This window comes from Acipenser ruthenus, chromosome 52, assembly GCF_902713425.1.
Source record: "Acipenser ruthenus chromosome 52, fAciRut3.2 maternal haplotype, whole genome shotgun sequence".
NCBI classification, from domain to species: domain Eukaryota; kingdom Metazoa; phylum Chordata; class Actinopteri; order Acipenseriformes; family Acipenseridae; genus Acipenser; species Acipenser ruthenus.
The window spans coordinates 4,317,476-4,389,564 of record NC_081240.1 but is presented as its reverse complement, the minus strand read 5'-3'; the positions used below and the strand labels follow the sequence as shown (position 1 = coordinate 4,389,564).

Genomic DNA, 72,089 nt, shown 5'->3' with positions numbered 1-72,089 from the left:
TGTTGTTGAGTGGCGTGTGGGTGGTGACGTCACGGACCAGAAACAGAAACCAAAACAATGAATGGCAGTGGTGAAACTGAGTGCTACAGCGCTCAGCTATTTTATTAAATAATAAAACAAAAGATTTGAACAAACACAAACTCACTAAATAAAAAGGCGCGTTGGCCAAACAAATAAACAAATAAGTATCGTGCTGGTGTAAAAACCAGCATGCTTAGCAGGTGTTTCTCTCTCTCTCTCGCTCTCTCTCTCTCTCTTGAGTAAGGATGTGCGACTGTCAGCTAGTTAAATAATCAGTAGCTGATCAGTCACGCATCCTCATGAGGTTTTTAAAAATACGAAACAATAACAAATACGCGGCACTTCGCCGTAGTATAAACATAAATCATAATATAAAATAAATAATAAACAAAGGGGCGGGACACTCCGCCACAGAACTAATTTCACAGTATCTACAGGACCAATGGTTTCGAAATGCAGACATGTAGGCCAATGTTGGACGGAGAGTTTACCACCAAGACAGTGAAACTAACAACCTTGTTGAGAGGTATGCATTATCTTAAAGTAGTGATGTATACATTTAGAAATTAATAACAAGTCTTAGTTTATTTTGTTTGCTTGTTTTTTCTTTTTTTCCCATAGATTTTTTTTTTCAGCATCAAGTATATTTTTCTGCATGGCTATGCAAAAAGATGAGTTGATGAACAACTTCTTTTATTTGTTTATTTAGCAGACGCCTTTATCCAAGGCGACTTACAGAGACTAGGGTGTGTGAACTATGCATCAGCTGCAGAGTCACTTACAACTACATCTCACCCGAAAGGTGGAGCACAAGGAGGTTAAGTGACTTGCTCAGGGTCACACACTGAGTCAGTGGCTGAGGTGGGATTTGAACTGGGGACCTCCTGATTACAAGCCCATTTCTTTAACCATTGAACCACACAGCCTCCATTTACTTAATAGCAAGGTGGTCACTTACTACAGGTTTGTGTTGAAATCACATTTCCAGTACCATTTTTATGTGGTCTAATGTAGCAAATACATTTTGAATTCCAAGACCTAAAAAAATGTACTTTATATTTGTAATTTACCTAGAAAATGAAGTTGTTGTTTAGCACACTTATTTATGTATGTGTACAAATAAGGAGATACCACAGTTAAATGCATTTTTGTAGTGTATATAATTTGCACAGCCCATAACATTTTTAGCAGTATTATTAATAAACGCATGTGAATAACTTAGGTATGTAAAAATTCATAATGTCATGAAATATAGAAATATACACTGCTCGGCTAATTATATTCTGTCTAAAAATCTGTTGCAGGTATCTGGAAGATCTTCATGGTGCTCAAAGAATTTCTAACTCCAAAACACAGGATACTGTGCAATCTTCATCAGATATGAAGAGCAAAGGCTTTCAAACACATTTTCTTACAAATCAGGTGGCCATTGCACAGTGCCTTCAGAAGCAGATCAAGCAAAATGTTATGCTGTGGATTTAATTAGCATGAAATGTGAATGTACTGTTTCTGGAAGGGGTAATTTGTGCAAGCATATTGAGTTTGCCAAAATGATGTGCAAAGAACAGGGAATTGATATTGATGGTATTTGAAAAGAATTAGCCAGTTCACTATGTGCACAGCATAGCTATGAATGGGATGGACACCATTTAATTGCACATTATGGGCAGACACATGGCAAATGAAATTTAATAGAGAAAAGTGTAAAGTATTGCATGCAGGCAATAAAAATGTGCATTATAAATATCATTTGGGAGATAGTGAAATTGAAGAAGGGAACTATGAAAAAGACCTAGGAGTTTATGTTGACTCAGAAATGTCTTCCTCTAGACAATGTGGGGAAGCTATAAAAAAGGTCAACAGGATGCTCGGATTTATTGTGAGAAGTGTTGAATTTAAATCAAGGGAAGTAATGTTAAAACTTTACAATGCATTAGTAAGACCTCACCTAGAATATTGTGTTCAGTTCTGGTCACCTCGTTACAAAAAGGATATTGCTGCTCTAGAAAGAGTGCAAAGAAGAGCAACCAGAATTATCCCGGGTTTAAAAGGCATGTCATATGCAGACAGGCTAAAAGAATTGAATCTATTCAGTCTTGAACAAAGAAGACTATGCGGCGATCTGATTCAAACATTCAAAATCCTAAAAGGTATAGACAATGTCGAGCCAGGGGACTTATTTGACCTGAAAAAAGAAACAAGGACCAGGGGTCACAAATGGAGATTAGATAAAGGGGCATTCAGAACAGAAAATAGGAGGCACTTTTTTACACAGAGAATTGTGAGGGTCTGAAACCAACTCCCCAGTAATGTTGTTGAAGCTGACACCCTGGGATCCTTCAAGAAGCTGATTGATGAGATTCTGGGATCAATAAGCTACTAACAACCAAACGAGCAAGATGGGCTGAATTGCCTCCTCTCGTTTGTAAACTTTCTTATGTTCTTATGTTCTTATTATGCTTGTAGTTTTGGAGTAGTAAATGTGCAAAATCAACACTGTACCTGTCTAGCCAATAGCCTTGGAGAAGTGTGTGTCTGTCTAAGACTTTCTGAGTTGATTGGTAGACAGAACCCTAACCAATAGGTAACTGGCTGCTTTGGGAATACTACTGAAGATCATCAATCACACAATACACGGTTATGTATGAAGAAGATGAATTCAGACTTAAAGGAGTGGTTATAGCAGTGATTATATGGAATCTCCAGAGTTGAATGCTGTAGTAAAACGTGCACACCAACAAGCATTTGGACAGTATAGCGTGTCCAACAATAAAAGGAAAATTCAAAGGCTGCATGCTTACAGAATACGTATTAAAAGGGCAAGAAGCAATGCTCTAGACATGCATTCTTATCAGCTCAAAGAATCTGTTAATCGAGCTTTATATATACATACACCTGATTCCAAATTCAGTCTTTAGAAAAAGAATAATTGGTAGCAGAGCAAAGATTCAGATACTAAACTCTAATTGAACATATTTCATACCAATACTGGAGTAATTATACAAAAGTTAATCACAACCGTTCAGAACCTCAAAGGTCTCTTCAAGTGAAAGTGAGAGAGAAATAGATACGCACATATATGGTGGCAGCAGAACGTTTCCAAAAATAAAATATATCCTGCATACTTCTATTGCTGATTGTAATCTGACCAAATTGGTCAATATTTGCTTTTGTTATTGTATGTCTTCATCAGATTAGACTTGACTAACACTTAAATGTGCATTACAGTAACACTTTGTAAATAGAAGTTGTGAAGTATGATTTGCAGTAAATTATAAATAGTAAATAAAAAGTGTAAACTTTAAGTAGTGAGCAGTGTAAATATAAATTGTAATAAATGTTTCCACAACTGGGTCCAGTTCTTTGTATTGCTATGTATCTTCTTGTTGTTACTGCATCTTGTATAGTGCTTTGTGATGGTGGTCCACTATGAGAGGCGCTATATAATATAAAGATTGATTGATTGATGTATCAGTCTGCTGATAGTTTTTTTTTTGGGGGGTGGGGGAATATGTAGCAATTCCCATTCTACATAACGTGGGTGTAAGTCTCACCCACCTGTCCCTTTAATAAGGGTCAGTAGCCTGGCCAGGTTAAAACTTAATTTCCCACAGTTCCTTGAACCCCCCCCCCCCCTCTGTTCATCCTCTCTCCCAATTGGCTCATTTAAATATCCACTCCTCCATTCTCAGAGCTCCTTAGAAGCTCAGCACCTGTACTAAAGCTGGCTGATTAGGCCTGGAGGGGCACTCCCTTTCTCTGAGGAATCCATCATAACTTTCAGCATTACAAACTTAAATCTCAGTGAATCATTTAGCATCTTTAGATAATTCAAGTGCAGTCATTATTTTATTGTATCCTGCACTTTGTCTAAACTCTTCTTTTTGTTTTCACTGTTACTTGTTTAAGTTTAACTGTTTTTCAAGGTTTGTTTAGTGTTTGTTGTTTTGTGTGTTCAGTCTCCATTTTTTTTCCTGATTCTCCTGATTTTTTCCAAACAACTGTTCACCATTCAACTCTGCACCACTAGACAGACTCCTCAAATTCAACATACTCAATTTTTCCAACCTTCTACAATCACCATCATTACTGGACTCTTTGCTGGACTTCCTCACCTGTTGGGGAGATCATTCCTTTTCTGTTTGGATTTTTTCTACTTTAATTTGATACTTTGTTTCCTGTATTTTTTGGTTTTGTTCTTCTGTTACTTTGTTTGGTTCTCAGTTCCATTGCTGCTCTGCTGGACTTGTTAGGCCTAACTTTTTCATGCACCATCCATTGCCACCCAGACTGTTATTATTATTGTTACCATCTGTGATCATTTTATTCACCTTTTATCTTTCTCTGTCTGTCTGTGCATTGATTTATTTGTGTGTGTGGGGGGGGGGGGGATTTGAGGCCCACTGGACCCATTTCTCCTTTGTGTTACTTTTTGGCCTTCTGTTTTCCATTTACCACCTTACCTGTATCATCTTTATACTTACCTGTATCATCTTTATACTTACCTGTATCATCTTTATACTTACCTGTATCACCTTTATACTTACTTGTTTTGTCCACCTTTTTGCTTTTGTTTAGATTTAATTTGTTGACATTATTGTTCACAACAATAAACCAGTTGTTTGTGAAATTGACACCTCTGACGTCCCTGCTTTTGCTGTCTGTCACTCTTGCTGACTTACTTAGTTATAGGAATAGGGCCAGTAGTATCTCTTTAGGGAGGACAGCGCAACTGCTTCTCAGTTGTGCAGAGTGATTGTTACAACCCAGTATTTGCAATTGCACATTTCAATACTGTTAATATGGAAATTATAAACTAAGAAAACACGCAACTGTAGATATATAATTATAATCATTTCTATCTTAGCTGACGCCCTTATCCAGGGCAACTTACGATTGTTACAAGATATCACATTATTTTTTGTACATACAATTACCCATTTATACAGTTGGGTTTTTACTGGAGCAATCTAGGTAAAGTACCTTGCTCAAGGGTACAGCAGCAGTGTCCCCCACAAGGGATTGAACCCACGACCCTCCAGTCAAGAGTCCAGAGCCCTAACCACTACTCCACACTGCTGCCCAAGATATGAGATGTTGTAAGGTACTGTGGCAAAGTGCCTTGCCGTGCGCTGGTGTAGTTGGTGCAGTGCTCGGGAATAACACACACAAGACAGTAAAAGTTCAATAAAACAGCTCCTTTATTTGGTTGGGATGCGCGTCAACAACACTTAAATAAGCACGGGTGCTACACAGCAATGTGTATCACTCCGTGCAAAACAAGGGTTTCAGTCCTGAAACAATGAGACACTAATAATTAACACAAAACACAGACACAATCACTTCTCCCGATAGTGAGTGCTCTTGTGCAGGTGTGGTGAAAGACAAACAGTTTGTGAAACAGTGGTGCAGTGTAGTCCAGGTTTAAAGCTGGCTTGTAGCTACAGCTCCTGGCAAGTGCTTAGCCGTCTAACAAAGACAAATTAGCACATCAAACAAACAAAACTCGAAACACTCATGATAATTAATTACTTCCGTTTCCTTAACGGGTTCTTTCAGTAACCACATCTAAAGAAACAGATTATGATGTCATGTCCCCTAAAATACCCTTAGTCACACTTCCTCCAATAGCTAGTTCAATCACATCTCCTCCAATTGCTTACCTTTCTGTTCTGAATGTCCCTTTATCTAATCTCCATTTGTGACCCTTGGTCCTTGTTCTTTTTTCAGGTCAAAAAAGTCCCTTGGGTCGACATTGTCAATACCTTTTAGAATTTTGAATGCTTGAATCAGATCACCGCATAGTCTTCTTTGTTAAAGACTGAACATATTCAATTCTTTTAGCCTGTCTGCATACGACATGCCTTTTAAACTCAGGATAATTCTGGTCGTTCTTCTTTGCACATTTTTTAGGGCAGCAATATCCTTTTTGTAACGAAGTGACCAGAACTGAACATAATATTCTAGATGAGGTCTTACTAATGTATTGTAAAGTTTTAACATTACTTCCCTTGATTTAAATTCAACACTTCTCACAATATATCCGAGCATCCTGTTGGCCTTTTTTATAGCTTCCCCACATTGTCTAGATGAAGACATTTCTGAGTCAACATAAACTCCTAGGTCTTTTTCATAGAGCCCTTCTTCAATTTCAGTATCTCCCATATGATATTTATAATGCACATTTTTATTGCCTGTGTGCAATACTTTATACTTTTCTCTATTAAATGCCATTTGCTATGTGTCTGTCCACTTCTGAATGCTGTCTAGATCATTTTGAATGACCTTTGCTGCTGCAACAGTGTTTGCCACTCCTCCTATTTTTGTCTCGTCTGCAAATTTAACAAGTTTGCTTACTATACCAGAATCTAAATCATTAATGTAGATTAGGAATAGCAGAGGTCCTAATACTGATCCCTGTGGTTCACCACTGGTTATGCTAACTGGGCCATTTTTGTACATTTGACAGATTTATGTGACATTAGATCTAGTTTGAGTTTCAATGGCTTATAGAGGAGTCTCTGCCTTCATTGATTGCAGGTGTATCAAAGCAGTAAAGATTCAGATCATGAACCTTTGTCTTTGTGAGGGAAAACAATCCTGAAGGTGTAAAACAGTATTATAGGAATAATACTAATGAGACAACTTAGATCAAAATATTTAATTATGCACAACAAAATAAACACAGCCAAAAGAAAAGCCATTTTCATCTACATAAAGAGTGTGTGTCACTAATGAAGCTAACAGTAACCCTGCAATGTCAGCAGCACTCTGCAGCTCTGTGCTGTAAATTCAGTGTGCAAGGTGGAAATCATAACACATCTCTGACATTGTTGTGTGAATTATGAATCACCCTGCAGTGTATCAAGTTCATGCTCCCTCTTGTAACAATGCTAATTTCCTGTTCCCACAACTCACCACTCATTCAGAGCACCAGCTTTGTTACAAGCGGGATCCTGATCTGGGTACACTGATGATTAAGAGAAACGATCTTCTCCTGATAAACACTCCTGAGAAATGTATTTCCATGAGGTGTGAAAAATAACATGAATAAATTGAAGGTATGAAAAATAGATACAACAAAAGCAAAGTAATACTTTTCTTGTAAACACTGCAGGGTGTTCAGTAACACTTTATCAGCAATGTTGAATTCAGAAACTTAAAAAAAAAAAATTAAATGTCTCACAGTCTTACAATAAGCTTGTACATGTTATCAGAGAACACAAGATAGCAACACTTTTACTTTGCTTTCAAAAAGTGGTGCTTTTTGTAGATCTCTCCTTTTCCTCGCAGGATATTTCTTTGTAACTTGTGAGCTGTTTGTGTCGTATTACAAGATGTGTTACACCTGCACTGCAGATCAAAGGACAGCATTGAAGGATGGGCCGGTTTATTGTCCATTGGTGTCTGTAAGAAAACAACATATTATTAAGGACAAATAGAACTATCTTCAGCAAACCCAGCTAATTGCATCCACATAGTTCTTTCTTTTTTCCATTTAAAAACTCATTGGCAGTGTACAGTATGATGATCGTGTAAGTGAGGTAATTTAACAGTTTTGATGCGTTTGGGAATGCAGATGGTGCTCGTAATCTGTAATAGTGGGGTGGACTTCATATTGAAGGTTGATTCAGTGAGTACTAATCAGGATGGTAAAATGCTTTGATTGCTGGTGGACTATATTCATCCAGTATGACTTATTGCTGTGTGTATATATATAAATGTCTCGTGGTCAATAAGACAATTATATTTAATTCATAAGGGAAGCTTCCTTACCATCCCCATGGTGTTTCCTCTTTCTGCTACTGAAGTCTTCCCCCACAATAACTGAGAGCACAAGAAGGATCCCCAGGGATAGGAAGATTCTGATGTCATTCCCCAGCCCGTACGACTCTGCATTGAGGAGAAAACAGAATCAGTGGTTGGTTGTACAGGCTGTGTGGGGACACAAGACAGGGATTATGAAGTTTTACTGCGAGCCAAGATAGACCCACCTGAGCTCATTTACATGTTAATATATGAAATGCAGGTGTGACTATTTGATCTCATAGTGTAATCTGATATGGAAGTAGTGATTTCAACCCTGCTAGGCTCTACTCTTCATCCACAATGTTTACTCAATCCTAAAATATATAGTAGTGCTGAAAAAGGAAATTTAGACATCAAAATTCCAGAAGTCCTTTCAGCAGCGGCACTACAAGGATTGTAAGTGCCACCCCTTCACAAGCACACGACCGGGGGATTCACATTGAAATATGTGTACATTCATATTCAATTATATATGTTTTAGAAGAGTCACCATATGCACCAACGTTTATCATTTTACTCTAGTTATTATAAATGTTAGCCTGCACATTTCAGGGGGCGTGGAGCTGGGGGCTTCTAATTTCCTGTCAATTAGTACCCATTTTCCAATTTAAGCCCTGATCACTTGCACCTTCGCTGTCTAGTGTTTCACTTTGTAGCAAACGCTCAGACTCCATCATTCGTGCTTCAGCTTACGTCTTCGCTAATCTCTAAACCTCGTTGCATTGCTCCTTTCACTGCAGGTCACTTCTCTGCACAGCGCTGCCAAGATATTATCATTTATTTTCCTACTTGCTCAGGTGCTTCTTCTCATCATTCAGCTTCTCTATTTGGCTGCAGGAGCTCCAACGTTAGTCTTTCCTGCTCCATCCAGCCCAGCAACAGCGCCATTCAAAGCTCAGCTCCATTACTCAACTTTGTCCTCATCTTCATTAGAAAGACTGGCCCTCCGCTAAAACTTTCAAAGCTCCATCGACAAGACATCAACATTCCCGTCGTCAGTGATTGCCTTGCCTTAGCTCTACCTATATCAACTGACATTCTTCAATTTCAACTTTTCCCCTCTTCGAGGATCTGGTCATGAAGCCACGTGCTTATCGGCTTTCTGAGATGCTCAGAATCCACCGTCGCATTAACTTCCAGCTTCCCTGCATCAGGCATCCATTCCTGCAACCTCTTCCTGTTCCCAGATTCACACTTCCTCATCTGGCTCCTCTCCTCCAAACCAACAAACTTCATCACTGCACTTTATTTAACTTTCAAAGTCACCATTGCATTCAACGTGAGCCGCCAGTTAGATACGGAAAACATGTCCTACGATTACCAATCACCAGTCAAAGTGTCCTCCTACCCCGCAATGGACAATACACTCCTAGACTGTGCCTGATCAAATCAATAGGTTTTGCAGCAGCCTTAGAGCAACACATTCTTTATCTTCTTAGGTTCTGCAGCAGCCTCAGATCTATGCATTCTTTATCTCTGCCCAAAGGCAGCCCAATCTCCAGCTCCATTTAAACTGCCTTAACACTCAAAGACCAATATCCACATTCAGCAGATCTCTGCGCTCTACAGCAGGCCACTGCACACTGGCAGTCCACCATTCACTATTACAGATCACCACTTCAGCATATCTTTGCTCTCTACAGCTGGGCCACTGCACAATTCTGACAGCACTCCATCATTTACTTCCTCAGATCTCTGCACTGTTCAGCAGATCCCACCCTCTACTGTTAATTGCTCCTCACTACAGCAGATCTTGGCGCCCTCTTCAGATCTGCTCACTACTGCAGCATGCAAAAGTTGCTTTAGTTCACTGTTTAAATCTGCAATACCCTCCTCCAGATCTTCCAATGCTCCAGCATTCCTCCAATACTCGTGGCAGCCATTTCCGCAGTCAAGGCTAACGCTAATCCCAATCTAATCAAAAAAATACGGGGCGCTTGACTTCCTCAGCAATCTAGTCATATGTCCACTCATCCTCTCAAATACTACAAGCATTAATACCTGGTGAGAGACGTCATACTGGAAATCTGTCTTGATTATGAGTTAAGGAGTTCCACTATTAGGAGAATGACTGACTGGAGTTGTGAAACCCGAATCTCTGTATGTGAGTTCACCTTTTCCATTAGCAGCAGACATGATAGTAGTCCCATACTAACCTCCATGCTTTGTCCCTATTTCAGGTCCCAAGCAGCTAAATTCCAAGTCCGGGCCCGCCAGTCTGCAGCTAGTCAAAGCTTCAGCCCACTCCTCTATCCTAAGGCCAGTCCATTCTAGCCAGCACCCTGTCCTACTAACTGCTCTTTTCTGCTTCTTCTGCCTTATCCTTACACCCCCAGCTCACACCTAGTGAAACACTGGTAAAACCACATTTACTGCCTTGTTTGATCAGTAAAATCATAATACCATGTACAAGGATTGAGCAAGTTTAAAATAAGGGGTTTTATTTAGTTTAAAGAATGTTTTAAAAAAAAAACGTATTCACACTTGCCTGTTGACTTTTTCTTGCTAGATGTGGTTTGAATGGTCATATATTCTGCGGAAACAAAACAGCAATGGCTAGCTTTTTAATAAGTTAAATGCATTTTAATAATTCAGAGCAAGAGCAATTGGGGTCAATGTAAATAGCAGGGCTGTGCAGATACTTGGAGTCATTCCCTTTAATTTTAAATAAACTGTGTTTACACAACACAAAAAAGCTTTCTCTCATCTAACCAATCCAAAACATCTGACAGTGTGATTGATTATAGAACCAAACCTGATCAAACAGACTGAAATCACCAATTTTATATGATTACTGAAAACAGAATTCAGAACAAAAACAAAGACACACTTGCCCATTCTATTTGGTTGAGTTGGTGTTGGCATGTATTCTGTAGGAATTTAAGGAACAACATTTAGTAACTTAGATGGCAAGTTCCTCTTTTTAATTATTCAGACCAACAGCTATTCAACATAAACTTAAGACAGCATGAAAACTTTTCATTTCTAACTTTACAACTGAGTTTGTATTTCATGAAGCAAACTAGATATTAAATGACAGGTTCAGATCTATGTATTTATTTTAATATGGAAGACATACTAGAAACAAAAACAAACATTTGTTTTCACTTGCATCCCCCATAGTAGCTTTATTACAGTATTTAATGTTGGTCTCTGGTGCAGGATGGTAAACACATTGAAATAAGTGTTAATGAGGAAGATGTTCAACAATTATTAAAGCAATAAATACATACATGAATCAGGTCTATTCACTTGATCTAAACTGTGGCAAATATAAATACAGACATGTAAAAATGGGCTAAACCTGAACACAAAAATATTATAAAAAGACTAACATACACGACCCCACGTGTCACAAAGTATTCAGCTCAGTCCTTACCTGTCACTTGAAGGTAGACCGGGTGACTCTGTTTGCTGTTTGCTGAGTTCACAAGCTTCTCTTTTCCATAGACACAGGTGTAGTTTCCAGTATCACTCCTCTTAACATTTTTAATGGAAAACTTGACAGCTGATATGCCTTTGGGATCGTTTTGTGAATCGACAAGGCTTCCATCTTTATATAGATGGAAAAAATCCTCTTGTCCTGTTGCATCTCTGAATTCAACTGGTATTATACATTGAAATGATACATCCATTCCTTCAACTGCGCTCTGTTTGTCTAGCTGAAGTGTGAGCTGATAGGTGGACTCTGAAAATACAGCATAACGTGTTAAAAATGTGCCTTCAGAGTGCAGCCAAAATATACAAGAACAGACAGTCGACTCTTACTGTTCAGATTAGTGGTTTGATCGTAATTTGTACCATATTAAAAACACCATATCTAGTTTTATATTTGATATTAAATAACTCAGAAATAACTATTTCTGTATAATTGTGTGTGTGAAATTTAGTTTAAATAATTAATACAATTTCAAGATTAATTACCAAAAAAATCTCTGAAGGAGTCATCTATGAATATAACGGTGCGAAACTTTTCCAGGTTTTGTGAAAATCCGTGTACCTGTTAAGCAGTGTGTGCTGGAAAGCACACACTGCTTAACAGGTGATTGTCTTTTTCGGAATTGTCAGCTCTTACCGTCAATAGTTTTTTTTTGTGTGTGTGTATATGTATATATATATATATATATAGATATACACACACAAAATTACAATTACAAATGTTACGGTTCATGTGTAAAATCGGTAAATCTGTAGATTAACCTGCTCAGCGGTCACTGTATAAAATAACTAAGGAGATGGTAGTTATAATGCTACAGCATTTGAGGTGAATTTGGAAATAAAGTAACGTCAGGGAGCTTAATGGCAATAAATAAATAAATAAATAAATAAATAAATAAATAAATAAAGATTTCTGTAAGATATTTTACGTACTGTACTTGGGTAAATTAACTAATTTATTGTTTATTTTTCTTAAATTCCAGCCTTAGGATTTTTTGATTAATCTTTCTAAACTTCACTGCATCCCTTATTGCAGCATTATTATTATTATCATCATTATTATTATTATTATTATTATTATTATTATTATGATGATGATGAAATAATAATAATACATGTATTTAGCAGAGACCATGTATTAATATTTTGTTGGTAACACATTACTGTATATTAAGGTGATACTTATTAATGTTTTATCAATATATAATCACAAATGGAGATTAGATAAAGGGGCATTCAGAACAGAAAATAGGAGGCACTTTTTTAGACAGAGAATTGTGAGGGTCTGGAACCAACTCCCCAGTAATGTTGTTGAAGCTGACACCCTGGGATCCTTCAAGAAGCTGCTTGATGAGATTCTGGGATCAATAAACTACTAACAACCAAACAAGCAAGATGGGCTGAATGGCCTCCTCTCGTTTGTAAACGTTCTTATGTTCTTATATAATATATGCGTAATAACTGTTATAAAGTGTTAATAAAGCATCCTTTGCTTTATTACGGTTTTATGAAGGGGGCAGTTTTTATCCCCCTTGTCTTTCACTTTGTGTAGAAAAAAAAGCACTTTCCCAATTATTTTAAATCAATAGGGCAAACATTAGGCATGGTAATAATTACATCTCTTCAGCAAAACTCATGCCTCTACTAAGTGTGATTTAGTATTATTCAGTTTAACTCATTTAGATAAAAGCATAACCTAAGCGCACACATGTTTTGCATTTCAGTGAGAATCCTACAGTGTCCTACGTCAATTTCCTTCCAAAACAATATTTAATATTGTGAATTGTTATTGCCAGACAGTGATTGTGGAAGTAAGTAAAAGAGATCTTATACCATCTCCTTAGTTGTTTTATACATTGACCGCTGAGCTGGTAAATCTACACAATTACCGGTCAATCTATAGATTTACCGGTTTTACACATGAACCGTAACATTATATATATATAATATATATATATATATATATATATATATATATATATATATACTTGGAATTAACATTAGCTGAATGATTTAGCAAGCATTTTCAAATGTGTTTTTACTATTGTTTATATTAAAACCAGTTAATTTCCTTCACAAAGTTTCATCCAGCTATCTCATCATTGTTTTGGGGCTGCACTTACCTTGTACACTGAGATAAACTGAAGAACCATGGCTGATGTGTTTCACATCTCCTGGATTCTCATTTCCATACATGCAGGTATAGTCTCCAGCATCATTTTTTCTGATCTTCTCTCTGTTTTTATATAAATGGAACCAATTCCTCTCCTTGTTCTCTGGTTGTTCTCCATGCACAGCTGATATTACACATTTGAATTGAACCTTCTCCCCTTCCACTACAGATGTTTTCCCAATTTGAATCATCGCTGTACGGAGTGGCTCTATAAACATGTATTTACAAAATGTGTAAGTAACATGACAAAGAATAATCTGTTAAGCAATTAAGAACATGGATATATGGACACTTATTGAAGTGAGATTAAACTTCTTTATAGACACTGGACATTCAGTGCATACCAATCTGTTTTAAAACATGCAGAAAATTAAAAAAAAACATTTGTTTTTATGAAAATACCACTTTTTCTCTTTCAGTAAAGGCATTATAAAAGTTATCAGTAAAATGTAACCAGGAGAAAAGTTTAGATACATTTGTTTTTTTGTCATGGTTATGTGTGGTAATGGTTATGTGTGTTTGTTATAGATGTTATGTAAGAAGTGTATAAAAGTGAAGATGTTGAGGAATTCAGTACAAGACAAGGTTTTAATTAAGTGTCTCTATTTATAAACCTGGTTAAAACTAGAGCCACTTAAAAACAGATTTATCAGTTTGAAAAAAGCCATCTTTACAAATGTTAATACATTTCATTCATTTTATAAACACATGTTTATTGCATGTAGCTATTTAAAATGGGCCCAAGGCAAAGCATTTAGGAATAGTAACAGTGATGTTATTTGGAAGAAAAACACAAGGGTGCAATTTACAAAGCCCTGAACTCTAAACTCTAATCTTTTGCACCACTTCCTTCTGAAAAGAGGAAAACACCCATTTGTGAGAAAACTAGAAATAAATAACATAAAAATATCTAAGAATTCAATGCCTGAGTTGTTTATTTCAGGTTGAGTAACTTCATTGTGTGTGTTTATTCTTTCAAGATTTTTTTTTTACTGTATATAGTATACTGTATATAATACTGTGTATTATGCATTTCTCTGTATTTAAAGTATTATGGCTTTCTTGTTGTTACTGCATCTTGTAAAGCTCTTTGTGATGGTGGTCCACTGTGAAAGGCGCTATATAAAATAAAGATTGATTGATTGAATAAATGTCTTTGTGAATTTCACTCTAAATGTTATTAATTCCTAATATAATCAAGCATTAAATCATTGTATCTTATTATGTGAACGTGTCAGAGACACACATACCTGTCTCCAAGTGCAAAAACTGAAAAACAAATTAATCATTTTACAAATAAGAAAATTAACATTTCAAAAGTACACACATAAAAGCTATCAAAGAAATTATACTTACACAGCATGATTGAATGAATACCCCAAGGCATATTGGCAAGCTGTCAAATTACTTTCTGAAACTACCAGTATGAAGTTCTGCTATTTGTAACACAACTAAACATGACAGTGAAAACGATTAGATTAATACAGCAATGCACATACGACAGCACCCTCTCTCACTGAACAAGTGTTTCCGTTACACATGTATATTATGGTGCAATCACAATTTGACCATTAAGGTAACCAAAGATCAAGAGCAATACACAAATGGTATTGGTCCTTCAGAGTCTCTCATTGTCGTCATCTAAAGACCAGGTAGTTGTATTTTCTTTAGAACCTCAATGTATCGTTCATGCATCAGCTGCAAGTGAACTTATTTTAGAGAAGGGTTTTTGGGGGACAAGATAAACACACCAGAGCTTAATTTCACGGCTTTGAACAACAGTTTATCACTAATGATGGTGTCATTACTTTTTTTACCCATGTTTAGGATTTATAATTACCTGATATGTTTCTTGTTATAAGGATTATGAAACGTATAACACAATTTCTATATCTTAAGTCAAACTGCAAAGGATCTTAACCTGAGAGACTCTGCTTCTGCACTTTTTTTACCTTTGACTTGCTGCTCCCACATGGTCCCTGTTGAGTTTATGCCATCTTCGTTTTCATGTTGCTCTTTCCATCAACCCAACAGCACATTGTTATGGCTATTTTTGAGCAGACATGGCTGCTCCTGTGGTTTGGGGCTTTGCCAAGGTGTTCAAGACAGCGCAGCTCTGTTTAAAACCCCATCAGCAATTCTCATTGAGCATCAGAGGATCTCTGCTTCCTCATTCTTCTCGATGGCTGTGTAGTGCCAGTGAGTCTCTCTCGCAATGTGCAGAGACCATTTTCAATGAAAGCAGTATGAAGCTGGTGTGTTTGAGTAGCCTTATTTATTGATGCAAGCAAAATTACGTTGTGACTGAAACAATATTTATACACAGGTGTTGGTGGCAGGACCGAAGCACATGTAAATAATATGTTCTAATTTTTTGTTTCTTTATAAATAAAGTTTGTTCATATTTTTCAGTTTGTGCTAGATATGGCAGGTCTGGAGTTAGGATCCCAGCCCTGGTTAGGACAAGTGTGGAATGTGGCCAGGTATTCATTGATTTATTGAATACTAGAGCCCCCTGCATCTGTTAACTGGGATCCTGGTGTTGAGGAGCAGGGATTAGTTTAGGAGGTTTTAATCCCACCCCTGTATATCTGTGTGTGTGTCAGGGAGAAGGTTCCTGGAGCGGGACCCTCCTTTAGTGGAGGTAGCGCTCGGCAGCCTGTAGGCCAGCCTTATTCTGTTAGCTTTGTTTTGTAACAGTGTTTGGTTTTGCCTTGTTGTATTTCTTATTTTGATTTGACTGTGCTTGTGTACAGTATGTCCTCCATGCAATAGACTGCACCCATGTTGCCATCACTGCTCCCGCGCTGAATGAACACACCAACATGAATAGAAAAGGGTTCCCTTCTGTGACTGTGCAGGTAGTTTGTCATGCCAGTAATCTGATCACCAATGTGTGTCATGACTCCTACATTCCTGATCAGTCAAAGCTGAAACTGGACTCAGACAAGCTGGGAACTGGCTAGCTTTTAGTTGTGTTTTGTTATTTTTTTTTTGTTTGTTTGTTTATTTAGCAGACGCCTTTATCCAAGGCGACTTACAGAGACTAGGGTGTGTGAACTATGCATCAGCTGCAGAGTCACTTACAACTATGTCTCACCCGAAAGACGGAGCACAAGGAGGTTAAGTGACTTGCTCATGGTCACACAATGAGTCAGTGGCTGAGGTGGGATTTGAACCGGGGACCTCCTGGTTACAAGCCCTTTTCTTTAACCACTGGACCACACAGTCTCCTTATGTGTAAATTCTTATGTGTAAATTCTTATAATATACCAAAGGGTATGAATATTTATGAATTAACTCCATTGACTTTCATAGAGATGGAGTCATATTGGTACAGTTAATTCACCAGATTTTTAACTACGCTTTGGTAAGATGAATGAGTGTTCAACACACTCACAAGATGTATCATTGCCCTGTAAGTATAGTGTATCAAACAACATTTATAACACTTAATACATTGGTAAATAACATTGATGAAACAAAAATCAAGCTATTTGGTCATGCTGATAGTCGTTGTGTTTGGAAAAAGTCTGATGAGGCCTACAAAGAAAAGAACACCATACCTACTGTCAAGCATGGAGGTGGCAATATCTTTCTATGGAGCTGTTTTTCCGCTAATGGCACAGGAAATTTAGTTCCAATACATGGTAAAATGGATTCCATAGCATACCAAAAGATACTGGGCAATCATCTGAAACCCTTCGCTCCAAAACTTGGTTTAAAGTGCAACTGGACGTTCCAACACGACAATGAGCCAAAGCACATCAAAATCTACTTCAGAATGGTTAAAGAAGAATAAAATCAAGGTTTTGGAATGGTCTAGTCAAAGTCCTGATCAAAATCCGATTGAGAATCTTTGGTATGAGTTGAAGAAGGTTGTGCACAAGAGAAGTCTGCGTAATTTGAATGAACTGGAACAAAAATGACTAAGGAACCATGCCAAAAGCTCATTGACAAATATCCTAAAAAAAAGAGGTTATTATTGTTTAAAAGAGGTTATTATTGCTAAAGGTGCCTCAGCTACATATTAATTGCATTTGACTTGTCAGGGTAACTTTTTTTCCTCATCCACAAAAGCAAAACTTTTGCTACAAAAGATTTTTCCTATAATTGTGTTTTTGAGAAATTTTGAATATATATATATATATATATATATATATATATATACACATGCTGTGCAAAAGTCTTTTGCATACTTCTACTCTTTGCATTTTTCACGTCTCAGTCGTGCATTGTTTATCTAACCCTGCCATGCCTTACATCAATTGAAAGGATTTTTAATTGCCTTTCTATTGATATAAATATATTAAAAAGTTATACTTTTTTTTTGGATGCTTCTCACGCCCCCCCTCCCCCCCCTTGGATTGCTTTGCTTCCACCCTAGGGAGCGCGCCCCCCCTGTTGGGTAAATGTGATGGACTAGCCAACACAACACCTCACATCAGCTGCCCATGCACAGTTCACCCTGAGTTGCCATGATCACAAGTTCTTGAAGACCCTGATCAACGCGAACCAAAGACCGCTAAACGGTCAAGCTGCATCAACAACAGTCAAAGCTGCACAACAGCAGAAAACACCCATGGAGGCCCAGAGTAAACTGCTGATGCTCACAACATTGATATACATTGTAACTACTGAATGTGTCTAAGAATTAACGCTTTTATTTTTACACAAGGCAGCCCATACAGATTTGGCCCAGTTTATTATTAATAAAGATCCCCCCCCCCACATGATGTGTGAAAAGCAGTGTGGACAACAACACTAAAACAAAGTATTAAAAAAACAGGCACTATCCATTAGCAAATCAGATCTTTAATAACCATTTACGTCAAACACGATGACACTTGGATTCTCTCTCGTGAAACTTGTCTCTGCTCATGTAAACAGTATTTTGGAGGCTTTCACGGTTAACAGTACGAGAATCTAAGTGGGCCGTCAGCATGGCTAATTTAAATCTGAACCCCCTCCCACTTTCCTTCATTTGCATAGCGATCGAGGAAAAGTAGGCGTTCCGAGGAAAACGAGAGGCTTTACATGTAAATGCCATGTAAGTACCAAGTCCATGTTTATTTTGCGAGTCGTACATCGAGAAACAGAAAACACTCATGTAAATCGGCCCAATGTCAAGATTAAAACCCCTAGTCTGCAGCCATTGTATTGTGTGTCAAAGTGAGGCTGAGGAGAATTCCAGTGAAGCAGAGGAGAATTGTAATGAAGTACTTGTGTTTTAGATGTGTTTACCATTGAGGTGTGCTGTAATACTCTCCTCAGAATACTTTCTATTACACAACATAGCGGCTACACACAGAACACCCGAGGATATAGCAAACCCTGCCACTCCCAGAACAGGGAGATGAGAACACAGACAGTAAGAGCCATGGTAGAGGATATAGCAAACCCTGCCACTCCCAGAACAGGGAGATGAGAATGTAGACAGTAAGAGCCAGACAGATAAGAACAGAGTTCAGTAACTTTTACTAGTGGAAAAATGGGGGTACAGTCTGACTGTGTCACACTCTTACTATGCAGTACATTTTGTACATCCCATTGTCCCAGAACATTTGTTAAATTTCGATACCACTCAATTTACCCAAATGATCAAATACAACCCCTTTTACAAGACATGCAGAAATAAATCTATACTGCATAATCATTACACTATAAACTACATCAAATGTTACAATAATGTATAGAGTACACTCCCTAGCATTATACTTACTGTCCTTGTAGTGACAATAATGCACCAAATGAGCCTCACATACACTATTAAAGGTCTTAACATTGGTGGACAAGCGCCTTCTTGAAATTACTTCATTGGTGGGAGTTCAACAGAACCATGACAAGTCACTGCCCCCTAGTGGTTAGTGATGGAAACAATACTGAATAAAGGAGCTTAAATGGATTGTTTAAAAAACAAAAATAAGCGTCTAGCTGATTTCACAAAACCTGATTGGCAATAATGTTGGACCACTTAACAGTAATAGTAAAGTAAGGCAGTCTAAGAGTAAGGCTAATGAGTTGCTGTGGAATAAACCTGATGAAACGTAGTGTTTGTGAAACCAGCCCATACATGTTGTACATGTCATCACAACAGATAGCAACACCATTTCCTGTGTGTAATTATTGTTGTAATGTGTAAGCTGTGTGTGTGGTTATACAAGAGATACACCCAAACAATGTATCAACTAGAACACACTATGTAGTTCAAACGGGACTCCTCTACTGTACTATTATCACTTGGGATGGGGTGGTGATTCATGTACAGAATGAAGTAGAGACCACTTAGACCGGATTGCAACCCTGCAAGATGTCATTATTTATTAGTATTTATTTACTAGTTATTTTGGGGATTATTGTGATGGGGGGTGCTTGTGTACAGTACATAAAGTGTGATGAGATCAATCAGAGAAAACAAAGAATCTGCAAGTGTGGCAGGATGGCTTGCAGTGGTGAGGTGTGGTGACGTCACGGACCAGGAAGTACAGACACCAAAACAATGGATGGGCGGGTGAAACTGAACGCAACGGCGTTCAGCTGATTTTATTAAATCAATAAACCAAAATATTTAAACAACAAAACACAACAAAACAAAAGGGCACGTTGGCCAAACAAATAAAAATAAACAAATAAGCAGATACTTAGCAGTTGTTTCTCTTATTCGCCTCGCTCTTTCCGCTCCCTGTACTCTCCTCTGTACACTCAACCCCACAGCACGGACAGCTGGAGGTTCTTATACTCTGGCCGAGGGGTTAACTAGCTGTTAATTATCTTATTACCCATCGGACACAGTCTGCACGAGTTTAGTAAGGATGCGTGACTGTCAGCTAATTAAATAATCAGTAGCTGATCAGCCACGCATCCTCACAAGGTTTTTAAAATATACAAAAACAATAACAAAAGATGCCGCGCTTTGAACTGCGCCGCAAACAAAAATACAAATAATAATAAATAAATATATAGGGGCGGGACACTCCGCCACACATGCCCCCCCTTGTGCGCAGCACACATGGCCTTTTCGGTCACCTCCCCTCTTAGTCCCCAAAGTCCCGGCTAGCAGTCCCGGCCCAGGAACAGGGGCAGCAACGGACCAAAGGTGGCGGCCACAGTGGGATGTCCTCCTCCCACCCAAACAGCCGTAGCATCCCCCTGGACTACGCACAGGCCGGCTCCTACGGCCAAGGACATTTTGGGGGTGGTCTCCAGACCTCCCCTCCCTTCTTCATGGCCGGCAGGTCCCCTCCGTGGGGCTCCGGCCACCCATTCTCCTGCAGCGAAATTGCTGCGGGGGAGTTGGTCTCCTGACCTCCACCCCCCGTCTTCGTGGCCGGCAGCTGCCCTTCAAGGGGCTCCAGCCACAGTATTTCCTGCCGTGAAAGTGCGGCTGGGGAAGCTGGTCTCCTGACCTCCCCCCCCTTCTTCGTGGCTGGCAGCTCCCCTTCATGGGGCTCCAGCCACAGTATTTCGTGCCGCATGACAGAACTGGTTGCGACCCCAGGCAAAGCAGGACCCTCGGGAGGAGACGGCAACAGCTGCCGGCCCTCAGCAGGCGAAGGCAGCAGCAGCAGCGGACCCTCGGGAGGCGATGGCAGCTGCGGACCCTCGGGAGGTGACGGCAGCGGACCCTCGGGAGGCGAACTCGGGAGGGGAGCTCCTGGCCATGGAGGCGGCAGCAGGAGCTCCACTTCTCCCTCGTACCATATAACTGGTGGCTCTCCAGGCGATGCGGAGCCACAGGCAGCCCCAGGCGATGCGAAGCCACAGGCAGCCCCAGGCGATGCATGGCAGACATCCTTGGGCGGTGCGAGGCAGGCATCCTTGGGCGGTGCGAGGCAGGGCGGGAGCAGTCCTTCCCATGACGGTGGAGGTGGAACCAGCAGGTATTCACCCTCTGCTGGTGGAGGTGGGATGGGCAAGCAGTCCTCCCACGGCGGCTGAGGCGGAACCAGCAGGTATTCACCCTCTGCTGGTGGAGGTGGGAGAGGCAAGCTGTCCTCCCACGGCGTGCCTCTCAGCCACTCAGAGAGAGGGAAAGCCCACACACCCTCTTCCCCACCTTTTTAGTGTCATCGCCATGATTGACAGGCGGATCCTACAAGTCTGCTGCCCTCTTCCTGCAGTACCACACATGTGCCAGATAGTCAGTCCAGATCTCCCCTGTTACAGTTTGATTAGTGTTATATCATGCAAAAAAGTATACATTAAAAACATTGTAGCTATGCATAATAAGATTGTAATTATGAGTAAGTATTTACTTTGAGCTTCTGCTCTCACCTGCTGATGCAGTAGAAACTGATTTCTATTTGTAAATAACACAAGAGTGACATCTGTTGGCCATAGTAGAGAATGTCAATGCTTTTCATAGAGAATCTCCTAGAAAACAATCACTCCTGACCCAGCTTATTCACCTTTGTGTCAGCACTGGCAGTCCACAGCAGATGCCAGTGATCCTGTCCGAGTGTCCTGTTCTTATTGTGTGTGTCCCTCATTGGGTATGAGTGCAGTATGCACAGTAATCTCAGGGAAAAAGAACCTGCGGTTTTCTACTGTTTCTCATTTCCACTTTTGTTTTTTTAGTTTTGGTAAACAGACCAGGGATGCCCACTGACACACACTACACATCTTGATGAAGGACAGAGAATGTTATTCAGCTAAACATAAAACACAAACACGAATTGTATTTCTACATGTTTAATAAGTCTGCTGCTGATGCATCTCTATGATCTGTAGAGCATAGTAATGTTTTTCTTATAAAGGAGTTATTGCATTGAATGGGGTAACACTTTAAATTAATTGCTTCTAATTACTGTGTATTTACATAGTAGTTACTTAGCAAAATGCATGTGTACCTACACATCATTACAATGTTATTATGCATAGTTACAATGTAATTAATGTGTAAATCTTTTTGCATGATATATGTAAGTACACAATTGTATCAGAAACGCATGTAGAAACTGTAACATTACTGTGCAGTAATTTTAGCTTTTATAAGGTACACTACACACTCACTAATTAGTACAATAGAAGATTAAGTTTCTTCATTTCTGTGCTGTCCCCTTACAGAATCTTTGTGTGAAGTTGTGGAAGCCCTGCTGGTGTAATGTGTGTATTGGTGTATTGGATACTTGTGCTTGGAAATGCAATGATTTCATTCTTTAACCACAGGATGTATTTGGGTATGTGCAGCCTTGAATATTGTTGAATATATTTGGAAAATAGAATTAAATTACATTTTGAATAAGGTAATATTGAAATGTATGATTATAAAGTAAAATAAATATACATGTTTTCAAATATCTGTATTGTATCTTAATAGTATTGTTTGCAAACATCATGATGACTATTTGAATCGTTAATTTTGAAAGATTGAATCACTAATTAACTCATTGAGCTCATGTGTTAATGTATTTAATGGTGAGGGCTGTCTTCATTACAGCTTGATGAAGGCTGTGTCTATTCACTACGGGTTGATGAAGGCTGTGTCTATTCACTACAGCTTGATGAAGGCTCTGTCTCTTCACTACAGCTTGATGAAGGCTGTGTCTATTCACTACAGCTTGATGAAGGCTGTGTCTATTCACTACAGCTTGATGAAGGCTCTGTCTCTTCACTACAGCTTGATGAAGGCTGTGTCTATTCACTACAGCTTGATGAAGGCTGTGTCTCTTCACTGCAGCTTGATGAAGACTGTGTCTCCACTACAGCTTGATGAAGACTGTGTCTCTTCACTACAGCTTGATGAAGGCTGTGTCTATTCACTACAGCTTGATGAAGGCTGTGTCTCTTCACTACAGCTTGATGAAGACTGTGTCTCTTCACTACAGCTTGATGAAGGCTGTGTCTATTCACTACAGCTTGATGAAGGCTGTGTCTCTTCACTACAGCTTGATGAAGACTGTGTCTCTTCACTACAGCTTGATGAAGACTGTGTCTCTTCACTACAGCTTGATGAAGACTGTGTCTCTTCACTACAGCTTGATGAAGGCTGTGTCTATTCACTACAGCTTGATGAAGGCTGTGTCTCTTCACTACAGCTTGATGAAGGCTGTATCTATTCACTACAGCTTGATGAAGGCTGTGTCTCTTCACTACAGCTTGATGAAGGCTGTGTCTCTTCACTACAGCTTGATGAAGGCTGTGTCTCTTCACTACAGCTTGATGAAGGCTGTGTCTCTTCACTACAGCTTGATGAAGGCTATGTCTCTTCACTGCAGCTTGATGAAGGCTGTGTCTATTCACTACAGCTTGATGAAGGCTGTGTCTATTCACTACAGCTTGATAAAAGCCATCTGGCCGAAACGTTGCTCTGTTTTGAACTTTGTTCTTATAAATAATAAATAATAAAGAGGGGGAATTTGATCTATGATCTATTAATATGGTGTTGCACCTCTACTTGCATCAATCATGAACAATTCCACACAAACATTGTAGAATTATTAATACCGCAGAACATCATAACAACCAATGTCTGGTTTTGTGTCAAACACTATTTATTGCATTTTTGTTATATATGTGAAATAATAATGCAGGAATAACACACTTATCAATGGCTCACAATGTTTGTTTTTAAAAGGACACACAGACATTTCTTTATTGTCAATTCCAGTTTACAACACATTATTGATTTGTATCAGTATCTGTATACAAAGCACACTCCTCACAGTCTGGCTGCAAAATGTACAGAAATCATGAATGTGGCTTTTTACAGTCACTATTGAAGAGTTACAGAGCACCCTGCAAAGTTTACAAGAAACACATTACTTTAACCTTATAGACCACTGGGTAAATGTGACGGACTAGCCACCACAACACCTCACACCAGCTGCCCATGCACACTTCACCCTGAGTTGCCATGATCACAAGTTCTTGAAGACCCTGATCAACGTGAACCAAAGACCGCTAAATGACAAACCTGTCCTCCCTTCACATGTACAAAAATCAAGGTAAAAACTAAGGCTATAAAAAGATATCTACATAGGAGCCAAGTTATATACAAAACGGGCTTTACCATGTAAAGCTGTAATAATGCAATAAAAGTTACACGGCACAATTGGAATAACCAATAACTAAGTCTGGTAACTACCCACTAATTGGGTGGAGGTATGAAAATTATCCTTACAAATATTACCTATTAAGTAGGTAGACTATGCTACAGCCAGAGCTTCATTACAACCGATACTCTGACACATGGTAATTTTTATTTTTAATTGAAGCTGTAAAAGATGCTTGGCACAGGAGGGGTCCTAAAAGCAATAAGGGAATCTGATGATTATATTTTAAGTGTGTTTGTTTTGTTTTTAAAGTTAATTACTCTTTTTACAATGGAAGGAAAAATGTCAGTTGTTGTGGATTTATTTTTAAAATATATTCTGATGAACAGACACACACACACACACACACACTGTTGCTTCAGTTGCTTTGGGTCCTGCAGTACATTCAAGCGTCCTGTTCCAGGTAAATCACAGGCTGAAAACCAACAATATAAACAAGGAACGTCAGGTCAGCATGACACACATCTAGAACACGTGAAACAGAATCTCATAACAAATAGAATAGAGAATCTCATAACAAATAGAATAGAGAATCTTATTACAAATAGAATAGAGAATTTCATAACAAACACAATAGAAATCTCATTACAAATAGAATAGAGAATCTCATAACAAATAGAATAGAAACTCTCTTAACAAATGGAATAGAGAATCTCATTACAAATATAGAGAATCTTGTAACAATTAGAATACGGTGGGTACCAAAGCCAGCTATAGAAATGGACTGGGAAACATATCCCTGGATAAAGTCAATGTTTCATGTTTTGGTGGCAGCTAATATTAGTGGAAACATTTCTTTTTTTTTTTACAATGTATAAACATGTCTTTAAATTGGGATTTACAAATCATTTTGTCAGTAATAGATGTATTGATAGATTGTTAAAATACCATACCAGGACATTGAAAGAGTCACGGAACAAAGCCTTGCTTTCAAAACGCCATGTCAATCCACTGACAACCAGCTCCAAGACATGGAAAATTATAATCAATGCTTCTATCCCTTTGATTGTCTGGAAACAAATACACACACACACACACACACACACACACACACACACACACACACACACACACACACACACACATCTTTAGGCAGTGGAATATTTAAAAACAGAGAGAGTCATCTGACTGGTAAAGAAGGGGTCCAGGGAACATTAACTATTTCTAATGCTAACAATGCTATGTTGTGCTTTTCTGATAACACTTTACATTGAGTGTTTTTAATCACTGTGTGTTTACATAGTGGTTACTTAGTAAATACATGTGTACTTACACATCATTGCAATGTTATTATGCATAGTTATAATGTATTTAACATGCAAATTTTTTTGCATGATATAACCCTAATCCTCACCCTAACCCTATCCCTAACTAAACCTAAACCTAAACCTTTTTTGATACAATGATGTACTTACAGGGCCGTCGTCAGGGGGAGACAACCCTGACAGTTGTCCCGGCTCTATTTATTGTTTTAATTGTATTGTCAAAACACATTTCCTTATGTCCTGGAAATATTTTCTTACTCTACACCAATAATTTTTGCATTCAAATCACCCCCTTCCCTTGGCTGTGAAATGGTTTGCTTGAAACGGCTTGCTCGTGAGCGCGAGACAGGCCTCACTTACAATCATCACCGGGGATCCTAGCTTCCCCCTCCACCGTCACATTATAAGATAAACAAACAGTACTATTGAATAACAGTTAACACAGGAAGCATTTATTGGTACTCTTAAATTCTAAGAAAGTTACAAGCTCCCCAGTGCCAGCAATCACTAATATAAACAAACTTACCATTTTACTTTAACATTACAAATATGTCTGTGTTGTAATAATAAAAAATCAAATAAAAACAACTATAAATAGTATTCATACCAATTTATCTCCGAGTTAGTCTTTGTTATCTGGATGGCTATTGCCAAACTCCTTGACCCGATCTTAGGGCTGATTTTGTATCGTTTTCTGCATGTTTAAGCAGCTCGTAACAATGCATTGGATACTGAAGTAAACTGCAACTACGTTTCAGCATGAATGTGACACTGACACCGCGCCTTGTTCCACCTCACCGTCTGTACACTAGAAGCAGTGTTATTGAACAAGTATATTTACGTAAATGTGTCTGTATTGGTGATTATATATGATAAGTGTATTGATTTGGTTATCAAACAAACAAAAAACGCCTTGCATGTCTTTTGCCCGGGCCCAAGTGTAAAACAAAAAATTCTCCCACAGCATTGAAAATCTGTTTTTTCATGCGTTATTCCGCAGCAAACGGATTCTTAGTATGCATTATGCTTGTGCTCAGTGCATAAAACTTAAGTGTGATTGTAGGCTGATGATTAAAAAAAAAAGTATCATCATAAATCCGGCTCGCGAAAGCTGAGAAGCAGGAATTTTGTAAGTGATGTAAATAAAGAGAAAAACAACATGCTCCCACAAAGAGAAAGGTCGTTGACCCACTGAATGCAATCTACAAAATTAAACTGCAGACTGTTTTGGGGAAAATATGCATTGCCATTAGGATCTTTTGCACACTGCCTGTGACTGTTGCTGAGGGAGAAAGAGCTTTCAAAGTAAACTTTTGATCATCAAACATGTTCTCAAACATACAGGTAGGAATAGTTTATTATTATTATTATTATTATTATTATTATTATTATTATTATTATTATTCCAACATAAGTATATATATATATATATATATATATATATATATATATATATATATATATATATATATATATTTAAGTATAAATAACATCTATATATGTCATGCAACAAGATTTACACGTTTAGTACATTGTAACTATGCATACTACAATTGTAATTATGTGTAAGTGCACCAAGTAACTACAATGTAAATACACAGTAATTAGAGACACCATGCAAAATGTTACCACTTTTTTTGTTGTTACCGATTATCTTCTTTTCGTATGGGAACTAGCCACAAAATATTCTTTAAAAAGTTTAGCTTGTAAATACAATGAAACATACAAATGAAATAGTTGGCACTCACCTTTTCCAAAGGGGGTGGGTTGAATGAACTGGCAGTAAGTATTATACTGAGACAAAATGCAACTGCTCCCCAAAGAGAACTGATAATGTTCAAGGCAAAAGAGAACTTCATCTAGGCAAAAATAATAATAATAATAATAATGATTGGATATCATTCAAAGATGCTGGGCTCCTGTCAGGAGTCAGCATCAGTAAGAATTGTGCTTTTTATAATGTTTCAATACATTGATAAATACTTACTAAACTCATGACTGGAGTACTTGCTGCTGCAACCGTCAGAAGTCCAGAAATAATGAACTGAAAAAGAGATCAGGGATATTGGACCCTATTAATTAACTTTAACAAGTAAGCTATTTAAGACTACAGAGCCTGCTCTGGTCCACTTTTGAACCTCACTGCTGTGTTTATACTGTGCCTGAGGTCAACCCCAGAGTTTACAGGACTCAGAAATCCAGTGGGAGCAGGGTTTGAAATGAGTAGCCCAGGTCCTGGAATCACATCACAAAGAACCTGATCAATCAACCCACCCTGATTCCCATATCTCATTACACAATTTGCATGATCAGATTTCTGAATGTGCTTGTTTAGTAATGGGACTTGCTGAGAGTCCCATGTGTCAATGTTTACATGTCCTGAATGGACAAAATGTCTGTGTGCACTGTCATCTGTGTAGAGAAATCCAAATGTCAATTACTATTTTTAAATCTACACAACATTCCAAAACTCTGCTTACCACAATGCTAAGCAAAGTCAACATTACACTTCCAATCGTGTGGGCATGTTGGTACAGTAAAATACAACACACTAGATGTACCATTCCAAGCAGAATTTGAACAGCCTGAAACAAGGAAAAAGAAACTGGTTTTATTTGTATTTTGTATTGGTGCCAAACAAAGACTGTGCTGGTTATATATTACAATAAATACTAACATTAAAAAGATTGCTTAGGTATTAAAGTGAATCAGAACCCCCTGCAGTGTTACAGAAATCCTGTGTCGTCCGTATAGCAGCAAGTTTTTTTTTCAACATAGTCCCAATTGTTTAGATTTTTTTTTTTTAATTCACATATCATATGTAAATTATTACCCAGTTGACTTACAATCCATGATGTCAGCAACATGTTTAAAATATAATGCTGCAACACCATAATAATAGATTGTGGATCCAATTTACATTCTTTGTTTTTTTATTTTCATATCACTTAAAAATAATCAAATCAAGTTTTAAGTAAGGAACTATTGAAATGTGTGATAATACAGTAAAGGTAAATATATATATATATTTTCAATGATTGTGTCATTAATTAACAAATTGAGGTCAGGTATTAATACACTTAGTGTTGCGGGCTGTGTCTGTTCACTACAGTCTGCTGAAGGAGGTCTGGCCGACCTTTGTTCTTTTTCAATAATACTTAATAAAGAATGGAAATGTGATCTATGATCTAGTGTTATGATGTTGCACCTCTGTTTTTCATCGATTGTGATCAATGCTGGGATATTTGGGAAACTGATCCCGGAGGTAGGACCCAGTAATAAAATAGGGTTTCTTATTTTCGATGTCTGACTTTTATACTCTCATTTAAGAATTAAAATGATACCTGTTAAGTCATTTGTACAGAAGAGCCCCAGGGCCATGCGAGAAATTTTTTTTAAAAAAAAACAAGAAATTTCGTCTTCAAAACTCGAAATTTCGACTTTCAAAGTCAACATTTTGAGTTTTAAAGACAAAATTTCTAGTTTTTATTTATTTATTTAAAAAAAGAAATTCGACATTCTAACCAGCTGGGTCACGGAAAAAGCCGGAGGAAGCGGAACTCGGAGCTCTTTTTTTTATTATTATTATTTATTTCTTAGCAGACGCCCTTATCCAGGGCGACTTACAATTGTTACAAGATATCACATTATACAGATATCACATTATTTTTACATGCAATTCCCCATTTATACAGTTGGGTTTTTACTGGAGCAATCTAGGTAACGTACCTTGCTCAAGGGTACAACAGCAGTGACCCCCACTGGGGATTGAACCTACGACCCTCCGGTCAAGAGTCCAGAGCCCTAACCACCCTAACCACTACTCCATACTGCTTCAATGCTATCAGCTCTTGCTGATAGCATTGCTGCCTGAAGCCACAAATTAATTTCAATAAAGAAATTCATTTTAATAAAGAAAATTTATTTTCCCACATATATTATAGAATCATATCTGTTTGGAGTACACATGTTTTACACAGGATTGATCAATAATTAATCTAAGTTTCTCTTTAGGCAATATACAGTTTTTAATTAAGGCTGTTTTATCAATAAAAAACGTCTTGCCCCTTTGATAAGATTTATACTACATACTGTAGACAAATGTTTCTTTGAAAAAAATACAAAAGTTTGGAGCAATGCAAATTATGTATTTCTATTAAGTATTATAATGACATCACCAAAGGTGTCTATAGTGCTTCATTAAAGGTGTAATTCCTATATGAAGAACGTATTGCTCCAAGGTATCCATTATCCAGTATCCAATAATAAAAACAAGCCAGCAACAGCCGTATATAGTAGTACTCCATTAAGGCTGACTTTTCTATATAAAGAACGCATTGCCTCAGGATAATGCCAAGTGTATCATATTGTATGGACTTATATCTCTTAGAAAATATAGCTGAGATTCGCCACCCGATTTGACTGTAATCAGTGCATTCAATAGGCACAATCAAGACACATATGATGCATTTGAATAGTTTATGTGGTCCCCCATGAGCCACATATGGGCTCCATAGGTGATTAAAGCATTGAATGTCACAATTTATTTACACTTGATTACAGTCAAATCGGGTGGATTCGTAAACTACGCAAAAAAGACATTGCATTTGCGGATCATTAGTGCATGTGCGTAAACAGCATATTGTCAAACTATTAGTGCAATCCATAACCCAGGTAAATAATGACACATTGTAATTGCTTGTTTTCCTATTTTTTAATTAATAGCAATGCACACGGACAAAGACAAACCTTCACCAGCATTGCACTAAATTAACGGGAAATGTCTTACAGACTATAGGCCCACCGTACAATTAAAGAATGAAAACTCATAATAATGATTATTATTTTTAATGTGTAGACTAGAGATTTTTCAAGACGTTTTGCATTGCTTTTTTTGTGCCCCGTCCGTTTTTTGTCTTGGTGCGGCTTTCACCCTCCCCTTCTAGATATGTGTGCCTCATGTAGCTGCCCTTTCATGCCATGCTACAGAAAAAAACGTCACCAACTAGGGGAACTTTCATTCAAATTAGGTTGTAAGCACCCTTAATTTATGTATAAAATAGTTTGAGCATTTTCATGTTGGGTACACGTGTGTAAAACGCATAGCCCCAAAATATTATTTATTTGTTTCTAAGATATCCTATATATGTTCGCACACTATATATATATATATATATATATATATATATATATAAAAAAATGTAATTACTTGTTTTTTATTCATTAATCTGTTCTTCATATAGGAATGACACCTCGAATGGCTATTTGGTGATGTCATTATAATACTTAATAGAAAAATACGTAATTTGCATTGCTTCAAACTTATGTATTTTTGCAGAGACATTTGTCTATGCAATATACAAATTATCAATGGGGCAAGACGCACTTTACTTTATTGATAAAACAGCCTTAATTAAAAAATGCATATTGCCTAAAGAGAAAGGTAGAGTAATTATTGATCAATCTTGTGTAAAACATGCTTACTCCAAACTTCAGCTGCTTTTCAAACAGATATGATTCTATAATATATGTGGGAAAATGAATTTACACTAGAAAAGACAGTTTTTAGACTTTATTAAAACCCGGCGGTAGTGAATTTGAGGCTTCAGGCAGCCGTTCTGTCAGCAAGAGTTCTGAGTTTCGCCTCCTCTGGCCTTTCCCCAGACCCTGCTGGTATGTGGAATGTTGAAATTTCATGTTTTTAAAGTCAGAATATCATGTTTTTAAAGGCAACATTTTGTGATTTAAACACAAACTTTCCAGTTTTTATTTTTTTTCTTGCATGGCCCTAGGGCTTTTCCGTACATTTGTGTATCTCAATCATAACTGAGAAACGTGTCAATAGTAAAATTGATTTAATTTACTGGGTTTTTCTGTGAAACAGCTAAATGGGCTTTTAAATTGTAGGCTAAGTCTTACCTTTTCATTTAAAAGCAGAAGTGACTAATCTTTATTAATGTAAATACACATACTGATTGTAAAGTGTGTCCAACATAAAATACTTCATTTTTCATTATAGCTGTAATAACGATTTTTGCTTATTTAAATGTTGCAATATCGTTTGCATGTTCTGCTTGTAAATGAGCAATTAATGCTTGGCCGATTTTAAAAGAGAATGTAGTTGTTTCAAAGCATAAACCTGTAAATTAAACCAATTTTGCTATTCATACATTTCTCAGTATTTGAGATACACAAATGGCTCATCAGAGATCAATTTATTTTTTTAAAGGAGAGTAGAAAAGTCATGGAAAACACGAAAAACCAGAAACCCTAATCATAAAATACTATTCGGTGTGCGATATTCGCTATATGGTCTGGACTCAAATGCTGCAATAGAAACAACACGGGACACAGTGAAGATAATGTAATGTGTTTCTTATAAACACTGCAGGGTGTTCTGTAACACTTTAAGATGGCTTTGATGTACCTTTCCATCAGATGTACCAATAAAGTTTCGGGACGGACTTACCCCCAAGGCTTTCGGATGTCCGTTCAGGAATAACTTGTAGGAATCACTAAATGTGCTGCTGAATGTCTCAGGGATGTATTTTTCACCTCTCTGGAGATCTTTCAGCTTTTCCAAAGGGATTGTGATGATCATTCTGTCGTCTGCTGTGTATGTTGGAGCCATGATCTACATGTACAGCACATATCAAACATTACAAAACAGTAAACACACCTGAAGCCACGTTAGCATCCTGAGCTGAAGTAGGCTGTCACCCCAGTGGCTTGAGGCATTATGAGTGGGGCCTGTTGAATTGGGGTTCATTGTGGGTAAGGGTAGGCTATTTGAATTACTCACTGTGAACTCTTTATGTATTCATTTACTTGTTTATAAAGCATGGTTTTCAATAAATCGTTTAGAAATACTGAAAGAAACTCAAATGATATACTTTAATGACAGAGGAATAACTTATACATGTATATTGTTATTGGCAGATATAATTATGGTTTTATTTCATTAAATATATTTTGTGAAGCAACTGAATACTTTAATTGTGTGAAGGCCATTTCCAGAACCCCTAACCTATAATATTAATATATTCAGTAAAAAGTTTGGTGATGCTTTATTCCAATGAAGAAGGCAATGGTCGGAATGTGTGTCTACTTGACTGAGTCGTTTCAGTAGTTATACTGTACAATTCTTACTGAGCGTTTTTCAGATTTGGATGAGGAAGACTTCTTGTTGTAACGTCTCTTAAAATGTTGTACATTTCTTTTAGTATTACTGCATATACAGTACCACCAATAGGAATTCATTTCTATTCAGTTCTATGGAACCGAAATTTTAGAAAATTGCCAAAATTGTCAAGTTAGTGATTGTTGAATTGAGGACTCTAATAGGCCACGCGTTCAATTAATTTAAAATAGTAAGAGAAAGGGTAAAATGGTAACATGCAGGAGACTTTTTAGTTCCTCTTGTTCCTATATCTCTGATATACTGACCAAAGATTGAGATCAGGTTTTCATGCAGATAGGTATAAAAGGAAATAAAATACAAATCTAGAGGTATTCTGATACATTTTCACACTACTGCATATAAATATATTTTGTTTTTACCAATTCAATTTATTGACAGAATAGTAATTTAATTCAGTTAATAAAACAGTAATATTATGGCAAGAGAAATGCAATTAGCAGCTTACCTCTCTCCTGACAGCATTTTGAGACACACCTTTGTATTCATTTCTGCTCTTTGCATGCAAGAGGGAGGGGAGTCACAATGGTGACAGCTTCATTTCATTTGATACATTAAACACAGAACATGTGAACTGTATATTTCTATTAAACTATTTATTTATGGGTATCTTTTTTTCTTTGTATGGTTTCTGTACTGCATATTATCATTGTGTGCTGTTTCTCAAATGGGTTTTTCATTAATTATTGTTACTTTTTCTGAAAATTGACGTCAGTAATATTTACATGCTTGAAAAAAACAGCTACACACAAAATAAAATAATCATGTAGAAAGCACGATTAATACAAAATAATTAAACATGAAGACATTATTTAAAGCACACATACATTATATAAACTAGCTTGGGGACAGATTTTCAAAGCATTACCTGAACAAAAAAATATATATTATTTTACTTATATTAATTAGAACCAAACACAGCATTATGTTTTAACAGCATCGAGGGAGACGGGCAGGGAACTTGTTGTGCTCTCTTTGGATTGAAGGTGCTGAAGGTGCTTTTTTTTATATAAAACTAAGTTAAGTTGCTCTTTTGCTAGAGTTCAATAAACAACAAACGCTTATTAATCCAAACTGTAATGCTTTTATCACAGGAGAACACGATCTGGAATCCCAATGAAAGTGAATACCAGTGAAATTATATTTTAAACAGTGATTTGGGATTTCATTCAAACCCTGAAACGACTATTGCAATTTGTTTACATCTTAAATTCAGTCAACTTTTGCTAAAAGCATCAGTCTGCTGGGTTTTATTGTAGAACCGTTTGTCTGATTTTAAATAAGTGTATTTTTAGTACTACACATACTGAATATTTTTGGATTGAGTGTTTAACATTAGAATAATGCAATACCTGCTGTATTTCTCAATGTACAATAGTTCATAATGACTAAATTCACAAGGTTTGTATTATCTGTTATTATAACTTTTTTACATCATGAATGGCATTTACAACTTTACATAGATTTTTTCATGAAACATTTATCATGCGTTTGTGTTACTATTCGTTTCTTTCTATTAAAACTGTTTTTCCATTGTTTAGTTATGGATAAGCTACAAAAGTAAACATAAATCTACATTGAGTTAAAAGTAAAGATATAAAAAATAAAACCAATTGTGCAGCAAAGTCCTGTGACACAGCGCTATTTGTGTTGATTGTGAAACCGCAAGGCCCCTGCCTCACAGTGTGGTTAACTGACCATGTGAGCAGAGAGCCTCACAGTGATGTGACACAATGCTCTGAAGCACATCGCTGTGACCACACTGTGTACATTCTCAGTGCTGTAGCTCATTAGTGGTTAATGTGACTCTTGCTGCAGGGCTGAGATAATGTTGCTAGGACCCACTTCCAGATAAAACACCACTATAGTCTCACTCTGCTAAAGACCATATTTAACTTCCTCAACCCCTAACGACTAAATAGTAAAACAAAAGTCTGTGAAGAAAATATTTATTTTAAATTACAATCAACTAAAAAAGAAAGAATGAAAGAATGAAAGAAAGCACTTGGAATCAACAATGCTAACTTGTAGGTTCGAAAGTTATTATTATGTGTCTAATTACCAACATTAAGCAAACACTCATGCAAACTGAATGGAGTGAACCACACAGTATTAACCTGATGTTTGGATTTACATATGAATTGTCAAAAGGGAAAACTAATACCTACCTTTAACTTTAGGGTGGAAAATATCTGATACAGTAGTGTGCATGTTTATTTGAAAACCTGAAAATTTATCATTTATATTCTTATATATTCTTATATACCTACCTGCATGAAAATGGCTGTGAGAATTTCAATTTCAGTTGTATGGAAACAATAGGCACTCGTACGGTGTCCATATTAGGACATCGTCACTTCTCACGTCTCAGCGTCAGTTATCAGGAATTTCTTTGTCATGGATCATTTATTATTATTATTATTTGTTCATTTAGCAGACACCTTATCCAAGGCGACTTACAGAGACTAGGGTGTGTGAACTATGCATCAGCTGCAGAGTCACTTATAATTACGTCTCACCCGAAAGACGGAGCACAAGGAGGTTAAGTGACTTGCTCAGGGTCACACAATGAATCAGTGGCTGAGATGGGATTTGAACCCGGGACCTCCTGGTTACAAGCCCTTTTCTTTAACCACTGGACTACACAGCCTCCTTAAGTTATGTGTACTGTTGATTTTTTTTTGCTTTTGTGGATAGTTTAATCTTCTGTTTTGCAATGCATTAATATAACAAATAAATAAAAGGTAATTTAATTATATTTCAAAATGATTAACAGATACAAGGATGTTCAATTTCAAAGTACGGGGTTGGTTATCTGTATATGAAATAATGAAATAGTGTATTGAGGGGATGTCTTGTGGTTTATAAGCTCCAGCCTCCCTCTTTACACACAGCACTACTGTTTGCTGTACCGTTGTTTGATAGATTCTGCTTTGCAGGTTCAATATGCTGTGATACAGAGAAGAAGTGATCCTGTGAATATAATTTCTAATTGGTAAGTGTTCTGTGTTTTCAAGTTTGTGTTTTCTGCTCCAGCCACAGAGATGTCATGCTCAATTCTATTTGGAGTCCATGTTGTGTACTGGAATGTGATCCACGGATCAAAAGGTTATGTTAGCATGAATTAAAACACACAGCAGACTTGCTTATGAAGGACCTTGTAAACCCATGCTGATAGCTGAAGATACTGAATGTGCACACAGGTTAGTTTAGGTGTCACTGCAAACACTGACCTGCACATGTACAGCTATGGCAAAAAATATTGAATCATCTTGAATTTTAGGATTGAGAATTCATTAAAAAAAAACTATATGAATATAATGTATATCTTTTATTTAAGATCATGTAATCAAAGAAACTACAAAATTATATCACAAAAGTCTACCGGAAGCCATAATAGTAGTACAGTATTTCATGTTAGATTTTGAAACGTCAGAGCTTTCTATTTTTGTCAGTTTTTCATTAAGTATATGTGAAACTACAAAGTGGTTTGTAATTCAATATGTTAACTTAATATTATTCATCAGGTTTCATTCGACTTTATGAAGCAGCATTTGTTAATTCTGGATGCCAGTACAGTGCTGACACTCCTACAATTATATTAAGGGATTTTTCGTGTAAATGTATAAAGAAAAAAGGGAGTGTATATTTTAGCACTAGGACAACAAGTCCATGTACGGAATTAAAATGAAAGGACATAGAATAGTCATTTTTTTAACAATTTAATTTATTTAAAAGCAAACAAATTGGTCGTTCTAAATCAAATAAATAATCGGTATAAATGCAACAGTTGGAATATACGTTTTGAAAACATGAAGGTATAAATGCAACAATTGGAATATACGTTTTGAAAACATTCAGCAGGGAAAATGGTTGATTTTCGTTTCATTTCGCAGTACGTCTGAAGATTCCATGGTAAAAACAGTCGCGATGCATTGTTGGTAGTGGCAAGAATGCATGCTCACAGGAACGTAAATTGTAAGACAAATTGCGCTACTGAGTCGACCCTTTTCTAGTGAGACCAGGTTGTTAAGGAAGAGGGACAGCATTTTTCTTTCTAGACCTAATGGACAAAAAGCTACCGGATCTGGGATCCATGTGATCCGGCACATTCATGCAAGTGTTAGGATACTCTATAAACATGTTGTCGAGGATGTCAATGCTTATAAGAGATAACTTTATTACAAACAGCTTGAGTTACAGTATTGCAGTTTTTCTAGTTATGTTTTGCTGTAGCCTGTTTAATAATACCCATATATCACTGTGTGTAACACCCTTTATAATGCATTTATAGAAGCCTTACCTTTAAGTTCCTCAAAAGAAACTGATATTTTCTCCTAAGACCTGATAGAGGTTTATTTATTAAAATACCGTACACTATAATAGCTCAACAGTTTCATGTAATTGATTCTATTTTTACATTTTACATTTTTACACCCATAATATACGTCAAGTTGAGCACAGAAGACACTGTTTTGAATATGTGTTATGGATATTAAAATGTTAAATACATGTATTCAGAAACAATGATTTAAATTTTAAAACTGTTCTCATGTCAAATTATGTTAAATAGTTTGTAATGAGTGACAGTTTTCAATGTATCATCACAAATATTCTCTCAAAGTCTTTAGGACACGGGTGCTTTCCACAGCATTTTATGCTACAAATTATTGCATGATTATTTATTTAAATGACAGATTATCTTTCAGGCAGTGGTATTTATTAAATCTGGATTAAATCTGGTAGTGCACTTCTGAAACTTTTTTTTTTCATTTTTACTTAACATGGAAAGTAGAAAATATCTTGGTAACACTTGACATTAAATGTCTCTAATTCCTGTGTATTTGCATTGCAGTTGCATAGTATGTATATGTGTATTTACACATGCTTACAATGGTCGTTATAATGTAATTAATACATATTGTTGCACAATATATGTAAATATACAAGTTCCTAATATACATTAATGATTTAGATTCTGGTATAGTAAGCAAACTTGTTAAATTTGCAGACGACACAAAAATAGGAGGCATGGCAAACACTGTTGCAGCAGCAAAGGTCATTCAAAATGATCTAGACAGCATTCAGAACTGGACAGACACATGGTAAATGACATTTAATAGAGAAAAGTGTAAAGTACTGCATGCAGGCAATAAAAATGTGCTAAACGTTCTTGTGTTCTTATGGGGTTAGGGTTATATCCTGCACAATGTACACACTGAGTACATTGTAGCTATGCATAATAATATTGTGACCGTATGTAAGTACACATGTATTTATTAAGTAACTACCATGTAAACACACTGTCAGTAGAGACACTTAATGTTACCAAATTCTTCAAGCAGATTTATACTGTACCTTTGAAAATGATTCATAAACCAGCTCTTACACACTACTGGGGGACATGTAGAAAATTCTGTTTTGGAATCCTTGTCAATTAAGGTAACACTTTAGGGATCCGATATAAGTGATAATAAACAATCTATAAAACGTGGTAATAATTATGATATTAAGAATTATAGAATATGATTGGATAGACTATTATTATACATTTATGTGAATGTTTTTGCGTTGCTATTGTTTATAATCACTTATAACGGATAACGTCTGTCTGCCTATCTTTTCAGGTATGTTTGTCTTTCTATGCCTGTCTTTATATGTCAGTTTCACCAATTGTTTGGGGCTGCATTGTTTTTACAATACAGTTATTATACACGTTTGCCGTTGGGTGTGTGTGTTTTTTTTCAGCTTTTTTTTGCTATTGTTTATAACCACTTATAACAGATCCCTAAACTAAAGTATTACTGAAATTTTTATTGTAGCCTAGGAAGGCTTTCAGAAAGAACCATTTAGTATGTCATCTCCAGCAGAAACACACTATATATATATATATATATATATATATATATATATATATATATATATAGTAACTTTTGACTAGAGATATTTATCAATATTAATTTATAGAAATTAGGACAAGAGTACAAGTAACTGTTAGTGCCTGAAAATATTATAGAAGGATGAAGAAACCAAAAGCTGGAGGGTAGTCTAGACATATTGAAAACAAGTTCATTAACATGTTATAACATGTCTGTGTATTAACAGGATCACTGGTTTTAACACTAGAAGGACCGGAGATATACTCATACCTAGAAGCCCTGTATTCAAAACACTGTAAATAGAATATCGAACGGAGAAACAGTCGGATGTAATTAGTTTTTTTTTATTTTATTTTTATTGAGTACTTCACAAACATCTGAACAACCAAAGTGCATATATATATATATATATATATATATATATATATATATATATATATATATATATATATATATACACATTTGTTTTGATTTGTAAAATAAATGTTCATATATATATATGTATATGAACATTTATTTTACAAATCAAAACAAGAAAATGTAAATAAATAAACATCTGAACAGACATCGGTTTACAACATAACTATTTATAAAACTGAAAGGATAGCAATACATTTTTGACTTTTCAACAACAATCGGTTTACTATCAGATGAGCAACTGAACAACGTAGATAAATAAACTTTTTTCGACAACTCCATATTTGGTTGCGTTGTAAAACTCCACAGTCTCTGGTATTTATTTTCACTAGGCTCGACGCTAATTGACGAGAAGGAGTTAGATCATTTTGAGTGCTGAGTGCTGGCACTCTGCTATAGGAAGTGCCGTGAGTGCCGGCACTCTGCTACTGGAAGTGGCGAGTGGCCAGCGGTGTCCTGGGACACTGCCGTGAGTGTCCTGCATAGGATTGTATTTACTTTGTGAGTGGTCTGCGCTGTCCTGTACTCCGTGAAACTCACGGTATTAATTATTGTTGTTGTTGTTATGATTAGCATTAATAATTACGTATGGAATTATTTGGGGTGGTATGCATATATTGTCAGACTTTAACAAGATAATTATAATTTGCTTCTGGCTTGTAGTACGTGCTGCCTGAGATAAGATTCTATTATACTGCGTAAGTGGCCTGCATAGGATTGTATTGTACTTTGTGAGTGGACTGCGGAGTCCTATTATTATTATTATTTTTATTTTTATTATTATTATTATTAGAGTTCTCTGCAGAGCAATTGAAAGAGGAAGTGGGGATACAAATCTCCTTGTACTTGGACTGAGCTGTTTTTTCTAATGGTCTGTCTGTGTATGTGTGCAAGGAAAGTCAAGCTTAAGAAATATGTGTAAATGTGTGTTTGCTCAGCAACAGGAGATGTGGGGCACATGTAATACAAAGGCTGGAAGAGATGAAGAGGTCATGTATATAAGCATGGAAGCTGCAACTTAACAACATGCATCTTTAGGGATGTCTCTCCAAGTATCTGTCTGTAATCAATACAATAAAATGCATTAAGCTTTGGGATTGCCAGTACACAATTAATAATATATATATATATATATATATATATATATATATATATATATATATATATATATATATATATATATATATATATATATGTTATTAATTATATATATCCAATATAAAAAAATAGAAAATAACAAAATAAAAAAGGAGGAAGGGGCTTCTCCAGATGAATGGCACGGGGATGGGTTTCCAGGGCATTCCAAGACATCTATCAGCTTTGTATCTGCATAGACCTTATGCTTCTGAAGGATTTTGATAGTAACCTGTAATGCAAAACAGTCATTAGAAAAATCATAGTTTGTTTCTGGTCATTAAGAGACTGTCCGTGACTACATAGCCCTGGCAGATCCTCCTCTGTCACAAGACTCTGGAGCTAAAATAAAGCTTCACGTATATGTGTAACTGGGAGAAACTGTAGTATACTGAAGTTTGAATCTGAAAGTTCTCAGCATGACACAAACTTCATACAACTGTACAAAACAGACCTTATTGAGTGATTCACTTCTGTTAATGTTTGTTCTATTATTGTAACAGGAACTCCATAAATGTGTTTGTATGATGAGGTCTTACCTCTGGACCAAGAACATCCAGGACTAATGATGTTTTAGGAAGGCTAGTACAGACACCCATCACCTTCTTGATGTGATCTAATAAAGCAGTTGTCTGAAGAGGTGAAACAATGATGTGGAGGTTATTAATAAAGGCATCCATACCACATAAAAATATCACTGTAAAATTAATGACTTACCACATTTTCATCAAAAATACACATTCTTGTTTTCAATTTTTGCTTTAATTCTGCCATGTATGTAGGATTAGTAAAAAGAAACATCCTGTTGGACTTTTTATTTCCTTGAATTATGGCATTCCCCAAATCATGCATTCCAGAAAATATATCACAATCACAACATGAGAAAATACAGACATTGATCAAAACAGGAGGAAATACATACAGACACTAAATACAAATATATATTTACATAGTTATACACTTTCCATGAATATGTACGGTAGTGAAATGTAAATTTATTGACATGTTTCTACATCAATGGAACTGCCATCGACACTGGTGGTATCTTCATGTTCTGCCAAGGATTCGGATACAGTTTCACAGAGCACCTCATGTTTTTCTTGGTATATCCACCACATTGACAAGTATCTGTGCACACAGAATGACATTTTCTTACTTCCCTTGCACTGGCAGTACCATTGCCCTGTTTTTGTGTCAGATGTGACCTTAGTCCATCCAAAACGACACCAGTAGTCTTGTTTACCAGTGTAAACTGAAAAATAAAAAAATCTTTCTGAAAAGCCATGGGCATCATAAAGCACTGGATAAACTGCACAAGCACCTTCAATTGAGGCTTGAGATGCCATGCCTGCACACTCATCCTTCCAAAAGTTAGATATTAATCCTTTGCTCAGAAGACTGTCAAGGGACTGCTGGCATAATTGATTTGGAGGTGAATGCACCGTTCTTTGAAGATGGCAGCATTCCATTCCTGGATTGCCACTCCTATTAGCAAGAGCCATGAACTCTCTGCATTCTTCAAGTTCACAATCTAGAATTTGTGCTGTAAAAGATTTTCATCCGTGAACTGGTGCCCTTGGACCACTTTGTGCTTTTCCTGGGAAGTATATTCCTTTCAGCACATCTACACAAAAAATTGGGTCCTTGCCAGAGCCACGTTGGTGTGCAGCATGGCGTCGTAATGATGTGTGACAAGTGAATGTGGATTTGCACACACTGCACTGTGTGGTTTGCAATGATGGGGGTAATCATTTAATGATTTAATATTATTTGCTATTTTTTTTTCTTCGTCTATGATTTTGCCATTTGTGTCTCTTAGACATTTAACCTCCTCTTTGAATGTTCTCTTGCTGTTATAATATTGGAAAAACATTTTGGAATTGGTTTTAGCCCCCTTAGCAGTACTGATTTATATCTCTCTCTTGGCCATTCTAACTTCCTTTTTGACTTGTGTTTGCAGTTCTAAGTACTCTTTCTGTGTACTTTGTTTTTGGTCCCTTTTAAATGCTCTGTAAAGTGCCTTTTTTTGCTGAATGTTTTTTTAATTGATCTATTAAACCATTTTGTCCATTTTGTTTCAGATTTAGATTTGTCTACTTTTGGGATGTAATTGTTTTGCGCATCTAGTATTACATTTTTAAAAAACAGCCATCCTTTTTCTGTGGATGTTCTATTTTACTCCAATCTACTTCTGTTAGTCTCTGTTTCATACCTTCATAATTTGCTTTTCTATAATTGTAAACCTTAGCTTTAGTCATTACTTTTGGGGTTTTAAAAAATACTTCAAATGAGACCATGTTGTGGTCTGAGTTTGCCAATGGCTCTCTGACCTCTGTTTTAGTTATTCTGTCTTCATTATTTGAAAAGACTAAATCAAGGCATGCCTCCCCTCTAGTCGGTGCCTTGACAAATTGCATTAGGAAGCAGTCATTTGTCATTTCCATCATTTCAATTTCATCCATCGTGCCCCCATCGGGTTTTCCCCTTTTATATGGGGGAAGTTGAAATCCCCCATTAGTATGGCTTCTCCTTTTCTACACGCATTTCGAATGTCATTGTATAACAGATTATTTTGCTCAGCGTCTGAATTTGGCGGTCTATAGCATGCTCCTATTATTATGCCCTTTGAATTTGTGTCCACTATTCTGACCCATATTGATTCTGCATTGTTTTCTTTGTCCTGATTTAACACCTGGGCTTCAAGACTATTTCTTATGTATAGCGCTACCCCTCCGCCTCTTCTGTCCTGCCTGTCTTTCCTATACAGTTTGTACCCACTAATATTATATTCGTCTCCATCACTCTCAGACAACCAAGTATCTGTAACACCTATCACATCGTAGTTACTTGTGAGTGCAGTAGCTTCAAGTTCTAACATTTTGTTTCTGAGACTTCTAGCATTAAGATAAATACATTTAATAGTTGTCTTACCTGAGTTGTTGCCCTTGTTTTGATGTAGTCTCCCTTCTGTTTTTTTGTTTTCTCCCCTCTTCATTTCTAGTTTAAATGCTTCTGGACCTCTTCAAGGATCCTTTCTCCGAGTAGATTGGTTCCCTTTCTGTTTAAGTGCAGTCCATCCCACCTATATAAATAGTCCTTGTTGTAGAATGTGCTCCAATGTTCAAGAAAGGTGAAGCCTTCTTGTGTGCACCACAATTTCAGCCATGCATTTTGATTTTGTATTTCCAGCTGTCCATATGGTCCTTTGCAAGGCGCCGGCAGTATCCCAGAGAATACCACAGTTTTGGTCTTGTCTTTTAATTTCCTTCCTAGCTCTCTGAATTTGTTTTGCAGGGATCTTGGTCTGTCTCTTCCAATGTTGTTTGTACCTATGTGGATGACTACTACCGGGTCGTCTCCTGTTCGTTCTAGGAGCCTGTCCACATTCTCAGTGATGTGCTTGACTGAGGCTCCTGGAAGGCAGCACACTGTTGTAGTAAGGGGGTCCAAACTGTGAACTGAACTTGCTGTGTTTCTCAATATGGAGTCCCCAACGATCATGACCTCCCTTTTTTTTGCTGCCTGGCCAGCACTGTTTATATGGTCCTGGATGTTGTTCCTTTCATTCTCGTGATGTTGGTTTTGGTCATCTAAATGTTGAAGTGGCTCAAATTTGTTGGATGTCTGGATTTCTGGTGGTTGTGTTTGACAAAGTTTCTTTTTTTCTCTGCTTCTGCCTATCTCAACCCAGCTGTTTCGACTTTCTTCCATCTCCGTGGTGGCTTTCAGTCTGCTAGGGGTGCAGACTTCCATGAATTGTGGGTGTGTCAGCTCCTCAAGCTCCTGTTGCTGTCTCATTTCCTGCAGCTCTTTTTTTGGGGGGGGGAAGTTTAGTTTAGCTTCTGCAGCTGTCAACCTGCTTTCAAACTGCTTCTAACTGCGTTGTCCACGACTTTACTTCTCTCATGATGTCGCTTCCACACGCTGTTGCTGGGAAGACTGTCTACCTTTTATATAATGGCTCTCAAAAGTATTCACCCCCCTTGGACTTTTCCACATTTTATTGTGTTACAACATGGAATCAAAATGGATTTAATTAGGAGTTTTTGCCACTGATCAACACAAATAAAGTCCATAATGTCAAAGTGAAAAATAAAATCTACAAATTGTTCTAAATTAATTACAAATACAAAACAGAAAATAATTGATTGCATAAGTATTCACCCCCTTGAGTCAATATTTGGTAGAGGCACCTTTGGCAGCAATTACAGCCATTAGTCTATTTGGATAAGTCCTACCAGCTTTGCACATCTGGACACTGCAATTTTTGCCCATTCTTTGCAAAATTGCTCAAGCTCCATCAAGTTGGATGGGGACATTTGGTGAACAGCAATTTTCAACTCTTTCCACATATTCTCAATTGGATTGAGGTCTGGGCTTTGACTGGGCCACACCAGGACATTGACCTTTTTGTTTTTAAGCCACTCCAGTGTGGCTTTGGCTGTATGTTTGGGGTCATTGTCCTGCTGGAAGATGAATCTTCTCCCAAGTCCCAGGTCTCTTGCAGATTTCAGCAGGTTTTCCTCCAGGATTTCTCTGTACTTTGCTGCATCCATTTTGCCCTCTATCTTCACAAGCTTTTCAGGCCCTGACGCAGAGAAGCTGTCACCACCATGCTTCACGGTAGGGATGGTGTTCTCAGGATGATGTGTGGTGTTAGGCTTGCGCCAAACATAACGCTTAGCGTTGAGGCCAAAAAGCTCTTTTTTGGTATTATCAGATCATAGAATCTTCTTCCACTTGGTCTCAGAGTCTCCCACATGACTTCTGGCAAACTCTAGCTGAGATTTGATGTGAGTTTTTTTCAACAATGGCTTTCTTTTTGCCACTGTCCCATAAAGGCCAGTTTTGTGAAGCACCCGGGCTATTGTTGCCGTATGCACAGTGTCTCTCAGCTCAGCTGTGGAAGACTGTAACTGCCATAGGCCTCTTGGTGGCCTCCCTAACTAGTGCCCTTCTCGCCCGGATACTCAGTTTTTGAGGACGGCCTGTTTTAGACAGATTCAGTTGTGCCATATTCTCTCCACTTCTTAATAATGGACTTTACTGTGCTCTGGGGGATAGTCAATGCCTTGGAAATGTTCTTATATCCTACCCCTGATTGGTGCTTTTGAAGAACCTTATTCCGGATTTGTTTTGAATGTTCCTTTGTCTTTATGATGAAGTTTTTGTTAGGAAATGTACTAACCAACTGTGGGACCTCCCAGAGACAGGTGTATTTAACCTGAAATCATGTGAAACACCTTAATTGCACACAGGTGGACTCCATTCAACTAATTATGTGACTTCTAAAGACAATTGGTTGCACCAGAGCTTATTTAGCAAAGGGGGTGAATACTTATGCAATCAATTATTTTCTGTTTTATATTTGTAATTAATTTAGAACAATTTGTAGATTTATTTTTCACTTTGACATTATTGACTTTTTTGTGTTGATCAGTGGAAAAAACTCCTAATTAAATCCATTTTGATTCCATGTTGTAACACAATAAAATGTGGAAAAGTCCAAGGGGGGTGAATACTTTTGAAAGCCACTGTATAATGTTACTTAACATGTATTGAAATAATATTTATATACTCACATATTTTTTTAAGATAAAATAATTGCCAGATACATATTTTAATACAGAATCAGTTGTTTATTAACCTATTTCATGTTATTTCTATTAAGTTAAGTATTTAGTGTAAGAGGTTTTTAATAACAGGCTACTTTATTAATAGGTCACAGCTGCTGAGTTGGCTAATGTACAGTGCCTTGCGAAAGTATTCGGCCCCCTTGAACTTTGCGACCTTTTGCCACATTTCAGGCTTCAAACATAAAGATATGAAACTGTAATTTTTTGTGAAGAATCAACAACAAGTGGGACACAATCATGAAGTGGAACGAAATTTATTGGATATTTCAAATTTTTTTAACAAAAAAAAAACTGAAAAATTGGGCGTGCAAAATTATTCAGCCCCTTTACTTTCAGTGCAGCAAACTCTCTCCAGAAGTTCAGTGAGGATCTCTTAATGATCCAATGTTGACCTAAATGACTAATGATGATAAATAGAATCCACCTGTGTGTAATCAAGTCTCCGTATAAATGCACCTGCACTGTGATAGTCTCAGAGGTCCGTTTAAAGCGCAGAGCATCATGAAGAACAAGGAACACACCAGGCAGGTCCGAGATACTGTTGTGGAGAAGTTTAAAGCCGGATTTGGATACAAAAAGATTTCCCAAGCTTTAAACATCCCAAGGAGCACTGTGCAAGCGATAATATTGAAATGGAAGGAGTATCAGACCACTGCAAATCTACCAAGACCTGGCCGTCCCTCTAAACTTTCAGCTCATACAAGGAGAAGACTGATCAGAGATGCAGCCAAGAGGCCCATGATCACTCTGGATGAACTGCAGAGATCTACAGCTGAGGTGGGAGACTCTGTCCATAGGACAACAATCAGTCGTATACTGCACAAATCTGGCCTTTATGGAAGAGTGGCAAGAAGAAAGCCATTTCTTAAAGATATCCATAAAAAGTGTTGTTTACAGTTTGCCACAAGCCACCTGGGAGACACACCAAACATGTGGAAGAAGGTGCTCTGGTCAGATGAAACCAAAATCGAACTTTTTGGCAACAATGCAAAACGTTATGTTTGGCGTAAAAGTAACACAGCTCATCACCCTGAACACACCATCCCCACTGTCAAACATGGTGGTGGCAGCATCATGGTTTGGGCCTGCTTTTCTTCAGCAGGAACAGGGAAGATGGTTAAAATTGATGGGAAGATGGATGGAGCCAAATACAGGACCATTCTGGAAGAAAACCTGATGGAGTCTGCAAAAGACCTGAGACTGGGACGGAGATTTGTCTTCCAACAAGACAATGATCCAAAACATAAAGCAAAATCTACAATGGAATGGTTCACAAATAAACATATCCAGGTGTTAGAATGGCCAAGTCAAAGTCCAGACCTGAATCCAATTCGAGAATCTGTGGAAAGAACTGAAAACTGCTGTTCACAAATGCTCTCCATCCAACCTCACTGAGCTCGAGCTGTTTTGCAAGGAGGAATGGGCAAAAATTTCAGTCTCTCGATGTGCAAAACTGATAGAGACATACCCCAAGCGACTTACAGCTGTAATCGCAGCAAAAGGTAGCGCTACAAAGTATTAACTTAAGGGGGCTGAATAATTTTGCACGCCCAATTTTTCAGTTTTTTATTTGTTAAAAAAGTTTGAAATATCCAATAAATTTCGTTCCACTTCATGATTTTGTCCCACTTGTTGTTGATTCTTCACAAAAAACTACAGTTTCATATCTTTATGTTTGAAGCCTGAAATGTGGCAAAAGGTCGCAAAGTTCAAGGGGGCCGAATACTTTCGCAAGGCACTGTATACCACACAGTGAAGCACAACTTGAGCTACAACAGTACAGACTGTGCTTTGAAACTGGCACAGAAAAGGTTTAGTGATTCATACATCTGTAAAAGACTTGCCTGTGGGAGAACAAAATCAGAGTCACTTGTGAAGGATGTGCTTGCCCCAAAAGCAGTAGGTGACATCATCCCGACCTTATCATCCACCAATGGGAATGAGAAGCCACTTTCCTTTTCCATATAAACGGATGCTTCAAATCAAGGGAACAGGAAAATGTTTCCTATTGCAGTCCAGTTCTTCACTCCTTAAGATGGTGTAGCAAATAAAATGACTGATTTTGTGGAAAATCCAGATGAATCTGCAGATGGCATTGTGAAATGCATCACCAGCTCACTGGAGAGGTTTGGATTATCTCAGAACTCAGTTTCAGCTTTTAGTGGTGACAACACACATGTCAACTATGGTGTCCATCGCAAAAAAAATGGAGCGACAGCCAAAACAGGTGTTCAGTAGAGCTTATCAAAAGTGAGCTCCTTGTGAGCCTCAATTTTGATGTGGGGTCTGCAGACTTCCACTCCTTGATCATGGAGGACAAACCTCTCCTTGCTCCTGCAAGAAGCAACCAAAAATATGCATGGAAAAGGAAATAAAGAACTTAATGGCTGCCAATAAAGATTCAATATGTGTTGGTACCACCCATGTTTGGAGACAACAGCAATGTTATTAGCTCATCATAAGCAATTTGTAAACCAGTAATAATTTCTGCTTTACTAACAATTTCTAAATGCACATATCTTAGTCATTTTGACAACCAATTCTGATTCTGTAAAGACTTACAAACTGAGGCTGAGAATTTAGCAGAATTTGTATATGCAGAGAGTTTACGAAGATCAATATATCTTTTTTTATTTATCTTTAGTTTTATGCAGCAAATTAATTCTGGCATGTGACATCCTGTCAGCAGAAATTTGCATGTCCACTGCTTAATTTGAAATGTGCAATAGCTTTTTGGTATTTATTTTAAAGAGGAAATTTATTTTAAAGGGAACTTGTAATTCCACATAGTTCTAGGTTTTTCATTGATATTTGTTTGTATTGAATGTGTGTGAAATCCTGACATTTGTTTGAAATGCCAAGAATCTACAAAAGTGCCCTGGAACTAACGTTATATATAATAAATGTTTTTGGCCAATAGAAAACGTAAAAAGCCTATGATGCTTTCATTTGTCAAAAGATCTTAAAATACATTAACTAATAATTATGTTTTAAGAGGTCTACTGTATCTGTGATAGTAAAAAAATAAAAATGTGGGGTGGGGGGCATGGGTGTTGTGTGGCATTGCGTTAGGGTCTGTTCCTTAGTTTTGAGGTCATGAGGTGGCAACCCCAGCGGCAAGCCAGCTTTCAGCATGAATTATTATTATTATTATTTATTTCTTAGCAGACGCCCTTATCCAGGGCGACTTACAATCGTAAGCAAATACATTTCAAGTGTTACAATACAAGTAATACAATAAGAGCAAGAAATACAATAACTTTTGTTCAAGCAAAGTACAAGTGTGACAAACCACAATTCAATAATACAGCAGATAATAGTGATAGTTACATCAGGATATGATTAAATAGTGATAGTTACATCAGGATGTGATTAAATACAAAGTACTACAGGTTAAACACTTGGCAGATTACAGTATTCTGAAGTACAGGATTAAATGCAGTAAAACAGGGGGCAGATAAGAGCAAAATAAAGCACATTTACATGAAGGGTGATTGTGTCCCAGGATACAAACAGAGGAGTTCTACAGGTGCTCTTTGAAGAGGTGAGTCTTGAGGAGGCGCCGGAATGTGGTCAGGGACTGGGCAGTCCTGACATCTGTAGGAAGGTCATTCCACCACTGCGGAGCAAGGGTGGAGAAGGAGCAGGCTCTGGAGGCAGGGGAGCGTAGCGGAGGTAGAGCCAGTCTTCTAGTGCAGGCGGAGCGGAGAGGTCGAGTGGGGGTGTAGGGAGAGATGAGAGTCTGGAGGTAGCTGGGTGCAGTCTGGTCAAAGCATCTGTAGGCTAGTACAAGAGTCTTGAACTGGATGCGAGCGGTGATCGGGAGCCAGTGGAGTGAGCGGAGTAGTGGAGTAGCGTGGGCGAAGCGAGGCAGAGAGAACACCAGGCGGGCAGCAGAGTTCTGGATGAGCTGGAGCGGACGGGTGGCGGATGCAGGGAGGCCAGCCAGGAGGGAGTTGCAGTAGTCTAGGCGGGAGAGTACCAGGGCCTGGACCAGGAGCTGGGTAGCATAGTTGGTGAGGAAGGGTCGGATTCTTCGGATGTTGCTCAGGAAGAATCGGCAAGTGCGTGCCAGAGTGGAGATGTGCTGGGAATAAGAGAGGCAGGGTTCCAGGGTGACTTAAAGGTTCTTAGCTGAGGAAGAGGGAGAGAGTGTGGTAGATTCCAGAGGAACAGAGATAGATAGATCAGAGGAGGGGGAGGAGGAGGGAAAGAAAAGGAGGTCAGATTTAGAGAGGTTGAGTTTGAGGTGATGCAAGTGCATCCAGGAGGAAATAGCAGACAGACAGGTAGAGAGAGATACGGGAGGAGATGGTGGAGTCAGAGGTGGGGAAGGAGAGGAAAATCTGAGCATCATCAGCATAGAAATGGTATGAGAAACCATAGGATGCGATGAGGGGGCCCAGGGAGCGGGTGTAGAGAGAGAACAGGAGAGGACCCAAGACTGACCCTTGGGGGACTCCAGTTAAGAGAGGGTGAGGTGTGGAGGTTGCTCCACGCCAGGTTACCTGGTAAGTGCGGTTGGAGAGGTAGGAGGAGAACCAGGCCAGAGCAGTGCCAGAGATCCCCAGGTCAGCAAGAGATGATAGTAGAATAGAGTGATCAACAGTGTCAAAGGCAGCAGAGAGGTCGAGGAGAATTAGGACAGAGGAGAGAGAGGAATGTTAGGGAAATACAACTAACTCAAAAAAGAGGGAGATCTTCCAGTGAGTGACGGTTTTATACCCTCGGTAGGCGGGACCAAGTGCGTCATCACAGGAAGGGGCCTTCGGCAGCTCTGATATAGAGAGCTCAGCATTACCTACCTCAAGGGCAGGAATATCCCATACATAATGTTGGTTTGAAAGGGAACTTTTTGGTGCTTGGTGCATCTAAATACATAACCATTACTTGAACAAGATGTCATTTTGATAGGTATGAGTGAAAGCAGCTGCTTTACGATAACACTTTTAATTTTAAATATTGCACAGTTAACAACCTAAATATTTTAAATGTAGACAAATATTGCTACCTGACGTATTTGCACCCTTCATTTGATTAAAATACTGTAACTGTTTTGTAATTGTTAATGTGGATTGCGACATTGCTTCTGGCTGCCAGAGTAATGAACAGCAATGCTCATTTGTATATAATGCACACACACATTGTCATTGGTAAATGTCAGTACATTTGCCAGTATATTATATATGTGACCGTTTACATTTACTACAAACAATCTCTTAAGATTATACTTAGGGCTTCTGATTTTCGGTTTTAACCGATAAAACCTGATAAAACACCCCCGATATAAAAAAAATGAAATCGGTGGATAGCCAATAAACACCGGAAAGCACAGGAAAAACAGTGGAAATGGTTAATCAATTCATGTTGACTTTACCCTAATCCCATTAAAAAATAAAACCTACTACAAAAATAATAATAAATACATTTCCCAGTCCTGCTGGGCAATGTCCTGCCTTCCTGACTTGCATCTATCATTGATTCGTTATCAATACTTTAAACCCACCCCAACTACTGAGTTACAGCACATTCCTACATTTCTATTGGAGACTCCGCTTGCAGGATTTAAAACAAGATTACAATCAGGATGGAGGCTTATTAGCGGGATTTCAAGCTGTATTACAGTTAAGATATGGAGGATTTAAAACAAAATTGTGGTGAAATGAACAAAAATGCCTACACACAAAAACCCCAGAAGAATGACCATAGGGATTTCATTGTGGAAGACAGCAAAGGAAAGAAGGTACAACTTAAGAACATAAGAACATAAGAAAGTTTACAAACGAGAGGAGGCCATTCAGCCCATCTTGCTCGTTTGGTTGTTAGTAGCTTATTGATCCCAGAATCTCATCAAGCAGCTTCTTGAAGGATCCCAGGGTGTCAGCTTCAACAACATTACTGGGGAGTTGGTTCCAGACCCTCACAATTCTCTGTGTAAAAAAGTGCCTCCTATTTTCTGTTCTGAATGCCCCTTTATCTAATCTCCATTTATGACCCCTGGTCCTTTTTTCTTTTTTCAAGTCAAAGAAGTGTGCAAGTACTGTCAAGTTACTATACATATTTTGACAGAAAAAAAGTTAACGCATTTTGAAAAGTAACCGAAAACACTAATTTCATACATATCAAAAACGAAAGCACCGGAAAAAAACAATTTACATAAAACTCCAAAATAGCTAAAAATAAGCACCGAAAAATACAATTAATAAAACACGAATAACAGAAGCCCTAATTATACTGTTGCACTATACTGCAATTTTACAGATTATCTTAACAGCGTACATACAAAAATAATAAGAAAAATAATACTACAAAAGAAATATATACGATTGCATTTTGACTTGTTTTCTTGTTTTGATTCGATTGGGTTTATATAACATTGCTAAAACATTTGAACCAGAACCATTTTCTTGGTGCATTACGCAGTTTCAATGCTCATTACTTATCAGAGGTGACTCCAAGATTGTGGAAGAGGGGAGGCGAATGGGTGGCAGACAGATGGGCGCTTTTTTTTAACACTACCCTAACCCAGCACACACACAGGGAGAATGGCACACACAGAAAATATCATGAAAGAAACAGGTGGAAATTATTCAGGAAAAAAAACACCCACTAGCCTGGATGTTTACTTGACAAAAAACTGTTAAAATAGTTTCATCTTACAGATACCAGACAACCAGAACTTCTCTAAACGCACTGCAGTCTGAAGCAGAACATTATCCATCCATGCCTTTCTTTTAAACGCAATCAAGGGGCCTTCCACATTTTGAAGAATGGACAAACCATAGATCCTTAAGCCAAATCTATTTCTATGAACAATTGTTTTAAATATTATAAAGTGAATTAGCCTACACTTATTAATAAAGTCTGTAAGGGTTTTCTTTTTATTAAACATAATGGTTTATGTTGACTCAGAAATGTCTTCATCTAGACAATGTGGGGAAGCTATAAAAAAGGCCAACAAGATAATCAGATATATTGTGAGAAGTGTTAAATCAAGGGAAGTAATGTTAAAACTTTACAATGCATTAGTAAGACCTCACCTAGAATATTGTGTTCAGTTATGGTCACCTTGTTACAAAAAGGATATTCCTGCTCTAGAAAGAGTGCAAAGAAGAGCAACCAGAATTATCCAGAGTTAAAAGGCATGTCGTATGCAGACAGGCTAAAATAATTGAATCTATTCAGTCTTGAACAAAGAAGAATACGCGGTGATCTGATTCAAGCATTCAAAATTCTAAAGGGTATAGACAATGTTAAACCTGGGGATTTTTTTTGACCTGAAAAAAGAAACAAGGACCAGGGGTCACAAATGGAGATTTGATAAAGGGGCATTCAGAACAGAAAATAAGAGGCACTTTTTCACACAGAGAATTGTGAGGGTCTGGAACCAACTCCCCAGTAATGTTGTTGAAGTTGACACCCTGGGATCCTTCAAGAAGCTGCTTGATGAGATTCTGGGATCAATAAGCTACTAACAACCAAACGAGCAAGATGGGCTGAATGGCCTCCTCTCGTTTGTAAACTTTGTTATGTTCTTATGTTCTTATACCCCCATTTCAAAACTTGTAATTTGATGTAAATTCTAATGTCTACACGCAAATACATTTCAGGGGGCTCAGTAAGACCATATTATGTATTTTGCAAGAATGCACACTTCAATGAATCTGTTTCTACAGTGCCTGAAAAAAGATGTGAAGTGGAAGGCTTGTTAAAAACTACAGTATTATGTACTTGTTAATCACATTATTATTATTATTTATTTCTTAGCAGACACCCTTATCCAGGGCAACTTACAATTGTTACAAGATATCACATTATACATTATTTCACATTATTTTACATACAATTACCCATTTATACAGTTGGGTTTTTACTGGAACAATCTAGGTAAAGTACCTTGCTCAAGGGTACAACAGCAGTGTCCCCCACTGGGGATTGAACCCACAACCCTCCGGTCAAGAGTCCAGAGCCCTAACCACTACTCCACACTGCTGCCCTTTGCCACATTGACTGACATTATATGAATCTTAATGCAATATAAATGTCTAAATACCACTAATACGTGTCCCATTTCATCTTCAGTAATGCAGTATTACCAATACTCACTAGAAACCTGTCAGACAGTTTTCCAAGACAACACAACACATTCATCTGTTTTTTTTCAAATAGTAGTAAATCATTTATTATTATTTTTTTTCATAATACTCAACATTTTTAACGTTTACTTATTTCCAAGCAATACAGAAAATGTGCTCTTCGTAAACCGTCACACAGTAATGTAGTGAATTAGGTATACAATTTATCTAAATATAAATTGGTCTCTAGTCGCCCACTCAGGGATGTCAAAATGGAGACCATATTTAAATTCTGGATCATGTAGAACTCTGATTCTGATTCTGAACTCTTGACAATAACCAACATTCACACAACATGTCAGAAATATAAAACAATTGGTTATTTAACAATAAAAAGCTGTGCACAACTAATCTAATAATACATAACACTAAAAGCCCTGCAGTGGTCATTTTGGCAGTTTTTGGTTTTAAAATGTAATTTTCTCCAGTCGTGTAACAATATTCTCACAAAGCATGAAACGCGGGAGTGCAGAAATAAAGGAGATATATTACATTATATCTAAAAGCCCCGGGAGCAGTCACATTGACGGCCATGCAGAAAACAATTGTATCGTGATTATACAGAACAGTATTCTACTTTATTATTTTTATTTACCAGTCCGCAATGTGTTTAGCTGTAATCAAATTAGTCTCTACTCTCTGCCTGAGTGAATGACTGACAGTCTATTGTTTTCTATCAGCCTTTTGAAGGCTGGTGCCTGCTTGCCAGCTGCGCTGCTTTGGTCAGTCAGTTAGCATCTGGACTAGTGAAAATAAATACCAGAGACTACCCCTTAGTTGTATAAATAACTAAAAGGGGTGAATTGATTTGTTGTTTGTCCCTTACACACATATTCTTTAATCCTTTAACACAGTTTTGTATATTTGTCACATTTAATATAAATTCACTAGCAAGGGGACTGAGCAAAGTGGATTTCTATAATGAAGCGAGTAAAAAAAAACACCTCACTTTTCATGATCCCTGAATTAACAGAGAGCTCATGAAATAACAATGTAATAAAATGGGTTCTCTTTTCTCAGATCATGGCGAGTTCCATGGACAGCAGCATCGATACTGATACCCAGGATGAAGAAGATTCTGAGAACATACTGGAAAGATATGAACCAGCTTGTTTGGTTCCAAAGAAACCAGCAACATTGAGGACATTTCTAAATGTGGAGCCAACAGCTCTGGGTGTAAGATACACACTGTTTTTAAATATGGTGTTTGTTTTATGTTGTTAGTAAATACATGGTACTGGTGGATTAGGAGGGCACTGAGGGGACTTAGGTCTGTTACTGGTTTAGTAGGAGGGCACTGAGAGGACTTGGGTCTGGTCCTGGTGGATTAGGAGGGCACTGAGTGGACTTGGGTCTGGTCCTGGTCTAGTAGGAGGACACTGAGAGGACTTGCGACTGGTCCTGGTGAAGTTGGAGAACACTGAGAGGACTTGGGTCTAGTGGCAACCTCTCCAAATTACAATGGTATTAAATGTTAGCTAATATTCTGAAACAAAGGGGATGAGAAATGACCTGTTATATAACAAGAATATGTTTACAATGAGAAAACTATGAGATTGATGTGCATGGTTCAAATAACTAGTAAAAATAATTATGAATTGTTAATAGGATCTTAAATGAAAAATACAATTTTTGAAAGAAAGTTATAATAAGCAATATAGTCATAGTTTCAGTGTCCAGTCAGAGGGCTCAGTCTGCTTGAGATTGAGAAAACATACTGTGGAGAGTGAGCAGGCAGCCAGTAGTAGTGAGGAAATACTGCACTGAACTGTTAGAAGAATTCCCTCAACCAGGAAGGTTCATTCTGGTTTTATTATTCATCTTTCTTTCTTTTATATTTATCCATGTCACTCAGCTATAAAAACTTAATTGTTCATCACAGATTAGTATTAGTATTCGGTAACACTTTACATTAAGTGTCTCTAATTACTGTGTATGTACAGTGCCTTGCGAAAGTATTCGGCCCCCTTGAACTTTGCGACCTTTTGCCACATTTCAGGCTTCAAACATAAAGATATGAAACTGTAATTTTTTGTGAAGAATCAACAACAAGTGGGACACAATCATGAAGTGGAACGAAATTTATTGGATATTTCAAACTTTTTTAACAAATAAAAAACTGAAAAATTGGGCGTGCAAAATTATTCAGCCCCTTTACTTTCAGTGCAGCAAACTCTCTCCAGAAGTTCAGTGAGGATCTCTGAATGATCCAATGTTGACCTAAATGACTAATGATGATAAATAGAATCCACCTGTGTATGATCAAGTCTCCGTATAAATGCACCTGCACTGTGATAGTCTCAGAGGTCCGTTTAAAGCGCAGAGAGCATCATGAAGAACAAGGAACACACCAGGCAGGTCCGAGATACTGTTGTGGAGAAGTTTAAAGGCGGATTTGGATACAAAAAGATTTCCCAAGCTTTAAACATCCCAAGGAGCACTGTGCAAGCGATAATATTGAAATGGAAGGAGTATCAGACCACTGCAAATCTACCAAGACCTGGCCGTCCCTCTAAACTTTCAGCTCATACAAGGAGAAGACTGATCAGAGATGCAACCAAGAGGCCCATGATCACTCTGGATGAACTGCAGAGATCTACAGCTGAGGTGGGAGACTCTGTCCATAGGACAACAATCAGTCGTATACTGCACAAATCTGGCCTTTATGGAAGAGTGGCAAGAAGAAAGCCATTTCTTAAAGATATCCATAAAAAGTGTCGTTTACAGTTTGCCACAAGCCACCTGGGAGACACACCAAACATGTGGAAGAAGGTGCTCTGGTCAGATGAAACCAAAATCGAACTTTTTGGCAACAATGCAAAACGTTATGTTTGGCGTAAAAGCAACACAGCTCATCACCCTGAACACACCATCCCCACTGTCAAACATGGTGTTGGCAGCATCATGGTTTGGGCCTGCTTTTCTTCAGCAGGGACAGGGAAGATGGTTAAAATTGATGGGAAGATGGATGGAGCCAAATACAGGACCATTCTGGAAGAAAACCTGATGGAGTCTGCAAAAGACCTGAGACTGGGACGGAGATTTGTCTTCCAACAAGACAATGATCCAAAACATAAAGCAAAATCTACAATGGAATGGTTCACAAATAAACATATCCAGGTGTTAGAATGGCCAAGTCAAAGTCCAGACCTGAATCCAATCGAGAATCTGTGGAAAGAACTGAAAACTGCTGTTCACAAATGCTCTCCATCCAACCTCACTGAGCTCGGGCTGTTTTGCAAGGAGTAATGGGCAAAAATTTCAGTCTCTCGATGTGCAAAACTGATAGAGACATACCCCAAGCGACTTACAGCTATAATCGCAGCAAAAGGTGGCGCTACAAAGTATTAACTTAAGGGGGCTGAATAATTTTGCACGCCCAATTTTTCAGTTTTTTATTTGTTAAAAAAGTTTGAAATATCCAATAAATTTCGTTCCACTTCATGATTGTGTCCCACTTGTTGTTGATTCTTCACAAAAAATTACAGTTTCATATCTTTATGTTTGAAGCCTGAAATGTGGCAAAAGGTCGCAAAGTTCAAGGGGGCCGAATACTTTCGCAAGGCACTGTATATAATAGTTAGTAAATACATGTGTACTTACACATAATTACAATGTTATTATGGATAGTTACAATGTACCTAATGTGTAAATATTTTTGCACAAGATATGTAAGTACACAATTGTTTCAGAAAAGGGTTAGGGTTAGGATTAGTGTTATATCATGCACAAAGATTTTCAGATGAAGTACATTGTAACTATGCATAAGTGCACATGTATTTACTACACATGTATGTAACTACTCTGTAAATACACAGTAACAGAGACGCTTCATGTAAAGTGTTACCCCGTATTCTGTTTTTTTTCAACTCTTTAAGACTTTAATGGCATTACATCTGGTTTGACAGTTGTGGTACTGTGGTAATTTTTTCAAAAACCTTTCTGACTGTAATGCGAAAATGAATATGTGCTCTTCTGCAGATATCTACTTAATAAATGCATTGCTAGGATTCAGTATTAACTATATGAAAATAATATATACAACCAGCATTTTTACAATACTCAGTTAGCATGTTAGGTGGCAAACTTTGACCACTAAACAGTTTATAATACAAACTTTGATGCATTTCACTAAAGAGGCCCTACCACATTGTTAAAAGGAGAACCTTGACTGCACTAACTGATGTAAAGATCTTTCTGCTTTCTCTGTTGCTGAATAGTTGCACACAGCTCTCAAACAGTTATATAGGTTCAGTGGATCACATGATATGCTATTGTGAGTTTTATTGAACATCTCTAATGTCTGGGGCCCTCAGGAGAGCTGGTTACCTTCTGGTTCATCATTGGTACTCTGTCTCCATCCCTTCATTGCATTGCTTGTTCTTTCTCTTCAAGGCTGTTCAGATCGTGATCGGGTTGATAATCATTGGACTTGGCAGCGTTCTGGCGATGTATCCACCTTCACTTATTATCATGATCAAATTACCCTTTTTGACTGGTTTCTTGGTAATACAATTTTTATTTCTAAATATTTTCATAATATCCCTGTCAAATGCATTTTAATTTTACCATATAAATGTCCATATCTTCTATATACTTTTTAATGCATTTTCTAAGTCTCGGCAGAGCAATTTCTTTTCAATGATGTGTTTTATTATTATTATTATTATATTTATTATTATTTGTTTACTTAGCAGGCGCCTTTATCCAAGGCGACTTACAGAGACTAGGGTGTGTGAACTATGCATCAGTTGCAGAGTCACTTACAACTACGTCTCACCCGAAAGACGGAGCACAAGGAGGTGAAGTGACTTGCTCAGGGTCACACAATGAGTCAGTGGCTGAGGTGGGATTTGAACCGAGGACCTCCTGGTTACAAGCCCTTTTCTTTAACCACTGGACCACACAGCCATTATTATTATTATTATTATTATTATTATTATTATTATTATTATTATTATATGCAGTATATATATATATGTTGAAAAGCTGATTTTTAGGTTACAGAATGCAATCAGCCAGGACAATTTCCATTGCATTCTGCATTAATGCTTGTTTGTGAGCTAAAGTTTTACTTGAATTTGTGTATTTGTATACATAATAAAATATAAAATAAATAAATGTATTTTTTGGCAGTTTTTGGTGTGTGGATCTCTATCTGCTGCAGTAGAAAAGTATCCAAAAATATTATGGGTAAGTGGATTATTAAGTATGAATAGTGGGTCAGGTGGCACAGCAAGCAAATTCACAAGTGCCTAAGGACTTAAAGCTCTGGGGTCTGTGTTTCACAAATACCTTGATTTAAACTTCTGGGGGGGGCCTGTGCTTCAGAAGTGCATCAGGACTAAGACCTCTGGGGGGGCTGTGTTGCACAAGTGCCTCAGGACTTAAACCCATGGGGCCCTGTGTTTCACAAGTGAAATGGTTCAATTGCACAATTACAATCTCACCAGCCCACAGGCATATGAAAATACAGTCTTTTAACTTGTTCAACACTGCAACCTGCATACAGATCCAAGAAAGATAACTCCACTCCAGTATTATATTAGCAATGGCATTTTTTTCAGTCACTAACTAAATCCTGAAATGTTCTGCGAATTGTAAAGTAAAATGAGATATGATAATTGGGAATATATTGCAGTTCGGGGGGGGGGGGGGGGGAGTATAAAACTTGCTAGTTGACTAATTACTTATCCATATTAATGGGACAACAGTCCTTGATAATATTCTGATCCGTGAGCTGTTAACAATCACAAAGGTCCGGGTCAGCTGTAGGATTTTCCTATATGAAATTATGTCACAGTAATATGCTATTTTCTCTTTGCTCAGGTCTGTTTAAAAATTAACTTAGGAAGTTCTCTTTCTGCTGGGATCGGAATAGTTTTGTATTCTGTGGATTTGTCCTTTTGGAATTCATACGAGGATCAGCTAAATGTAAGTGGAAACTTTCTTCAGTCACACTTTATATTAAGTGTCTTTAATTACTGTATATTTACATAGTGGTTACATAGTAAGTAGTAAGGCACGACAGCGAATGTCACTTTCTAAGCCCCACCCCGTTTTGATTGATTTATGACCATAAGCCCCGCCCCTTTATATCTGTTTTATTTATGTATGACCATAAGCCACTCCCCCTTTCTCACGCTTTGAGTGATTTATGGCCCTAAGCCCCGCCCCTTTTCCCACGCTTTGAGTGGTTTATGACCCTGAGCACCGCCCCTTTTCCCACACTTTGAGTGGTTTATGACCCTAAACCCCGCCCCTTCCCCCATGCTTTGAGTGATTTATGGCCCTTAAGATCCGCCCCTTTTCCCCATGCTGTCAGTGATTTATGACCCTCAGCCCGCCCTTTTTCCCCACACATTGAGTAATTTATGACCTTAAGCCCCGCCCCTTTTACACCTTTTTGATTGATGTATGACCCAAAGCCCTGCCCATTTTACACCTTGTTGATTGATGTACGACCCTAAGCCCCGCCCCCTTTCCCACGCTTTGAGTGATTTATGACCTTAAGCACCGCCCCTCCCCCCACACTTTGAGTGATTTATGGCCCTTAAGCCCCGCCCCTTCCCCCCACACTTTGAGTGATTTATGATCCTTATGTCCCACCCCTTTTTTTCTGACATTAACCGGATATCCATCAAAAAAATAGACCACCTCCTAAATATAGCATCTGTTGTGCCCTCAGTGGCGACGTATAGGGGGGGCACGCCTGGTCATGTGCCCCCCCAGATTTCTGCCAGGCAGTGGCTTAGCCATTGCGTTAGGATCGTTCACACTGAAACATGTGTAAGAAATAAAGAAATTGCATTACTGTTATATTTTTCACTTCCCATTATAGTCTATGCGGGGCGGACGCAGCACGAGCGGTGCTGATTTATCTTTTCGCTTACGGAGCGAACTTTTTATTTAGCGCATTGCTGTCAACCAAGGAGAATACATAAGCAAGCTGCACCACACATAGATGCATGTAACATATAGGCTATGACTGTATATGCTATGTAGCCTAACTACTACACACATAGATGGGGTAGAGGACATCTACTATGTAATGAGTAGCCTATGTATTTACATAGAATGCACTCACCTAACGACATATCTTACTGCCAGCTGACCTCTCCAGCGGCCAGCCTACTTAATAAGATTATCATTTTTCATGGATTGTGGAGCCAGCTTCATCAAGGGACGGTAACCAAGTCCATCCAGGTCTTAGAGATGGAGTGATAAATGTACAATCTATTATTAATTGAATAACTAAAGAAATAAATCAGAATGAAAACAGTTCTGGATGATGCTGAGAGAGAAACTGCAAAACTGTTTCATTTCCTGAGTTCGCTTACCTATCCGTTTTCATTCTGATTATTTGTTTAGGCTACAGCACATCCGTCAGCTCAACAAAGCCTGATAGGCTAGCGAATGTCAGGGCAGTGTGATACCATAAAAAATGAGTGGTTGGATTTGCTGTCAATCAACCCAAGTTTTTTGCACAACAGTGTATTTGGTTATTGAATCTTCTGTTTAAAAAACAAAAAAAAAGATTGTTCTTTATTTTTCAAAAATAAAACGTCAATGCGCTAATAAGAAATCAGGTTGCCAATTGCACCACTGTGACTACTCACCTTAAAAAAGTTACCATTTCCACCCTCTCCTGAAAAAAAATCCTGGCTACGCCACTGTTGCCAGGGTTTATTATTTAAAAATACGTAAGTGCGCAGTTTATTTCAAAATTTCAAAACTTAATAACATAACCAAAGAGTGTCTAAGACCCTTCACTGTTAGATATTTGTTCTCGTGTGAGACTCACTTTTTCAGTCCGTGAAAATATGTGCTAAAAACAGAGTGAATTTGAGCCCTGTTAAAATGGCAAAAAGACAGCTACGTTTGGAGTTTTTCAACAACAAAAAAGCTAAAACAACCAACAGCAGAGATATCAACAGAAACCAAACCTAACTCTTCTGTAGTTCAGAATGTTATTAACAGCACGAGAGTGTGACGATCCTTCCATTTCAAACGCTCAGGTTAGTGCAGGTGCAGCTGCCTGTCGATAAGGGACCCTTGCCTGTAAAATGGTGTTTGCAGCTCTCTTGATTGTGACAATCTGGCATAGAGCTGTTTGTGATGAAATATCTGGTAATGTTAGACAGCTAGCTTAATATTTACATAAAAATGGTTAAAATCAGGAATCGGGTTTGAGCACAGTTTTTTTTGGGGGGGGGGGGAGGGGAGGCTGAGGCTGAGGCCTGAGGCTGTGTACCACCAGTTTTTCAAGCCATGAGTCACCAATATGTGTGTAGTTAATAAACTATTACATAGAAAAAGAAAAACAAGAAAGAAAAAAGAGAAATAAGTCTGTGTGTGTATATATTTCTCTTTTGACCATGTCTGAGTCCCTCCAAAACAATAACCAGGGTTATTGACAAACAGAAAGACTGTAAACAAATTACAGCTTTTCATCAACAGTATATTATACAAATATTACACTAACAATTAAACTGTAATGGTATGAGGAGAAATGTACTGGGCCCCTACATTTCCCCCAGTTTTCAGGTCATGGTAGGTATCGGTGCTTTCCATAATACATATGGTTCTACATAATGGTTGATTTTAATATTAGAACGTACTCTAAAAACCTATTTAAAGTTATTTTTTAATCTAATAAATGTTAGCATCGAATTGTTAAGGTTTCAGGGTTGTAGGAGCCTACCCATAATGCACCTGGGTCTGCATAATGGTTGATATTAATTTTACAGCGCTCTCTAAAAAACCTATTTAAGAAGCGAATGTCACTTTCTAAACCCCGCCCCTTTTTGATTGATGTATGCCCCTTTTACACCATTTGCTTGGGTTATGACTCTAAGCCCCGCCCCGTTTCCCACGCTTTGAATGATTTATGACCCTAAGCCCCGCCCCTTTTCCCCATGCTTTTTTCTGACTTTAAGCGGGTATCCGTCAAAAAATAGACCACCCCCTAAAAATGGCGTCTGTTTTGCCCTAGTTTATAGACTATTACATAGAAAAAGAAAAAAATAGAAAGAAAAAAGAGAAAGAAGTGTGTGTGTGTGTATTTCTCTTTTGACCATGTTCGAGTCCTTCCGAAACAATACCCGGGATTATTGACAAACAGAGAGACCCTAATATGCACAATGAAAACGCAAAAGTCTGTTTTACATCAATAGCTCATTGGGCACATACATAATGTTATTTACATTTTAAGTAGTAGCAGTAGTAGGTTGTAAGTAGTAGCAGTAGTAGATTTGTTGATTTTTTTGAGTAGTATTGTTCTTTGTGATTTCATAAAAGCACCAGGTGCTCAGTGTTTGGTATTTGAATTGAGTTGAAATTGCCAAAGTGAGATGATTAAGAATCTGTATAAATAGCTATTTGAAAAGACATGATTTTAATTAATGCAAGAACAGCGAACGATACGACCATTGCCTGCTTGAGTAATGAAGATTGCCTGGTTGCTATCAGCATGATTAAAGACGGCCTGTCTGTGAGAGAAGTTGCCAAGAGAATGAGATGTTCTGCTTCAACAATCAGCAGACTAGTCCAGAGAAACCAGGAAAACGGCTTGAGGCGGACAGGCCCAGGATCATTCTACTGAGTTGTTCAAGCCAACCGGTGGGGCAGTGGAAGTGTGGTGATGTGGGGAGGAATCTCCTTTAACACAAGAACTCCTTTGGTGCAGATTGAGAGCAACCTTACTGCTCAGCGATACATTGATGAAGTCCTTGAGGAAACAGTTTTTCCGTTCCTGCAAGCCAATCCGGAAGTGTAGATTTTCCAGCAGGACAATGTCGTGGTCTTGCCGTGGCCAGCTTTGTCTCCTGACCTGAGTCCAATAGAACATCTGTGGGACCAAATCACCACTGCCTTCCACAGGAGACAACTGCAACCAGCCAATCTTCATCAGCTGGCTGCAGCTGCACAGGAAGAGTGGCGGAACATCCCACAGCAGTCTATCTAGAGGCTGATCAGGTCTGTGCGTCAATGCTACCAGGATTGTGTTAATGCTCAGGGAGGTCACTCTGAGCATTACTTCGTAATGATTTCATTTTGACAGTGTGTCACGTTTCATACTGAAAACCTATAATGATTCGTTGATCTGTATTTTTGTTCACATTTTCTGTGATTTTGTTTGATATCTATGTTTAAAACATTTGATTAAATCCATTAGACCTGATTGTTGCATTTCTTTTGTGCATCAGTATGTTTTCTTCTCCCTACTTTATATAAAATATATAAATGGATGGATTCCTATAAAAACCTTCATAAAGAATAAAACAATTACTGGTTATGCCAGGTGAAGAAATGAAGACATCTAGTGAGGGAAGACACTTCCATGAGATTTCCCAAACATATTACAATACGAATATAATACAATATAGCCTCTTGGACAATATATTGATTTGAAGCCATTCATACAACTCAAGAAATGTATGTTCACCTGTTCTTCAGAGATAACTTAACCAAACAGAGGGACCCTGTCTTTTTATGAAAGAAACCTTATACTTGCTCCCTTCTCTGATCTATATGGCTATTTTCTAGAAATTAAAAATCAATAATTTCATGCACCATATTAGAGGGACCACATTTGAAAGACTGAAAGAAGGGAGACCCTGTGGTGACAAAATCATCAACAACAAATGAGTGCATTCACTCCACACCCCAGCTCCAGATTTTAACTATAACCACTGGAACTGAGCCCAGTGCACAATGTGTACAGTAAACACGTACTGCAGCGTGCTTTAAAGCAGAGTGTTCCAAGTGTGGTCAACTGCTTTGTGGGGAAATCCACTTGAATCACAATTTGTATACTGACAAAATACGTCCGATGTCTGCTTAAATTTTTTTTACACCTGAATAATTATATATATATATATATATATATATATATATATATATATATATATATATATATATATATATATATATATATAGACAGATAGATAGATAGATAGATAGATAGATAGATAGATAGATAGCTTACACTTTTGAATGAGCAAATACGTGCAGGTAATTACTGAAGAACTGGCTGAATGCCGGTATATCAAAGTAGTTAACTTAAGATGAAGTGCTTACCTACAAAGAAGATACTGCAGCTCACACCTTCAATCTTTTTAAAGGAAAGTGTTATGAACCGTTTGTATGAGCTAAAAGTGGGGGTGAATATGTGGTCCAAGTGTCCTGACTATAGTGCTAAAATTTATCAATGTCTAAAATGACTTTAAATAGGTTTTAACCTATATTTTGAAACCTATTAGAGACCGCTGCAATATTAAAAAGCAACCACCAGATGGCAGTATGTGGAACTGCTAATCAAGACTATATGTTAAATCCATATAGTCAGTTTTAACATAAAAGATTACCCTTATTCATAATCACGTCTTATTTGGTCTTAAAATAATTTTATTAATCCAACGAATGTAGTGCTAACATTTTTTAGCTTCTAAAATAACAATAAATAGGTTTTTTAGACTATATTTTGAAATCAGTTTGAGTACGCTGTACGATTCATTACCCCTAACAGGTCTAGACATTACATCGTTACATACAATGGGTCGTTTTACAGACAGAGGGACACGCTCGGGCATGAAACCTCAACAGCATCCTATTGAAACTATCGATAAAGACTCATTTATATTACAAAATTAGGTTTTTTTGCTTTGAAATTAACTTTGAATAGGGTTTTAGACTATATTTTGAAACTACTTAGAGACGCTGCAATATTAATAATCGGCCAACTGATGGCAGTATGCGGAATGGCTTATCTTATATGGATCCTACAGAATATATACAGTTTGAACATAAAAATATGACACATAATCACATTGTACGTGGTCTTAAAATAATCCTATTAGTCCAAAGAATATAGTGGTAACGTTTATTAGCTTCTAAAATAACTATGAAGGGTTTTTTAGAGTGGGCTGTAATGTTAATAGCAGCCATTATGTAGACCTGCTGAACCAGGTGTATTATGGGAAGACTCCTACAACCCTAAAGCTTTAACAATTCGAACCTGTGCTAACATTTATTAGATTCAAAAATAACTTTAAATAGTTTTTTTAGAGTACGTTGTAATATTAAAATCAACCATTATGTAGAACCATGTGTATTACGGAAAGGCAACCGATACCTACCACGACCGGAGAGACTCGAAACAACAATCAGAATTATTGACAAACAGAGAGACCCTAAACAAATTAAAGCATCAAGAGAATGAAAGATACAACATCCAAGACCCTATAGACAGTGCTGGCCAGGCAGCAAAAAGAAGGGAGGTCATGATTGTTGGGGACTCCATATTGAGAAAAACAGCAAGTTCAATTCGCAGTTTGGACCCCCTTACTACAACAGTGTGCTGCCTTCCAGGAGCCTCTGTCAAGCATATCACTGAGAATTTGGACAGGCTCCTAGAATGAACAGGAGACGACCCGGTAGTAGTCGTCCACATCGGTACAAACAACATTGGAAGAGCCAGACCAAGATCCCTGCAAAACAAATTCAGAGAGCTAGGAAGGAAATTAAAAGACAAGACCAAAACTGTGGTATTTTCTGGGATACTTCTGGCAGCTTGCAAAGGACCATATGGACAGCTGGAAAAACAAAATCAAAATGCATGGCTGAAATCGTGGTGCACACAGGAAGGCTTCACCTGTCTTGAACATTGGAGCACATTCTACAACAAGGACTTTCTATACAGGTGGGACAGACTGCACTTAAACAGAAAGGGAACCAATCTACCCGGAGAAAGGATCCATCAGGAGGTCCAGAAGCATTTAAACTAGAAAGGAAGGGGGGAGAAAACAAAAAACAGAAGGGAGACCACATCAAAACAAGAGCAACAACTCAGGTAAGACAACTATTAGTCTCAGAAACAAAATGTTAGAACTTGAAGCTACTGCACTAACAAGTAACTACGATGTGATAGGTGTTACAGAAACTTGGTTGTCTGAGCGTGATGGAGACGAATATAATATTAGTGGGTACACACTGTATAGGAAAGACAGGCAGGACAGAAGAGGCAGAGGGGTAGTGCTATACATAAGAAATAGAAAACAAAGAAAACAATGCCGAATCAATATGGGTCAGAATAATGGACAAAAATTCAAAGGGCATAATAATAGGAGCATGCTATAGACCGCCAAATTCAGACACTGAGCAAAATAATATGTTGTACAATGACATTCGAAATGCGTGTAGAAAAGGAGAAGCCATACTAATGGGGGATTTCAACTTCCCCCGTATAAAATGGGAGAACCTGGTGGGGAGCACGATGGACGAAAGTGAAATGGTGGAAATGACAAATGACTGCTTCCTAACGCAATTTGTCAAGGCACTGACTAGACAGGAGGCATGCCTTGATTTAGTCTTTTCAAATAATGAAGACAGAATAACTAAAACAGAGGTCAGAGAGCCATTGGCAAACTCAGACCACAACATGGTCTCATTTGAAATATTTTTTAAAACCCCAAAAGCAATGACTAAAGCTAAGGTTTACAATTTTAGAAAAGCAAATTATGAAGGTTTGAAACAGAGACTAACAGAAGTAGATTGGAGTAAAATAGAGAAAACATCCACAGAAAAAGGATGGCTGTTTTTTTTTTTAAAAATGTAGTACTAGAGGCGCAAAACAATTACATCCCAAAAGTAGACAAATTTAAATCTAAAACAAAATGGCCAAAATAGTTTAATAGATCAATTTAAAAAATATTCAGTGAAAAAAGACACTTTACAGAGCGTTTAAAAGGGACCAAAAACAAAGTACACAGAAAGAGTACTTGGAACTGCAAACACAAGTCAAAAAGTAAGTTAGAAAGGACAAGAGAGAGATAGAAATCAATATGGCTAAGGGGGCTAAAACCAATTCCAAAATGTTGTTCCAATATTATAACAGCAAGAGAACATTCAAAGAGGAGGTTAAATGTCTAAGAGACACAAATGGCAAAATCATAGATGAAGAAAAAAAAAATAGCAAATATATTAAATGATTACTTTTCACAGGTTTTTACAAAGGAGGACACGGACAACATGCCCTACATGTCGACCTGTTCCTATCCAATTTTAAATAACTTTAGCATAACAGAGGTAGAAGTGTTAAAGGGACTAGGAGCTCTTAAAATAAACAAATCCCCTGGGCCAGATGAGATCCTCCCAATACTACTCAAAGAAATGAAAGAAGTTATTTACAAACCGCTAACCAAGATCATGCAACAGTTTCTTAACACAGGGGTTGTACCGACAAACTGGAAAATAGCAAACGTAATACCGATCCACAAAAAGGGAGACAAAACCGAACCAGGTAACTACAGACCAATAAGCCTGACTTCTATTATATGTAAACTTATGGAAACTATAATAAGATCCAAAATGCAAAATTACCTATATGATAACAATATCCTGGGAGACAGTCAGCATGGTTTTAGGAAAGGGAGATTGTGTCTAACTAACCTACTTGACTTTTTTGAGAATGCAACATTGAAAATGGATAACTGCAAAGCATATGACATGGTTTATTTAGATTTCCAGAAAGCTTTTGACAAAGTCCTGCATAAAAGATTAATTCTCAAACTGAACGCAGTAGGGATTCAAGGAAATGCATACAAATGGATTAGGGAGTGGTTAACATGTAGAAAACAGAAAGTACTGATTAGAGGAGAAACCTCAAAATGGAGTGAGGTAACCAGTGGTGTACCACAGGGATCAGTATTAGGTCCTCTGCTATTCCTAATCTAAATTAATGATTTAGATTCTGGTATAGTAAACAAACTCGTTACATTTGCAGACGACACAAAAATAGGAGGAATGGCAAACACTTTTGCAGCAGCAAAGGTCATTCAAAATGATCTAGACAGCATTCAGAACTAGGCAGACACATGGCAAATGACATTTAATAGAGAAAAGTGTAAAGTATTGCAAGCAGACAATAAAAATGTGCATTATAAATATCATATGGGAGATACTGAAATTGAAGAAGAAATCTATGAAAAAGACCTAGGAGTTTATGTTGACTCAGAAATGTCTTCATCTAGACAATGTGGGGAAGCTATAAAAAAAGGCCAACAAGATGCTCGGATATATTGTGAGAAGTGTTGAATTTAAATCAAGGGAAGTAATGTTAAAACTCTACAATGCATTAGTAAGACCTCACCTAGAATATTGTGTTCAGTTCTGGTCACCTCGTTACAAAAAGGATATTGCTGCTCTAGAAAGACTGCAAAGAAGAGCAACCAGAATTATCCCGGGTTTAAAAGGCATGTCGTATGCAGACAGGCTAAAATAATTGAATATATTCAGTCTTGAACAAAGAAGACTACGCGGCGATCTGATTCAAACATTCAAAATCCTAAAAGGTATAGACAATGTCAACCCGAGGGACTTCTTTGACTTGAAAAAAGAAACAAGGACCAGCGGTCATAAATGGAGATTAGATAAAGGGGCATTCAAAACAGAAAATAGGAGGCACTTTTTTACACAGAGAATTGTGAGGGTCTGGAACCAACTCCCCAGTAATGTTGTTGAAGCTGACACCCTGGGATCCTTCAAGAAGCTGCTTGATGAGATTCTGGGATCATTAAGCTACTAACAACCAAACGAGCAAGATGGGCTGAATGGCCTCCTCTCGTTTGTAAACTTTCTTATGTTCTTCTTATGTTCTTTCTTATTGGACAATGTGTAGAACTGAGTGTGAGGGATCAGTCAAGTGCTGATTGTTTAGCTGTACCTCTTATTTTGAAATTGCTAATACATTGAAATCTGTTTGTTTTTAACAGTTCATGATTGCTGGGATTAAAGGCATTCTTCTCAGTTTTACTGTGCTGGAGATATGCATCACTCTGCCCTTAATTATTTTGGGGTACAGGTTTCTGCATTGCAGCAGCACTAGAGAATGGTAAGCTTGTATACACTATTACAGTTATTGGTTTCCTGTTGTACTTTAGGTTGTGATGGTTTAGATTCAATCTATTTAGATTTATTATTTTTTTATTTATTTTTTATTTTTTTAATTTAGTCGTCGCCAATTATTTTTACCCCGGTTTTCACCCCAATTTAGCATGCCCAATTATTATCTGTATCCCCGGCTCACCGCTCGCAACCCCCCCGCCGACTCGGGAAACGGAGGCTGGAACACGCGTCCTCCGAAACGTGCTCCTTCCAAGCCGTCATTTTTCGCACTGCAGATCCACAGCAATGCCACCAGACCTATAGTGCCGGAGGACAACACAGATCTGGCGGCTCCGCTGCAGAGCCACAGGCGCCCTATCGGCCACAGGGGTCGCTGATGCGCGGTGAGCCGTGGATTCCCCTGCCGACCTAAGCCCTCCCTACCCGGGCAGCGCTCAGCCAATTGTGCGCCGCCCCCTAGGAACTCTCGGTCACGGTCAGCTGTGACATAGCCTGGATTCGAACCTGCGATCTCAATCTATTTAGATTTAAATAATTAAATTGAAGCACATTGAACATTGAATCATGCCCTGCCCACAATAACCTAAAATATATAATTCAGTAAATTAAGAAACATAACAATATGTACTGAGATTTAATGACACTGTAGAATAAAGCATTAGGGGCATTTTGATTGAACGAGCCCCTAAACTTACAGAGTGTCCTAATGTTCAGCTGCTTGGGCATCCCACCAAGATTACTGTATTGCAGACGAAGCAAACCTCTATAAAGTATCCACCTCAATATGAATTAATGTGTGCATGTATTCATTTTACAGATCACTGCTTCACAGGCTCTTCAACTGGATTTGTTTGGAGATATGAATTGCATTGTCTTAATCTTGGACAGAAATTCAAATAATGATAAACTATTATATGTGATATGATTTAATGAAACCTAATAATGTATTTACATGTTTAATATATCAAGATTGTAGATGCTCTAATGTTTGAAGACATGTGTGTATGTATGTGTATATGAAATATATACATTGCTTCCATGTTTTTTATTTTATTCAGTGATAAAGCAGTGTGCAAATTTATTAAAACACCCCAGGATGTATCATTTATATCCTTATATACTTACCTGCATGTAAATCTCTGGGTGTGAGAATTTATAATCAGTCCTCGCAAGTACAGACTTTTTAATTTTTCTTGCTGTATTGAAAACTTAGCTCACATCCATTGGAAGCAAATACTAAACAAAGACACAATTGGTCCAAAAGTATTTTATTATCCACCAAAACCAGCCAATCAATGCACCGACAAAAGCAACCAATCCTGGACCCACAACTGCCAATCACAGACTGTCAGCTCGCCTGGAGCTCAGACAGCATCTTTCAACAACAAACCGAGACATGAACAGTTCAGTAATATTGCTCCATTCAGATATCTGCCACTGTCCAGATAAACTACAAACAGCTCTGACAAGTAAAAAAAAAAAAAAAAATCATTTTGGGACTATTTTCCTAAAACGTTTCTCAGTGGAAGGGTACCTGACAAATCATTACAAGTTAAAGGTAAATCTATGTTTTAATATATATATATATATATATATATATATATATATATATATATATATATATATATATATATATATATATACACATACATATATATTTTTTACAGAAATAATGTGAAAAATAGTGACAGTGTTCTCTCGATGAAGGCTCTACCGTGTGATAGCTGACCTTTGGCTCTGGACGCATAACTCCAGTCATGGTCAACTACCACAGTGTGGAGCCTTCATCGATGGGCACTATTGCTAAACAAAACAAACACTCACACACACACACAACATATACAAAATTATTATTATTATTATTATTTATTTCTCAGCAGACGCCCTTATCCAGGGCGACTTACAATCGCAAGCAAATACAAATACATTCAAGTGTTACAATATAAGTCATACAATAAGAACAAGAAATACAATAATTCTCAAGTGTGACAAACCACAATTCAATAATACAGCAGATAATAGTG

The 72,089-nt window shown here is 37.7% G+C and overlaps 1 protein-coding gene and 1 long non-coding RNA gene across 2 annotated transcripts; one reads left to right on the top strand and one right to left on the bottom strand.

Moving 5' to 3' along the window:
* Positions 1–24,407: 24,407 nt before the first annotated feature.
* On the bottom strand, positions 24,408–27,834 carry LOC131723014 (uncharacterized). Its single transcript, XR_009320106.1, has 4 exons — positions 27,748–27,834; positions 27,509–27,619; positions 25,389–25,505; positions 24,408–24,910 (listed from the first exon to the last, which is right to left on the bottom strand). It is a non-coding gene; the product is annotated as an uncharacterized LOC131723014 (long non-coding RNA).
* Positions 27,835–35,847: 8,013 nt separating this feature from the next.
* LOC117432911 (membrane-spanning 4-domains subfamily A member 8-like) lies at positions 35,848–71,594 on the top strand. The gene is made up of 7 exons (XM_059016378.1): positions 35,848–35,953; positions 55,180–55,335; positions 58,555–58,665; positions 59,296–59,352; positions 59,989–60,093; positions 69,933–70,051; positions 70,883–71,594. Coding segments are annotated over exons 2-7 (546 nt in total). The 5' UTR covers positions 35,848–35,953; positions 55,180–55,182; the 3' UTR covers positions 70,884–71,594.
* The last annotated feature ends 495 nt before the right edge of the window (positions 71,595–72,089 follow it).

Bases quoted from the DNA above. Each gene is read 5' to 3' on its own strand.
- LOC117432911 (XM_059016378.1), top strand. From the start codon at position 55,183: ATGGCGAGTTCCATGGACAGCAGCATCGATACTGATACCCAGGATGAA. The intron at 55,336-58,554 runs GTAAGATACACA...TTTCTCTTCAAG, and splicing joins TGGAGCCAACAGCTCTGGGT to GCTGTTCAGATCGTGATCGG. The intron at 59,353-59,988 runs GTAAGTGGATTA...CTCTTTGCTCAG, and splicing joins AGTATCCAAAAATATTATGG to GTCTGTTTAAAAATTAACTT.